Source organism: Lactuca sativa, chromosome 5 (genome assembly GCF_002870075.4).
Source record: "Lactuca sativa cultivar Salinas chromosome 5, Lsat_Salinas_v11, whole genome shotgun sequence".
NCBI classification, from domain to species: Eukaryota; Viridiplantae; Streptophyta; class Magnoliopsida; order Asterales; family Asteraceae; genus Lactuca; species Lactuca sativa.
Window position 1 is genome coordinate 85550441 of NC_056627.2, and position 72089 is coordinate 85622529.

Consider the following 72089-nt stretch of genomic DNA (forward strand, 5'->3'; position numbering starts at 1 on the left):
ATTAAGTGATTAACTTAACACAAACCCATAAATACCCTCAGAGTCAAACCCTGGTCAAGGTCAAAGTCAAGGTCAACAGTCCATGTTGACCTCAACTTGTCGAGTAGAACCTGCCACTCGCCGAGTTCCTTGCATAACTCGTCAACTGCCGAGTCACTTGAGTGACTCGTCGAGTACCCTAATGTTTGCGTCCGTAAACTCTTAATAGTAAACTCCTGACCGCAAACCTATCCAGTCAAAAACTCCTTGGCCGACTCGTCGAGTTGATAGGGGAACTCGCCGAGTCTACCTCCCTGTTTGCTTATCGTGATCATACAGGGATTCCAGGGCTTAGATCTGAAGCCCTAAGGTACCTAGAAGGATAAAATTTCCTACTTTACCTTCTAGAACCGTTCCAAACGCTCTAAGGTCTTTAATAAGGGTTAGAAATCTCCAAAGCTTTTCCATTTGATCCAAAACTCTAGGGATCTAAAATCCCTCCTTTCCAGAAAGGTTCCTAGTCTTCAAAACGTCCCAACGATGGAAGCTTTATGTACATGCATGTCCAGTACATGTCCCTAAGTCACAATGGCCAAAAAATAGAGAAATATTCCCTAAAACCTTTGCATGGTTCCCTTACTCGACCAAAAGCCAGATCTAGCCCACCTTGGGACCATTTTTCCCTAGAGATTCATAAAGTTGCAAACTTTATGAATCACATGCATGCATTCAACAAGAAGGGTAGGAAATGAAGAGTAAACTCAAGATCTAGCCTTATACTTTGATGAAAATCGAGTCTTGAAGACTTAAAATAGTGCACAAGAAGATTAAACTCAAGGATGGGTGTTGGTTTGCTGGATCTCCTCACTGTCTCCTTCTTAAGCTTCAAAGGTTACTGTAGCTCAGAAAATGGAAGAGAATGGGGATTAGGGTTAGCACCGACGTTCTTAGTGTTGGGAGGCTAATGGGAGGTCAACCTCAAGGCTCATAAGGAGATTATATACGGTGCAAACCCTAAAATTAGGGTTTTATCTTAACAGCGCCTACTCGCCGAGTCGGACTTCCAACTCGTCGAGTTGGGTGTACATTCTGCGTCCCTGAAATGACTTCTACTTGATGAGTTGGACTCCCAACTCGCCGAGTGCACACACCGAAACCCTAATATTACATAAATTAAGTAATACCTGGAATGGGTGTTACAAGTATCCCCCACTTGAACTAGACTTCGTCCTCGAATTCAGCTGATCCAAACCATTCCGGGTAGTGCTCTCACATCTCCTCTTCCGGCTCCCAAGTCCGTTCGGAACCCCTTCGGTGCTACCATTACACCTTTACCAATCTTATTTCCTTATTCCGAAGTGCCTTGGTCTTCCTATCAAGAATCACAACCGGCTTCTCGATATAGTTTAGACTATCATCCACCTGAATGTCGTCCAACTAAACGACTGGGGTCTCGTCCGTGACACACCTCCGAAGCTGAGACACGTGGAAGGTGTTGTGAATCTGGCTAAGTTCCTCTGGCAGATCCAAGCGATATGCCACCTTGCCCACCCGGGCCGTGATCCTGAACGGGCCTATATACTGAGGTCTTAGCTGGACCCTCTTCCGAAACCTGATCACTCCCTTCCATGGCGACACCTTCAGCAACACAAAGTCCCCCACCTAGGACTCAAGATCTGACCGCCGCCGGTCAACATAACTTTTCTGGCGGCTCTGCGCGTCCCGCAGACGGTCGCGCACCTGTTAAATCAACCCGGTAGTCTTGAGAACTACCTCAGTGCTCCCCACGACCCGGTACCCGACTTCATCCCAACAAACCGGAGTCCTACATCTCTGACCATATAACATCTCAAATGAAGCTCGATCAATACTGGCACGATAACTATTATTTTATGAAAACTTTGCCAATGGGAGGTTCGTGTCCCAACTCCCTCCAAAGTCCAACACGCATGCTTGAAGCATGTCCTCTAGTGTCTAGATTGTCCTCTCGCTCTTACCGTCAGTCTGGGGATGGTACGTCGTGCTAAAATGCAACTGAGTACCCAGTTCCTCGTGGAACTTCTTCCAAAATCTAGATATGAATCGATCATCCTTATCAGAGACTACCGACACTGGCATTCTGTGTCTAGCCACCACCTCTCGCACAGATATATCTGCTAAATTCTCAGCGGATGTACTTTTCCCATTTCCACATGGGAATGGATATTGGTTGTACCTTGTCATGAGGCCACTGATGCTCGACCTTGACCTTCCTACAGGTCAAGCACCACTCCACAAACCCAACAATTTCCTGCTTCATGCAGGGTCACAATTAGCTCAGTCTCAAGTCCTTATACATTTTCGTAGCCCCTGGATGTATAGAGGACTTGGACGTTTGTACCTCTTCTAATATCCTCTGTCTTACTCCCCCGGTCATCGGTACCCACACCTGGCCACACTGCGTTAAGAGGCCACGACTATCTTTAACGAATAAAAGATATTGGCCTCAAATCCGCTCTATCTTCCAGCTCTCCTTCTTCACCCCCTCGAACTGAGCCTCCTTGATCATATCCAACAAAGGGTAGATCACGTTCATCCTCAGACAAACATTTCCAATCGGGGAACCTACCGCCTTGCGGCTCAAGGCATCGACCACCACGTTGGCCTTCCTAGGATGGTATAAGATCTCACAATCATAGTCCTTCAGCACATCTAGCTATATCCGTTGTCGCATGTTGAGGTTATGTTGATCCATCAAATACTTTAAACTTTTGTGGCATGTATAAATGGTGCACTGCACTCGTTACAAATAGTGCCTCCAAATCATGAGGGCCAAGACCACTGCCCAAAATTCTAGGCCGTGAGTGGGGTAATTTGCCTCATAAGGCTTCAACTGCCTCGAGGCGTAAGCTATCATGTTCCCCCTCTACATCAGTACAACACCTAACCCTAAATTTGTTGCGTCTTAGCAGGCTTTCAGCAGCTCTTAGCCAGCTTTGAAGTTGACTCAATGTGGTTTCCTTCTTGTTCAAATGCTAAGACATAATGAATTGATCATAATAGCTAGGCAATGAGTGCAAGACTATGACAATATCCAATTCCTCATCGAAGTTCACATTGAGTTTCAGCAAATGATCCACATAACGTTACATGCATTGCAAGTGGGTCGTAACAGACTCTCTGTCCTTCATCTCGCAGGTTATGAGGGACTTGGCTATCTCTTATCTCTCTTGATGAGCTCTTTGATGGTACTTTTCCATCAAGTACTTGTTCATGTCATATGACCAGTAATCCTCATAAAACCTTTGTAGCTCAGGAGACATAGTAGCCAACATGATGCATGCCACTTTGGTAGCATTATTGCAATGTCTCCTATACTCAGTTGTTTCTTCAGGAGTAGCATATGTTTCATCAATCTCGTTTAACTCTTTTTCGAGTACATATTCCTTGTCCTTGAAGTGCAAAGCCGTCTTGATGTTATGCATCCAATCATTATAACTGGAGCCATCAAAGGTGACTTTTGAGCAGATGATCAAGAGCGAGAAGTGGTTGGAGCAGTTGTTGTTGTTGGAGGAACCAGAAGCATTGCTTGAAGTTAACATATGAAAAAGAAGGACACGTTTTGATTAGATAAGAAAATCCTTAATATAACATACAAATGAAATATTAAGGCTAGGATCCAACTAAATAATTCACAATTCAAAAGAGGGATGTCGTAGTATAATAGTAAATTATTTAAAGGTAGGTAAATGACGATTTACCAATTTCACAACAAAAATGAAATTTAAACGAATTAGGTTTTAAATGAAATTCCTACATCTTTTGAGATTCATTGAACTATTCAATGGCATGTTTAATCTCAATTATGCCCTTTCCATTTGTGATTGGGATACCGAGGATCACAAATAAGGCATGAATAACCATGCAAATTAGTGTGTCACTCTCAATATCATTTATCACCTAATTAATGTGTCGGTTAACCACATACGCTCCATTAATCAATGATAATCTACGAGACACCCATTGTCACCCTTTTATTTCATATTAGTGTGTCGGTTAACCAAACACGCTCCACTAACGACTTTTATACAGTGCAATGTGTAATTTCATTGATTAGCATCAAATTCACATTTTCCTAAAGTAACTAAGATTGGGAATTTAATAAAAATATTTAGTTACTTTATTTATTACATTATACTTATTAATGAGAACTAAGCGTCATGTCAAACCCGTTCGGCTAACGACCCTCCACCAATCAAGGGAGCAGTGGGTAAGGGTGGATACCCGATGATGGTCATTTTATAGGTTAGTACCTTAAACTCCCCTTATAGATCGGCTTCGTGAATGAGACGTACTAACGGTTCGACTGACTTGTCTTACACATATAGTAAATATTAAACTTTTAATTTTACATATAATATATGGTTGTATTTTAAACATTTCAAAATACTAGGGTTTTTAAATCTATTTAAAATTTCAAAAATTAAAAACAATTTTAATTCAAATTTAAAAATTTAAAAACCTTGATTTAATAATTATCTATTAATTAAACCTTTAATTAATTTACTAAATCAATTAAGGATTACCCATTAAATTAAACAAATTAATTTAACCTAATCCCTTATCCCCTAAATCTTGAAAACATGGGAGGGATATATCAAAATTTTTAATTATCTAATTAATCAATTAAAAAGATAATTACCAAAAATAACAACCCTACCCAAAACCCTAATTTTTGAAATTGTGACTTGCGGTGGAAGGAAAGGCTTTCAATCCTTTCCTTATTTTCTAAAATCCTAGGGTTTGGAAACCCTAGATCTCGAAATTTAGGAGGCCAAAGGAAAAGGTTAAAACCCTTTTGCTAATTTCCGAAAAATAGGGTTATGAAACCCTAATTTGCAAAAATTATAACCTAATTTTTTCAAATTCAATCAATTGCATCAAATCTAATTGAAAAAAAAACAAATAGCTCTGATACCAATGATGGATTTTGAGCATAGCAAACAATCATATATGTGCATGCAACCCTAATATGTTGTATCTATGTTTTCTCTACTAGATATACAAACATTGAACACAAAACTAGAAACCCTAGGAGGAAAATATAATTTTCGAAATTAAAAATAACTAGGGTTAGGATACATATCTTGATTGTTATATTGTAATAACAATGAAATCCTTGAAGATCTTGAACTTTGAGAGCAAGTGGCACAAGTGTAACACCTCTAATGGCTCACAAACACACCACACGAGAGGATGAGAGGAGAGAGTGGGAGGAAGCTCTAGAATTCGGCTCTTCTTATGTTTTGGAAGCATTGTCCAAAATCAATAGGTAGAGGCTCTTTATATAGTTGTTGGTTGCTTAGAGCCAAAGCTAGGGTTTGCTGGAGGAAACCCTAATTTCCAGCTTAAGGCCTAAGCAGCCCATGGACTCTGCATCCCTTAGGTCATGGACGACAATTCTAGTGCCTCCTTAGAAGTTTTCATCCATCCCTTCTAGCATGGAGCTAGAGCCCAAAACCACAACTATTGAATAATTATTAAATAGCCCTCGTACTTTTAATTAATTCATTTAATCTCAAAATTAATTCCAAATTAATTTTTGATTAAATATTACTTAAATAACATGATTTATAATTAATATGTTATTTCCATAATACACTAATAAATCATTTTTCTGTATTAATTTATTTTTCCAAATAATGAATTCTTCCTCTCTCTCTCTCAATAAATCATCTTGTCTAGTTGCAAGTGTGAAGGCAACCCAAAAGGACTATGCTACTATCAATTCAAGTACATACTAATTATAGTTATGGGCTTAGACATCTAATCTAAAAAATCTCATGAAGTTAGTCCCTGGTTTCTTCGTCTCCTCCATTCTGTGTTTTTCAATTAATGCAATTTGAATATGAATCTGAGCTTGTGTTTGTATTTGTATAATTCAACAGGTACCTGTATAGAGGATTGTCAACTGGCATGTGACCATAAATATTTATTCCTTGAAGTTGCAGAGGTTGATGATTTAGATTTCATGTTTTATGCTCTTCTCTTATACAGGTTGGCACATGAATTTATGAACTTATAGCTCTGGAGATATTAAAATATATTAGACAACATCTACGTATTCAAACAATCCCATATAAAAGCATACATCGACACCAAAGAAAAGATGAAATATAAATTAAGAGGTTATCTAATGGATGTTTTGTACAATCATGTAGATAAGTGCTCCATTAAAAGAGATCTACAAGAAAGTTTGGCCTATAGAGCCAAAGGTAATAAAATGGAAAGATTGCATCATTCTATCTTAACATTTCCCTTGCATAAACACAATCCTTTTTATTTTATTTACATAATTTTATAGGGCCTAATAATTAAATGATACCCGGATTTACTTTAGTGTTTTAAGAAGTTGCGGGCCCATGATCATGAACCTATTAATGATTCCTTAAAGGTCGTCGAGGTGTGAATTCCTTTGTTTATTTTTTCAATTACATTACATATAGTTAATATATCAAATATGAAATATACACATATACATTACATATAGTTAAAAAGTTTTGGGCCCATTATATGACTTTTTCTTTTTGACTTGATAGATTGAAGCGACTTGAGTTTGAACAAAGTAACAGGCACCATACGATTTTTGCTATTGGAAACCCGATTTCACACTATCTCTAGTGTTAATATGAGATCCCTTTTTTATTCATTATATAGGAAAATAAACAGATAACAAACTTGATAAAAATAAATGAATTTGTTGAAATCAACCTTTGATTTAGGTAACTTTCATAACCTAGTTTTTTATTTTCCAATATTTCCCCTTTTGTATTGTTGGTTTGTCCAAATTTAATCTTCATCTTGTTAGCATGCAGGGTCCTTGAAACACTTGAAATGGATAAGCCGCATGATCTGGATGGTAGTATACTTTTGGTGGGTTTTAAAAATCAATTGTATGTGAGCATATAAGGTCAAAACAGTCTCTTTAAAGACAATACTGAAAAATAACATTTTTCCTTTCAATGTTTAGCAGGATACTAGAAGAAGCTCTGTATATGGGATCCCTAAGGTATTCTTTGTAGTCCAACTGAATATGAGATTCCATTATACGATATACGTTGTGGTCCAATTGAAAATGAGCTAGATGAACATACAGATTATGTTGACTTGACTGGACTATTGACTCTAAGCCAAATCCTAAAATCCTATCAGGTGTGCAAGTTTAGGGTGAAATATAAAAGTCATAACAAATTGGTGTAGATGAATTTATGCTGATTGTTTGGATTTATTGCAGGAATTGGTGGTGATCCTCAACCTCTCGTATGAAACAAAATAAAAATTCTTTTCATCTAGAACAACCAATACCTCCACCAAACAACCATTTTCTTCATATGCATTGTTATTTTGGTTGTAGCATTCTATAAACAAGAAAGGAAAACACATCATCTTAGGGGGTGTTTGGCTTAGCTTTTTAGAGGCCAAAAGTCCTTTTTGGAAAAGTTGCAAAAAGTTAGGTATTCTTGACTTTTCCAAAATGTTGATTTTCTTTCTATCCAAAATACAAAAGTAGCTTTTAGAAGTCGTTTTCCAAACATCTTTTAACTTTGATCTTTTCCTAAAAGGACTTTTAGCCTCTCAAAAGCTAAGCCAAACACCCCCTTAACGCCTTACAATCACGGGTTAGATTTTCCATTTGATTATGTTTGACTTAATATAAATATAATGACTTAATGGGTTAACTAAAAAAATCATTGCATTTGGTTGTTATTTTGGCTAAAGTTAGAATATGAAAATAATAGTATGATGATTATAACAAGGATCTATGGAATAAATAACAACATACTTTAGTTGATTCGAATTAGAAAAAAAGAAAGAGACATTTTACTCTTTTATTACACAAGTCTTATTATGTCCAAGTGCAGGTAATAGCAATGCACTTTGCTATTTCTTGCATTTAAGCTTCCTTCAATACAAATAAGTAAAAGTAAGTTTCTATTTCATGTATTTACGCATTTTTTTCTTGGTTAAAGTGCAAGAAATATCAACATTGTTTAGTTGATTTGACTTAGAAAAAAGACATAATTTACTCCTTTTTTACACTAGTCCTTTTTGTCCTAAGTGTAGGAAATAGCAACGCACTTTGCAATGTCTTGCATTTAAGCTTCCTTTAATGTAAATAAGTAGAAAGTAAGATATCATTTCTTGCATTTATGCATTTTTTGGTTAAAATGAAAGAAATAACAACATACTTTACTTGATTCAACTTAGGATAAAAAGACATAATATACTATTTTTGTTATAAAAATCTTTTTATGTCCTAAGTGTAGGAAATAGCAATGTACTTTGTTATTTCTTGCATTTAAGATTCTTTTACGATTATTTGTCTTAATTTTTATTTGGTTTTTGAGTTTATAGTGGCCATTTGGGTGCTAGCAGGACTAGATATGCAAACAATAACTTGCTATTACATTGAATCTCTAAGGTCCATTGACGTTGATACAAACTTGAAGAAAATGAGTGAAGGGTAAGTGGTTGTTGACGAAGGACTTGAAGTGTTGAATAACGATGTAAGTAAATCTATTTGTTAATTGATGAAAGACTTGAAATGCTGTACAATTGAATTGTTTAATTGTTTTTTCTAACATATTAATTTGTCTCGGTTTTGGGGAAATAATGAATAAGTCAAGTTTGATAAGGTACCTGAAGAATGGATACTTATGTTATAAACTTCATTTATTAGTGAAATGTATTTGACAATTACATTTCGATGAATTTGGAACACTTTTGAATTTGACACTATAGTTTGTGTAACGGATCGCATTTTTGTATATGTATAACTTTTTGTTTTGCATTATTAGACATTAAGTGTGTAATTTACTTTGATTAAGATTTGTATTAAAGATATGGTACAATTTTAGAGAATACACACACACACACACACACACACACACACACACATATATATATATATATATATATATATATATATATATATATATATATATATATATATATATGTATGTATGTATATATATATATGTATATATATATAATTAAAAATATAAATCATGACATACAAATGTATGTCGTAAAGCTATGTCAAAAATCATGACGTACAAAATATGTCGTAATTTTACGTCGTAAATGTCTGTTAATAATTACAAAAATGTTATGAATTACTGTAACATCCATAAAAAATCATGCCAAGTTTTAAACTTTTAAAACATTTCAAAACCCATGATTATTACAAAAAAATTTTAAATAGTATATAGTCAGAGTATCCCAGAATCAAAAAGTAACATCATAATGTGTGAGGAGCGGTATGATCATGCCTTCGCCTTCCTGCGACCATCAGAAGTACCTGAAAAATAATCGATAAATGCAAGCTTGAAGGCTTAGTGAGTTACCCCCAAAATACCAACGCTACATAGATATAACCATATCATATAAACATATAAGAAAACAGCATGCATAAGGAGTTATCAGTATGACTAGACCAAATCCCGGTCCTCGGTCTATCTGGACTGCTCTCCTAGCCCTTGACACGTGTGGACTGTCCTCCTCGGGGCCTTCAGCCTATCCGTACCGCTTGTTGGGACTTCGGCCTAACTAGATTTTCCCAGCTCATGCCTGCAGTTTACCCGGTCCGCCCAGGGTGTCTTGGCCTACTGCACACAACAGGACCTGCCTCAACCCATTCCCCAAACCAATAAACACGTACACATAAATATCATATGCTAGCATGCAATATCAGATAGTCATATACATCTAACTGATCTCTAACATAGAAACCATCCTACAAACAGGATATCAATCAAACAGATTACTAGCATAGCAACCATCCTAAACCAGAATGTAATCTAACATAGCAACCATCCTAAACCAGTATGTAAATCATAAAGGGTCGGCCTTGGTGCCGTAGACCCAGTTGATATAGTGAGGAGAACTCACCTCGCAAGTAGCTTGGAAGGTAGTGTCAAACTCTTCCAGATGTAGCTCCAACTCCAACACCTATATTCACCAATGTCCTTTCCTATCAAAATTCAATTTACCATAATACCCTCAGAAGTCAACTGGTCAACCCTTGGTCAAAGTCAAAGTTAACTGTCATAGTCAACAGTCCATGTTGACCTCAACTCGTTGAGTACCCTTAGCTACTCACCGAGTTCCTGGCCAAATCCCCGAGTCACTCGTCTGACACGTCGAGCCTAAGGCAATCTTCATTGGACTTGCCGAGTCACTCTACTAACTCGTCGAGTCTACGACAATCCTCGTCAGACTCGCCGAGTCGACCATGCCACTCGCCGAGTCCCTTCAGTCCTTCATCCATACAGATGCTTTTTAAGCCAGGCTAAGGCTCCATACTGCAGATCCAAGCTCCTAGGGCATGTTTATCACGTAAAGTTGCAAACTTTATGTGCATGCAAGGTGCTAATGCCTTAAATCAAGCTAAAGAAGAGGTTCTAGGCAAAAGAGCTTCACCAACATGCTAAAGACTGAGACTTTATGATGATAAGAGCCAAGATGAGCCTAGATCTGAAGTTGCAACTTCAGATCTTGGTTCATCACTCGAAATGAAACACCAAATGCCCAAAATGGTCCCAAAACTCAAATATAAAAGGGATCTAGCTAGAAGAAGCTCAAGGTGATGACTTGATACCTCCAAATTATGATAAACTGAGGTAGACTTCAGATCCCCATCTGTTCCCTGCTCAAAGCTTCTTGATCTTCAAGCCTTTCCTCACCAAGATCCACCTTTCAAGCTTAAACACACAACTATGGAGAGAAAATGGAGATTTAGGGTTTCTGGACTCACAGGGGTGGCAAGGGAAGGATAAGGGAGCAAAGGATCCTTTAAATAGAGTGCAAAACCTCGGGGATTAGGGTTTCACCCTCCAGCTCTAACTCGTCGAGTCACTCTTCCGACGCGGCGAGTTGGTCACTTAAATACGTGGTCCAATCCCACTCCTACTCGATGAGTCAGGACATCCACTCATCGAGTAGACCTTGAAACATGAAATTTAAAGTCATACTATCAATACTTGAGAATCGGGGCGTTACAATTATCCCCCAGTTGAACTAGACTTCGCCCTCGAAGTCTGCTGCGGTGAACTACTCCGAATAGTGCTCCCATATCTCATCCTCCGGCTCCCACGTCCATTCGGATCCCCTCCGATGCTCCCATTGTACCTTCACCAAAGGTATCTCATTGTTCCGTAGAATCCTCACCTTTCTCTCTAGTATGACCACGGGCCTCTCAAGATAGTTTAGGCACTCATCGACCTGAATGTCGTCCAAGGATATCACCGCCTCCTGGTCCATAACACATTTTTGCAATTGCGAAACGTGGAAAGTGATATGAATCCGACTAAGCTCCTTCGGAAGCTCTAGCATGTATGCCGCCTTGCCAATCTTGGCAACAATCCTGAATGACCCAATATATCGAGGATCAAATTTTACCTTCTTCCTTATGCGGGTCAAACCCTTCCAGGGCGAGACCTTCAGGAGTACCATATCACTGACCTCAAACTCTAACTCACATCGGCGTTGGTCGGCATAACTCTTCTGCCGACTCTGAGCGGTCTGCAGTCGCTGCCTAATCTGTTGAATCTTCTCGGTAGTCTGCAAGACTACCTCCATCCGTCCAATCACCCTGTGTCCAACCTCGCCCCAGCAAATCGGGGTGCGACATGTTCGCCCGTACAACAGCTCGAAAGGCGGGGCGCCAATGCTAGAATGATAGTTGTTATTGTAGTCAAACTCTACAAGGGGTAGTTGGGAATCCCAGCTCCCACCGAAGTCAATGACACACGCCCTCAACATGTCCTCAAGGGTCTGAATGGTCCGCTCACTCTGACCATTGGTCTGTGGGTGAAATGATGTGCTAAAATGCAACCGCATGCCTAGCTCCTCGTGGAACTTCTGTTAGAAGCGGGAGGTAAATCTAACATCTCGATCGGAGACAATGGAGACTAGGACTCCATGGTGAGCAACAATCTTGTGGACATACATGTCGGCCAACTTCTCGACCGATGAACTCTCCTGTATGGCCAAGAAATGGGTACTTTTGGTCAATCGATCCACGATGAACTATATAGTATCAAACCCCTTCTTCGTCCTCGACAACTAGGTAACCAAATCCATCGTGATATGTTCCCATTTCACATGGGAATCCGCAGGGGTTGCAGCTTGCCATATGCCCTCTGATGCTCAGCCTTGACCATCCTACAGGTCAAGCACCTCTCTGTTGGATTAGTGTATAAGTCCATAACTATTTTGGTATGTACTTGACCCGATTATGAGCATGGTCCTTTTGGGTTGCCTTCACCATAGCAATACGTAGGATGAATTAAGAAAAGAAAGAATTAATTATGATTTATTAATATATTATAAGAATAATATATTAAAGGAGAAATCATAATGTTTAATTAATATTAGTCAAGAATTAATTAAGAATTATTTTTGTGGTTAAAAGAGATTAATTAAACTTAGGGGACTGGAGTTGTAATTATAAGATAATTACAATTGGGCTATGGATCACCTAATAATATATAAATTAAACGAATTCTATTGGAAGCCCATAAGGAATTCATCCAAGGGATATGTTAAAGGAGTCCATGGGCTGCTTAGGGCCTAAGCAGTCAGATTAGGGTTTCCTAGTTGCAAACCCTAACAGCCTACATGTATATAAAGGACCCCTATGCCCTAAAAACATGGCTAAGTGTTCCTTTAGGGTTTCCAGCCGTTTTTGGTGCCTCCTCTCTCCTCCCTCTTCATCCAAGTTGTTTAGTGGTGTTTGTGACTCCATTAGAGGTGCAACACTTGAGGCACTAAGCTTTCTAAAGCCAAGGATTGATTGTTATCGCTATATAACAATCAAAGGTAAGATCTAAACCCTAATTTCAGTTATAGTTTATTAGATCTAGGGTTTATGGCTTTGGATAATCAATTGCATGTTCATTAGACAAACTAGATCCAAAGCTATTAGGGTTTGCATGTACACCATAGGAATGATGTATTGCTCGAAACCCATCAGTGGTATCAGAGCCTAGGGCTGTTTGTTAGTGAATTTGATGCTTATTTTATCGAATTTTGGCTGAAAATTGAATTTTTTGAGGGTTTTCGACTTGACTCGCCAAGTCAACTGGGTGACTCGCCGAGTCCATAGTGAAATCGACGAGTGTAAGCCTGACTTGACGAGTCAGAGAGTCAAATGGAGCTGATTTCGGGATTTTGACCTGTTTTTGGCTGTCGATAACTACCTAAAACGAATTTTATTAATAAAAACAATTTTTATCAATATTTGAAGATTATCCTTACCAAAATAGAAGATAATTGTCAAATTTTAGAAAATCTTTTGTTTTATTAGATAAAGATTGGTTATTTGTAATTTAAATTTGAATTATCTTGTGAAAAAGTTTCAATTTTCTCCTTTAGGTTTTATAGTTTAAATTTGAACTTAAAAGTTTTGTTTTTGAAATTTAAATAGTTAAACCCTAATGTTTTGAAAAGTTTCAAAACTTGCCCTCAAGTTTTGGAATTTAAATTTTTTAATTAAAAGTTTAATTTTGAAATATTTAAATTCTAAACCGTAATGTTTTGAAATGTTTCAAAACTTGCCCTCATGTTTTGGAATTTAAAATTTTGATTAATAGTTTAATTGTATAATATTTAAATTCTAAAACCCTAGTATTTTGAAAAGTTCAAATTATACCCACATGGTTTTGTTAAGTTAATTAAAAGTTTAATTAAAAAGAGAAAGTTAATAAAACCACCTAGTATTTTAAAAGTGTAAAATACACCCTATACTATATATATGTAACATTAAAAGTCTAATATTATATATATATATATATATATATATATATATATATATATATATATATATATATATATATATATGAGTAAAGAGTCAGTCTTACCATTAGTAGGCCTCATTCATGAAGCTGGTTTATAAGGGGTGTTTAAGGAAATTGCCTATAAAATGACGATTGAATGGGTATCCACTCTTACCCACTGCACTCTTGACTAGTGGAGGGTCGTTAGCCAAATGGGTAGGATAGGACAAAAACCTTCCATTATATGTATAATGAAGTAAAAAGTAACTACATGCTTTTACAAATTCCCAAATCATAGTTACTTTAGGCAAAGTGTGAAATTGTATGCTAATCCATGGAATTACACTTCGTACCCTTGTCAAACGTTAGTGGAGCGTGTGTGGTTAACCGGCACACTAATTTGGGATTTAAATTGGTGGCGAAGGGTGGATCGATGTTTATCATAGATCAATGGAGCGTGTGTGGCTAATCGGCACATTGATTAGGTGATAGTAGCATTGAGTGCACCACGTGATTTGCATGGTTATTCATACCTTGTTTGTGATCCTCGGCATCCCAGTCGCAAACTTGAAGGGCATAATCGAGATTAAACAAATCGTTGAAAAGTTCAATGAATCTCAAAAGATCTAGGAGTTTTAATTCATTTAAAACTTAAATTTCTTTTTCGTTTTTCATGGTAGAAATTGGTAAATCGTCATTTACCTACCTTCAAATATTCTGCAACTAGATTACGGCATCCCTTTTCTAGGTTGTAGAGTATTGTGTTGGATCCTAGCCTTGATGTTTCATTTGGGTGTTACATCAAGGATTCTAATCAACTTAACTTGAATTTTTCTCCCGTTTTGTAGATGTATGAATCTAACAATGGTCTTCCCAAATCCCATGGAACAAGTTTTCCAAATGAAGATGATATTCCACAATATGATCGAGGAACCAGAGATCATGCTTCACTTCCTCCACCTCCTCCAATTATTCTCCCTAACCCACAAGTTCGAAGGCTTGAAAAGTTCAATCTAACTCAAGCCCTTTTGGCAAGTAAACACGAAGATGGGAAACCTGTGTGTGCACACGTCTTAGAGATGAAGTCACACATTGACAGGTTAAGGATGTTGGGTGTCGAGATTTCAGGTCAGTTGGCTGTTGACTGGGTTCTTCAGTCGCTTCCTGAATCATATAGTGACCCTCATTGATCTCAGGAATATGTAATAGCATAGTTTTTCATTTGAATTGCATTGTAAGGACAAAGTTTTTCCGCAATAAAATAAAATTTGTTTTTCGTCTTATTTATTTATCCTTGCAATGGCATGTATGAAAAAAATTGATGATTGAATGTTTCTACTATTAGCAATAATGGATTTGATTCTTAATTATGTTATTTGTGGAAATGTCGAGGATTTAGCAAATATGGAGAGTTTTTCATCGCCTAAGTTTCAATTGGACAGAAACTTGGAATCATGCAACCTGCATTGTGTGATGAATGAAAAACTTTAATATTTGGAAATTAGACTAATTCCTTGACAAAGAGTCAAGTGAAGGGCTAGGGATCAGGTACACTTGGTTGTGTGCTGATCAAGTCTACCACAAAGAGAGATAGAGTATTTGTCATGATTTACTAAAGTTTAGTAAATATGATTATACTTATAAGATTAAGTGTAATTCTAAGTTGATTGAAAAGATTTTAATAAATAGCAGAACGAATAAGAACAATCAAGTAGGCAGAAAGATAAAAGTTTCTCTATTCTAATAAGAAGGGAGAGTACCTTTTATTGTGTTTTATGATAAGTCTTAATGATTAAGAACCATATCTCAATTGATCCTCTAATTGAGTCTTAGTACATTTGTATGTCTAAGAAGAAGAATTAGGAATTATGGAAATGGTTAGATCAAGAAGTCAATCCTACTTCGTTCCAATATCGAGTCTTAGAGTCATACTCCAAGATTGCGAATTGAGTGACACGTATTTAGTAGGTTTATAACACTCAACAAATGTGGAATTGGAAAAAGTCTTCTTATTCCTGCACATTTGAGTTCGTAAGTTGTGATGTCTTGCAGAAGACAAAGACCAACAAGAACCAGTTGAGCGAAGTGTTAGTCTTGATAGGATTTCACACTAACTATTGAATATTTGTTTTGTCAAGAAAACTTCCTTGAAAAAGAGAATCATATATGTCAAGAAGTCAGTGGGAGTCTCAATTGTCTTGAAAAGTTCAACAGCTAATCAAGAATAAACCGATAGTTGATCACTAGCACACGACTTGAGGTTGGCGGCCTGTCGTGTTGACATAATTTTGTTTCTGTTCCATTCCAGATTAAGTCAACTATGCAATATGAGTTCTATGAGTTCTCAATTGGATTGCATAAAGGCAAGGCACCCTGATCAATGGAAAGTACATTGATAAGGTAAGGGTGAGTTGCTTAACAACCTGGAAGCAATGGTGGGCATTCATGCTGCCATAAGGTGAGAAATCAATATTGAACAAGTTCAATCCATATGAGTTGGATTTGTCACAAACATTGTCTTATGATTGTTGTTATGATAAATTCACATGAATAGGAACACCTACACTTTAAAATCTAAGTGTCATAAGGTTTATCTCCGTCATGAAAATGATTTTTAGGAAACGCTTTCACTGAGAGAGATTTTAAGAAGATTGTAATTGTGAAAATTGAATTATTAAATTTGATTATGATTACGGCATCCCTTTTCATAGTTCAAATTGTGAGATTTAGCAATTGGTCTGAAAATTTAGGACTTAGTAACATAAGTTCTGAATTTATTTAGACACACATGTGAGCTTTCTAAGGCAAAGGTGTATGAGTTTAAGAAGCTTAGATAAAGGCTTATCAAAGCATCAAGTATTTAGAAATATGAACTTAAGGAATTCAATAAGCATTGTTTTCTGAAAGTTCAGATGTTTTCTAGATATATGTCAAAGCTAGTGGAAGCATAAGTGTTATGCTTGTATGGTAATAATCATCGTGTTAGTGGGAGCATGATTATTATGTCAAGTATTGCAAGTTAGCAATATTAATTATAGAAAAAAAAAAGATTCACTTTGCAGAGTTGTAGGGGTTGAAAAGTTGTTTTGATATAATTAAGGGAGAGAATAGTATGCTTCATTTCAAATCTAAAGGCTTAGATTGTGGAATTTTAATTAAATTTAGTCAAATATATATGAATGTTGTGTTGGAATGGTTCAACATGAGGAAATTCTATATATGGAAAGGATAATTGCATTCTCAAAAATTTGGTTATGATTACGATATCCCTTTTCATAATCAAAAGGTTGTGAGAACATGGCAATTAGAGATATTATAGAAAAAGAATGGTAAAGTATCACGTCTTTATGTAAGACATTATGAATCATTTCCCATACACTTCGGGTATAGGATCGATTACATATGCTATAATATTTGACCATTCTAAAATTTTCCAAATGCCCAGTGCATTAAGAGGGAAAAGGGATTAGAATCGGTTTTGACTAAATTAATCCAAAGTTCGCTGAGGATTGGTTGCTTGTGAGTAGTTGGAAGTATAGTATTGGATGGACCATATCAACATTATTATGAATAGATAAGATTCTATTTAGAATGAATTGTCATATGAAAAATATGGAAATGTATCCATATTGGGAGTTGGATATTAAGAATTTTATGTCTAGATTAGAAAATTTTATGCAAAAAGGTTGTTCAAAGGAATTTGCTTTGAGTGTGAGACATCACATCTATAGAATTGTTTTGTAACAATTTTTGATAGAGTAATTAGTAATTTCATTGGCCAAGTCTTGGTGACTTTTGTACTATGACTTTACGAAAGGATCATTGCATAAAATGATAGAATCTAACATATTCTAGTAGTGGCAAGAACCTTGTGTTCTTACACTAACGATGAGGATTAGGAATTGTGAAATGAGCATCATTAGAAAACTTTTCAATTGATCTATTTCATGGACCATAGGAAACAAAGTGTGCATGCTTGGAGCATGGGACAATTCAACGAGTCATAACTTCTTCGTTATAACTCGGATTTCGGCGTTCTTTATATGTACAAAAACCTTGTAACGTACTCTACAACTTGGTTAAGATTATTTATTCTAAATAATCTTTTGTCGAAAAGTCATTTTCGACCCCTATTGCCTCTAATTTGACTAGCCCGGATTTGCGGGCGTTACAGTTATCTCCCCCTTAGGATGATTACGTCCCGGAATCATCAACGAAACAGGGTTATATAATGACTCCACATGTCATCTCTTCATCCTAGGTAATAATTATAACTTCTACATTCCTTCAATTCTATCTCTTAAACTCATTGACTGTAAGAGTACTCGATCGTGCACCTGCTCTCTACCTCAGGTTAGACCCCAAATTATGACCTTCAAGTCACAATCTCGATCCTTGCTGGATATGGACTTGAGATAAGTTCTTTTATTACTACTATAGATCGATGTGTCATATTCTAATGACCTATCATCGTATGTTGCAACACTTAGACTTAGGTCTCTTAGAGTTAAATTCTAAAACAGACTATGCCTTCCTTCATGTTCTAATGTGATATAATCACACTTTAACATTAGGCATTTCTAGCCACCAACTTTTTTAACAACGAGTGCGATACTTCTATTGATCGCTTTGATTTCAACCGTTTGGTTTAAGTCGGACGCTACATCAAACTTGGTCCTCTGAACCACACAACATACTCATCATAGTCGGACTCGATTCGATATGACCACTAGGGTCGGAATATCAACAATCTTCTTAGTCATTACCGAAACGATGGTAACAACACACTTGAATAAAACGAAATCAATTACTAGCTTCTTGGTAACCTTGTGACTTTCCTTGATCCAAGTGTGAGTCTTGTGCTTCCGGTAGTATAGGCCTCTACTACCATTCACACCTACTCATACTCGTCCCAAGTATTGTCTCGCAGTTTCCCAAGTCACCATGCAGCAAATCATACAATCATTCAACACATCAGATAACAAAACGAAGGTTTTATATTAATTCTTGAAACGATTACATAGGTGTTCAAGTTCACCCTAGACTATGCCTCTACTAGGCTACATCATACGAAACTATGGCTACTGCATAATCCGATCTTCGGGTAAGAAGTCCTCATTCTTGATTCCTCGCATGGTTCTCTGCTTCGTCGAGGATCATGTGAAATGCCCTTGGCCTTGGTGGCGTTTCTGGTCTTGCTGCTTTATTTTTCCTTGGGCAGTCTCTGGACATGTGCCCCTTGCCTCCACATCCGTAGCATACTTTGTCATTATGTGTGCAGTCTTTGGAATAGTGACCCGTCCTCCCACACTTGTAACAAGTCACTTCTTCGTCGCACTTCCCACCATGCTTCTTCTTGCATTTATCACACCATCTTGTTTCACCTCCATCTGCTCCTCCGAGTTTTGAGAATTTGCTTTCCTTGTTTGACCTCGAAGATCCCTCAAACTTTCGCTTCTCTCCTGCCTTATCTTTTTCTAGACCCTTTTCTCTTATCTGGGCCTCTACGTTCTTAGCTGCCCTAATAGCTGCTTTCAAGGTAGTTGCCATTTTGACCATTGGACCAAAGTCAGTGGGCAGTCCGTTAGCAAACCTATCAATCTTGTAGAGTTCAGTAGGCACCAAGTAGGGAAATAGCTTCATCCTCTCGGTAAATGCGGTGGCATACTCATCAACACTCATCTTCCCTTTCTTCAGGTTCTGAAACTCGTTGTTTAGGTCTATCAGATCTACCTCCGAGCAGTACTGCATTTTCAACTGTTCCAAAAACTCTTCCCACGACATCCTTAAGGCTTCTCCTCATGGCATCGTATCTGCCAATAGCTTCCACCAGCTCAAGACTCCAGTTTTCAGCTGTCTTACTGCAAAGACAGTCTTCTGTTTCTCATTATAGCTGCAGCTCTCAAACACCATCTCCATCTCAGAGATCCAATCCATAATCTCAACCGGCTTTGGGCTTCCTGAGAGGCTTGGTGGTTTCGCACCCAAGAAGTTCTTGTACATCCGCCCATCCTTGTTGTTTCTCCCTTCTGGGCCATCCCTTTGCTCACCTTGAGTCCCAACTTGACTCACTTGGCGGTTGTAGTTCCCTTCCTCAGATTGCTCGGGAATCAGTTCGGGTTGCTCAATGGGCATAGTAGGTTCGTCCCTATTCAACATCCATCTCATTTCTTCCCTTTGTTCAGCCAACATAGCCCGAATCATGGCTTGAACTCCAGCCATGGTGACTGGCTCAGGCGCAACTTCTTCTACAACAGGTATTTGCTGAACCACTGGGGGTTGGTTCCTGTTCCCATTTGCGTTTACGTTTCCGCTACGGGTCCTTACCATCTCGATCTATACACCGAATAAGGTGAATTTAGACCTTTACTTGACGTTTAAATCATCCTTATCACTCCGAAACATTTACATGCTAGTTCTAATACCGTAGTCGTACGTTTAGAATCCTAAACACATAAGGTTTCCAGATCCGGTCGGCAACAGACCATAGATCCGAACAATTAACAACATATCATGCACAAAGCATTTAGCACATAAAAGCATTTTAGGCACAATTCCTAAAATAAGCTAGTGTTCACACCTCACAATCATCGCTTAGCATTCTAAGTTTAAGTCTAGAAATAAATCCATATTCCTAGTTCGCTTAAACTAATGCTCTGATACCAACTGTGACATCCCCAAAATGACGGCCAGAAAAGACCGATTTTGTTTATGCTTTATAAAAATCAGAGTACTTCATTTTATAAAAAGGTTGCGGAATTTGTTCCCAGAAAAACATGGTAAATACGTTGTTAAAACATTTTCGAAGAAACGTATTTATTTCATTTTAAAATGTTTGGGATGTCATCGTTAATACCGAAACATAAGCATAAACAGAACTTACAATGATTTACACTAGTGATCTACATCTCTTTTAAATCTCTCAGTGTAATGTCACTTCACTTCATCACCTGTGATATACATAAACTGAGTGGGTCAGGTTGGGAAACCTGGTGAGTACATAGGGTTTTCAACCCACAATAATATAATTATTATGTTCAATCAAACAATCAACCCAATTACCCATCCCCATTATCTTCTTTACTCTTTAAGGATTTAACCTAAGAGTCATCTATCCTGCATTCGTTTATTCCGAAGTCCCTTACTTCCAGGGTTATGGGACTGACACTAAATCCATAGCTGCCAATGTTCGTTCATAAAGCACTAATTCCATAGCTGCTATAGTCTATTCATCGGGTACTAAATCCATAGATACCAGTCTTTATCTAATAGGTACTAAGTCCATAGCTACCAATGTTCAACAGGTACTAAGTCCATAGCTACCAATTCCTACAGGTACTATATCCTTAGCTACCAGCGTCTAACTAATAGGTACTAAGTCCATAGCTACCAATTCCCAACAGGTACTAAATCCATAGCTACCAACGTCTAAAAGGTACTAAGTCCATAGCTACCGGTGTTTGTCCCATAGGCACTAAGTCTGTAGCTGCCAATGTATACTCACGTCATCTTCTATCTCTCATCATTCATCTACCCATCTCATACCCAACATTTTCGTATATATAAAATACGTATACAGTTTAAGTCCTTTAAAACATGTATAAAACGTTCAACCAACATAGACAGCAAGTATTCAGATAATGTGCACACATAGCACGTAGTTTATATAAAATACTTCATATCTATGTGTAAGATGAAAGGGACTATGCACTCACCTGAAAGGTGGTGAGTCGGCACTCGGACAGCACTTCATTACTCTTAAAACAATTATCCCTTGACGAAACCTAGTATCATTACCACTAGAGTTTAGTCTAACGCTTGACGAGACTAATTTAATAGTCTAGCTATTATTACTATTATATAAGCGTTAAATAACACTCAATATAACTCATAATAATAGCCCAAATAATTATTTTAAGGTCCTAACAATATTACTATAATTAAATAAAATCTATATTAAATATACTATAGGCGTAGCTCACTTACAGCGGGTTTTAATTAAAAACCGGGCTTCGCTGGAGCAGCGTTTCCGAGCCGAAAACTTTTCTTCTCGGAGCCGTCGGGCACTCCGGGGCTTTCTCCTCGTGATAGGGAGGTTCCCTAGACTTGGTAGGGGTTTAGGGAGGTCAGAGAGAAGTTAGAGAGAGAAAGAAAGGCTTATGGTGTGAAGAAAATATGAGGAGTTCACCCTTGTATTTATAGGAAGTGTATAGTAAAGTAGTCTCCAAGCTTCGTCCGTAACTTTTGCATACGAGCTCCGTTTTTGTCTTTCTTTTTACTATTGAGTTCCTATTAATGATATCTTCAACTTGCATTTAGACCTCGTTAGCTAATTCTCATTCTATCTCGGATTTACAAAACTGTATCGAATTCGCCGCGCTCGAAAAGTAGAGACTAAGCTTCGTCCATAACTTTTGCATACGAGTTCCGTTTTTGTCTGTCTTTTTACCGTTGAGTTTCTATTAATGAGATCTTCAACTCTCATTTAGACCTCGTTGGCTAATTCTCATTCTATCTCGGATTTACAAAACTGTATCGAATTCGCCGCGCTCGAAAAGTAGGGACTAAGCTTCGTCCATAACTTTCGCATACGAGTTCTATTATCGACGTTCTTTATATCCACGCATTGGTATTTATGAGTACTACAACTTTCATTTAGATCCCGTCGGCTAAAAATCGACCGATCTAAAATTCAGATTTCGGGTTGTGCACTACTATGCTAAATCTTAGAAAAATCATAACTTCCTCATACGAAGTCAGATTTGGGCGTTCTTTTTATCTATGTTCTTAGTTTAACATATTCTACGACTTTCGTTTACATCGCTAAGGCTAAATCTTGCTCTATCGTAAATTCACTATTTACGCTTCCCGGTATCGTGCCGGTTCCGTCGCGAAACTTCAACGGGTCATAACTTCTTCGTTATAACTCAGATTTCGGCGTTCTTTATATGTACGAAAACCTTGTAACGTACTCTACAAATTGGTTAAGATTATTTATTCTAAATAATCTTTTGTCGAAAAGTCATTTTCGACCCCTATTGCCTCTAATTTGACTAGCCCGGATTTGCGGGCGTTACAAACTCCAACACCTATATTCACCAATGTCCTTTGCTATCAAAATTCAATTTACCAAAATATCCTCAGAAGTCAACTGTTCAACCCTTGGTCAAAGTCAAAGTCAATTGTCATGGTCAACAGTCCATGTTGACCTCAACTCGTCGAGTACCCTTAGCTACTCGCCGAGTTCCTTGCCAACTCGTCGAGTCACTCCTCTGACATGCCGAGCCTAAGGCAATCTTCATCGGACTCGCCGAGTCACTCTACTGACTCGTCGAGTCTACGACAATCTTCATCGGACTTGCCGAGTCAACCATGCCACTCGCCGAGTCCCTTTGGTCCTTCATCCATACAGATGCTTTTTAAGCTAGGCTAAGGCTCCATACTGCAGATCCAAGCTCCTAGGGCATGTTTATCACGTAAAGTTGCAAACTTTACGTGCATGTAAGGTGCTAATGACTTAAATCAAGCTAAAGAAGAGGTTCTAGGCAAAAGAACTTCACCAACATGCTAAAGACTGAGACTTTATGATGATAAGAGCAAATATGAGCTTAGATATGAAGTTGCAACTTCAGATCTTGGTTCATCACTCAAAATGCAACACCAAATGCCCAAAATGGTCCCAAAACTCAAATATAAAAGGGATCTAGCTAGAAAAAGCTCAAGGTGATGATTTGATACGTCCAAATGATGATAAACTGAGGTAGACTTTAGATCCCTAACTATTCCTTGTTGAAAGCTTCTAGATCTTCAAGCCTTTCCTCACCAAGATCCAACTTTCACGCTTTAAACACACAAGTATGGAGAGAAAATGGAGATTTAAGGTTTCTGGACTCACAGGGGCTGCAAGGGTATGCTAAAGGGGTAAAGGATCCTTTAAATAGGGTGCAAAACCCCGGGGATTAGGGTTTCGCCCTCCAGCTCCAACTCATCGAGTCACTCTTTCGACGTCGTGAGTTGGTCACTTAAATACGTAGCCCAATCCCGCTCCTACTCGACAATTCAGGACATCCACTCGTCGAGTAGACTTTGAAACTTGAAATTTAAAGTCATACTATCAATACCTGAGAATCGAGGCGTTACAATTACGACATACAAAGGTAGCCGTAAGTGTATCGTTTGTAGGTCATAAAGGTTCATCGTAAATTTTATGACAGACCAAATGCCTGTCATTTTCCTTTATGATATGACTTTTAATGATAGACATTTGTCTATCATGTATAGACATTTACGACAAACATTATCAGTCACGGAAAGCTTTTTTTCTAGTAATGAATGATTCTAATAGGCGTATTTGAAGTAGTTATCAACGTTTGATTTCTATGTTCTAGTGGATATTAGAATGGTTCTTAGGAGAATTGTTTATAGTCGTTTTAGAAGATATTGCAAATAAAGTAGAGAATATCAAGTGAATTCATTTTGTGAGTAAGCAATGTTACCATGGCCACTAGAGTGCCACGTCGACCCCAGGTAGTGTGTGGTGTTCGCTCATTAGTTTAAAGATGATGTTAATAAGACAAAAAAACTCGTATATTTTGGTTATATAAACTTTATTTGTTATGTATGACATGACAAAACATAACAATATTATATGTGTTTGGTAATGATTAGGGTATCATTAATAAAAACTAGTTGGAAATTGATAGACGATAGTTAATAGCTGGTAAATATAGCTAAAAGTTGTAAACTAAAAGTTCTACTTTTTATTTGTGTAAAATTATTTGGCAAAATAGCTATATATTTTAAAATATGTAAAAAATGAAATAAAACATTAAAAAAAAAACTAAAATATTGTGGACGTTCTTAAAAACTAAATTCAATAGCTTTGAATTTAAGAAAATTTGTTTAAAATAAAAAACTTTGAAATCGTATCTACTCTAATAAATAAAAATCATTTTGTCACATCTTACACTATCATTGATTTGACCATATGTCATTTTATGATTTTTTTTTCATTTTATTAAATTTCACATAATATTTAAATGTAATAATTGTAATAAATTTAATAATAAATACATATCAATTTCAATAATTGACTTTCCTTCTATTTTTTAAATTTCTAAATTAAAACTTCATTAGTTTTCTTTGTATATTTATCTAAATTGTTTGTTTAAATTTAAAAAAGAAAAAAACACTTTAATTCTAATAATTAAATATTTTTCTTATAAAATCAAACTTTTTCAAATGTTTAAAGTTATCATATTAATTTTTTTTTTAAACAAATTCATGTAATACGTGGGTTTTACGCCTAGTTACCGAACAAAATTAAAATTCAAGCTTTTTTTGTTTTCATAAACCCTAAAATCTAAAAACTACTAAAAATTCTTTAGAAATCGTTGCCCAACATATTTTTTCGATTTTACGAAAGAATAGAAAAATACGGAACATGAACTCAGCTATAGGGTTGTTTACTATTTGGATAAAACCGAATCGTTCAATTGGACAATTTGGATTGGACTATTTGGTTCGGATATTCGGATTTTTGGATTGGTTTTCTACAAAACCGAATTATTATTTTGGATTTCGGATAGGTTTTGATTTATAAAATAAGAACCGAATAGCCCAAAAAAACCGAATAACAATTTGTTATATTTTTATTTTCAATATATCTATAATTATTTATTAATTTTATAATTTTTTTTAAATAAGTTCAACAGGTTTTACCTTATAAAAGACATTAATATGTAATTTCTGTCAAATGTTTTTTATCTATTAAAGTAATAAACTATAATATGTCTTCTTAGTGGTTGTTTATAAATTTTAAATCAGAATTAAATAATTTGTTTTTGTTTTTTCTGTAAAATTAGATCATATTATAATTTTATGTCCTTTTAAAATGTTATGGTTTTTGAAAACCGAATTATAAAAACCGATCCAACCGAATTGTAATTGGATCGGATCGGATTTAAATTTAATTTAGACTATTTGGATCCATATTTTGAAAACCGAAATCCATTTGGAATTAGTTAATTGGATCGGATCGAACCGATCCATCCAAACGAACACCCCTACTCAGCTATATGAAAAATTTCTAAATGAGTAGTGTCACGTATAAAAGGTAGGCTCTACTACTCTACTTTATAATTGTCCTAGTTTATAACCCGTGGGAACCATGGTTACAAAATTAATTAAATTTTTATATTTAAACTCAAAATTATTAATTAATTATTTTAAATAAATTAGTAATTAAGAGATATTTTTAGTTATATAAATTTTAATCATTTATTTAAATAAATATGTAAAATTATATCATTTTATAATTGTAATAATTTTATTTTAATTTTTATTCTAATGATATTTGTTTAATGTAATTAGAATGAAAAATTTTAAAATTTGAAATTTGAAATGGAGTTGACAAGTGGTATGCATTAATTAAGAGAAATAATATGGTGACACATGGGCAAAAGGAGAATAAAATATGCATTAATTAGGAGGCCTAATAGGATGACACATGTTAAAAGGAAAATAAAAATATTCATTTATTAGAATAGAGATATCATGATTCATGAATACAATATTCGTTAAGATTATATATATTGATTGATTGCGGATAAATTCGGACTAGAAAATCTATCAAATGATTATTCAATGTCTGATTTATTTACGATTTTAAATCTTAATTGGTTTAGTATTGGTTATGCGAATAATTACATCATCTTTGTTTCGCTTTTGAAATATTCATGATTTTAAAAACAAACTTTGAATTTGAAATAGATTAAAATACATACTATTTATGACAATTCTTCAACTACACCTTATGAACCCAAACCTAACTTATCAAAATAGCATTTAACATCCTTAAATTTTGTAACTACCCACATGTATTGGCCTGCTCACTGTTCCATAACGTCATTGAATATATTGGGAAAAAAAATCAAACCGTTGAGTATTTTTTTTCAAAGGTTAACCGAAAGCGACGGTTTGCAAAAAATAAAAAAATAAAAATTCTTTTGTTGTGAAATTTTATTTACTATGTTAACAAACAAACAAAAGGTGCTGTAATATTATTCATATTTATTAAGAAAACTATTCTTTATGAAAAAAAAAGTCAAGTTATATAAAAACCACTATAATTTGAAATTTTTTTGATTTAATCATTGAAAGAATTTTTTTCGATTTAACCATTGATGAATATCTGGGTTCATGAGACGGTTGAGATAAAGAGACTTGTCACGAATCTTTGCTCTGTCCTTCGTCCAAACTCCGGTTATACCGGAAACAATCTCGGGTGAGGACCCGAGATGACACTCTGACGGTAAAGTCAGTTTTTAACTAGAGAAATCGATCAAAGCTGAAAGTTGGGTATTAGAGTTTCTTGCCCTCCTCTCGAACTACAAACTTTGGCTATTTATAAGATATAATCACCTGTCATCCGAATTAAGTGATGAATTTGTTCATCAATTTGAATCGTGATCATCTTTTAGCTCGAGATATTCTAATATTCTCAATCAACATGTTCTTATATATATATATATATATATATATATATATATATATATATATATATATATATATATATATATATATATATATATTGTGTGAATATGTATGAGTGTGACACAATTAAATATATAAGTAAAATGTGAGGGCCAAGCATTTTGGGTCGCTATGCATTTTTGCATTTTGGGCGTGCACGTAGGGCCATGTATTTGTGTCCGTCATTTATGCTCATCATTTTTGTATGTCACTTATGTCTGTCACTTTTGTCTGTCACTTCTATCTGTCACTTCTGTCTGTCACTTTTGTCCGTTATTTCTGTCTCGGACTCCACTTTATGCTCGTCGTCAGCCCCCCAGTATGAAATGATACGGGTAGTACACATTTCAGTTCATATGTAACATCCCAAAATTCAAGGCAAAAAATTTCATTTTTAAGTGAGTTATTATAAAACCAACAGTATAAGAAAACATCCATAATAACATATCATGCCAAAACCAATACTTCAATAATCAAAACATGTCATCAGAAAATCATATCAAAGTATAATCCCAAAGATCTCCTTTGCGGAAAACATAGTGTGATGCGATGCGATCGAGCTGGATCCTTTCTTTTGAAAACGAAGTACTTGAAACCAAAACTAAAACCCGTAAGCACGAAGCTTAGTGAGTTCCCCCATCATACCACATACCATACAATCACATAACATACATACTGTCGGACAATTCTGGGGTGCCCGACCTACCCGGTACGACTATTCTTGGGTGCCGACCTACCCATTTCAAGCCATTATGGGGTGCCGACCTACCCGTGTCAAGCCATTCTAGGGTGCCGACCTAGCCATGTCAAGCTGTTCTGGGGTGCTGACCTACCCTTCGATCCTAACAACCGAACCTCGGGGACTATTCCACCCCGTACTGCTACTATCACATATATCATAACATAAACATACTATCAGACATATTTGGGGTGTCCGACCTACCATTCGGTCCTAACAACTGAACTTGGGGACTATTCCCCTCCTACTACCACTATCACATATAACATATCATGCCAGCATATAAACATATCATCACATACTGTTAGACATATCTGGGGTGCCTGACCTACCCTTCGGTCCTAACAACCGACTCTACTACTATCACATATAACATATCATGCTAGCATTTAACATATCAGGTAGTAGCAAACCTAGATGATATCACAAAGACAATCATCTAACATACAACTCCTATGGGTGGAACGGCATTGTGGCCGTAGACCCACCGTTACTGGAAGGTAACTCACCTCACACTACTGAAGTCCCGTAGACACAATCCCACACTGTTGAAGTCCCGCAGGCTCAACCCCAGCTACTGGATGACAGATTCCCGAATTGTCAACACCAAAACAACACCTAATTAATAATTGGGTCCCAACACATAACCATAATACATAGTTGGATAATTACTACATTACCCTAGGCTTGGCTTATTTAAGCCCAAGGCCTAAAGCCAACTAGGAATCAAAGCCCAACATATGGCCTAATTTTCCAAATTGGGCCCAAGCCTATACATGGTCTTATTCTGAGGCCCAACACCATATAGTCATTAAGTCCCAGACTATGGCCCATCTGTAGCCCAATTTTCCAAATTGGGCCCAACTCCTCATATGGGCCTTACCTCAAAGCCAATTAATTATTCTAGTCCATTTGCTTGATCTTAAACGGCCCATTGATGCTCAATCATCAAGGCCCACTAAAAAGGCCCAATTTAAGGCTCTTGTAAAATACGATTAAATGATGCTTTAGGAAGGGCCTTTGTGAAGATATCAGCTAACTGATCTGAGGATCTAAAAAAATGAACTTCTACATTCCCATCCTCTACATAATCCTTTATAAAGTGGTATCGCAGTGCTATATGCTTTATTTTGCAGTGTTGCACTGGATTGTGGCAAATTCTTATTGCACTTTCGGAATAACAACACAAGGGAATTCGCTTCATATTGATCCATAATCCCTTAACTAATTCTGAATCCATACCACTTGAGAAGTGTGTGATGATGCTGCAATGTATTCAGCTTCTGCTGTGGATAAAGACACATAGGTTTGTTTCTTGGATTGTCAATTGACAAGCTTTCCATACAGAAACTGATAACCACCCGATGTGCTCTTCCAATCAAGGCCACAGCCACCAAGGTCTGTGTCGAAATAAGCTTGCACATAGAAACCTGAATTGGATAGATACCATATTCCGAGAGATGTAGTTCTTTTAAGGTATCGAAATATGTTCTTTACAGCCACCATATGCAGTTCACAAGGATTCGCATGAAACCTGACACAATAACAAACAACAAACATTATATATGTATGACATAATGCTACATACATTAAATTACTGATCATCTGACGGGATAATGTGATATCTACTGTTGGCATATACAAGGATGGAGTAAGTTTCATTCCGAAGGCCATAGGAATCTTGACCTTTGAATCACCCACCATTCTAAATTTTGCTAGCAAGGTTTTCGTGTAGGCTTCTTGGTTGATAAAAATACCTTTTGAACTCTGTCTAATGTTTAAACCAACAAAAAAGTTAATTAGACCCATTAAACTCATTTCAAATTTAGTTTCCATTAGTTTTTGCAATTCAACTGTTAATCTAGGATTAGTGGATCCGAAAATCATGTCATCAACATAAATTTCAATGATCATTAAATGGTCACCATCTTTCTTGCGAGCGAAGCTTGGGTCAACCGAACCTTATTTAAATTTGATTTGCTTAAGAAAACGAGTCAGGGTTTCATACCATGCACGAGGTGCTTGTTTCAGACCATACACTGCCTTCTCCAGTATGTAACAATGATTGGGATATTTCGCATTAACAAACATGGCGGTTGTTCCACATATACAGTTTCCTCGAGTTTGCCATTCAGAAATGCGCACTTCACATTCATTTGATAGACTTCAAAATTTTTGTGAGCGGCATATGCTAGAAAGATCCGAACAGATTCAAGTCTTGCCACCGGTGCGAACATCTCTTTGTAATCTATTCCTTCCTCTTGACAATAGCCTTTAACTGCCAAACGTGCCTTGTTGCGAATAACGTTTCCTTCCTTATCCATTTTATTTCTAAACACCCACTTCATGCTAACAACCGAAGCATTTTCTGAAGTGGAATCCAACCTCCATACTTTATTCCTTTCAGACTCATTTAGCTCCTCTTGCATCACCTGAACCCAGTCTGCATGATCAAGAGCAATTTTAACAGTTTTAGGCTTAATTTTCGAAATAAAAGGGTTGAACATGCAAAACTCCATTTTCGAAAATATTGCAGTTTGTTTCGCTTTTTGTTGAGCCTGAGTGAGAACTCCTGATGAAGAATCCCTGATCACTTGATATGGAGGATGGTCTTTGGTCCATTTTTTCATTGGAGGATAGTTCTGATCATAGGCTGGATCAACTTCATCGAAAACTTCTTTGAATTTCGATTGTACATCTGAGTCATTATTTTCACTATTCTCCCCCTGGAAGTTTACATGTGACCCCACATTTAGAATTGAGTTCTCCCCATGGAGGGGAATACCGGTATTGAATTTCTTAGTCGAACTCTCCCCCTGGACTGGAGAATCAGAAGATTGTGGTTGAGGGTCATTCAGAATTGATTGCTTAGGAGGATTCTCTTCATTTTTGGTAGCTTCGACAACAATCTTGATCAATTCATCTTCTTGATTGTTTTTTGCGTTTGATTATGAGGAGATTGCTTGGTCAGGTTCATCAAAAAAATTAGAAATTCCTCATATAAATTCATGAGAGGAATAGTCTTAGAATTTGTTGATGAAAAAATTTCCTCAAATTGACAATATTCGTTTTGATATTTCTTCATGTAATTGTCATTAAATGTGACGTAGTAGGTTTCCTCAATCTTCTTTGATTTCTGTTTCAAAACCCAATAGGCCTTTGATGTCAAGGAATACCCTAGAAAAATTCTTTCATCAACTTTCACATCGAATTTGTTCCGATTTTCTATGGAATTTAATAAGAAGCACCCGGAACCAACCATATGAAAGAATTTAATGTTAGGTTCCCGATTGTTCAGAAATTCATATGCAGTGGACAAAAATCGCTTGTTGATATAGGAACGGTTCTGAGTATAACAAGCGGTGGCGATGGCATCAGTCAGAAATACAAGGGAAGATTCGCAAATGACAACATTATCCATGCAGCTTCACAGAGAGAACGATCTCGTCTTTCAACTACACCGTTCTACTGTGTAGTGTACGGCGAAGAGAAATTGTGAGAAATCCCTTTGTTGGACAAGAATTCTTCAAACGCATGGTTTTTAAATTCTGAATCGTTATCACTACAAATTTTCCGAACTGGCTTTCATAATTGTAGCTCTACCTGCTTGATGCTATCTATCAGCTTTTGTGTTGCGTCATAATTTTTTCTAAGAAAGAAAACCCAAGTGAATCTAGAAAAATCATCAACAATGACCAAAATATATTTGTTAGCACCAATGCTTTGATGGCAGGGGGGGCACATAGATTAATGTACAAAAGTTCCAGTGGCTCAATGATGTTGGTACTCATGATATAAGAATGAACCTTTCTACTTTTCTTATCGAGGTCGGAAGCAGCACATAAATGTTCCTTTTTGAATTTAGAAGAGGTGGCCTGCGCACAATATCACCAATTACGAGCTTGTTGATCTCCTTCAAATTTAGATGACAAAGCCTTCTGTGCCATAACCAACTATCATCCGAAGAGGCTTCCGTAAGCAAGTAGATAGAAGGTTTTCCTTGGATCGGATTCACTTCTTTTCATAAAAATGTTGCGGAATTTGTTCCCAGAAAAATACGATAAATACGTTATCAAAACATTTTCGAAGAAACGTATTTTATTCATTTTAAAATGTTTGGGATGTCATCGTCAATATAGAAACATAAGCATAAACGGAACTTACATTTGTTTACACTAGTGATCTACATCTCTTTAAATCTCTCAATGTAATGTCACTTCATATCGACACCTGTGATATAAGTAAACTGAGTGGGTCAGGTTGGGAAAACCTGGTGAGTACATAGGGTTTTCAACCCACAATAATATAATTATTATGTTTAAACAATTAAACAATCAACCCAATTACCCATCCCCATTATCTTCCTTATTCTTAAGGATCTACCCTAAGAATCATCTATTCCTCGTTCATTTATTCCTAAGGAATAGGTACGAATTCCATTGTTGTAAATGACACATCTGTCAAGCACAATCTGCTAGTTCTGTCACTAGGGCGCAACTACCAAAATTGTGACATTCTCTATGGGACGCATCTGCCGAAATAGTCCTTTGGGCGCATCTGTTGGGGTTATGAGGTTCTTTATTAGGCGCTTCTGCCGGTAGAGTCCTTTAGGCGCATCTGTCGGGTTTGATTGATAGTATCGTTTTCGAGAGTCCACTCGCAATACATATCAATGGGTTTTTAGAGTACACCGGTGAACACGTCGTTCACAACACCTACAGGTTGCGAGCCTGCTAGTGTTCCACTGGACTGTCTAGAATAGTCCGTGGTTGTCATCCATACTCTGCTGAATGACAGGGCATCATTTGGGAAAAAGGCTTCTCACATCGTCCACCTCTCACCCTCACCTCACGGTCTATTTCACCTCTCAACTCATCATCCAACTCATATTTCATCTATTATATCTACCCATGTCTTATCCCAACATTTTCGTAGATATAAAATACATATACTGTTTAAATCATTTAAAACGTGTATAAAATCGTTCATCCAACATAGATAGCAAGTATACAGATAATATGCACACACAGCACGTAATTTATATAAAATACTTCATATCTATGTGTAAGCTGAAGGTAACTATGCACTCACTTGATTAGGTGGTGACTCGGTACTTGAACAGCACTTCGTTATCTCAAAACAATTTTTTTCCTTGACCAAAACCTAGTATTAATACCACTAGAGTTTAGTTTTAACGTTAATCGCGACTAATTAATAGTCTAGTTATTATTATTACTATTATGTAAGCGTTAAATAACACTCAATATAACTCATAATAATAGCCCAAATAATTATTTTAAGGTCCTAATAATGTTACTATAATTAAATAAAAGCTATAGTAAATATAGTATAGGCATAACTCACTTACAACGGGTTTTTATTAAAAACAGGGCTTCGTTGGAGCAGCGTTTCTGAGCCGAAAGCTTTTTTTCTCGGAGCCGTCGGGCGCTCCGGGGCTTTCTTCTTGTGATAGGGAGGTTCCCTAGACTTGGGAGGGGTTTAGGGAGGTTAGAGAGAAGTTAGAGAAAGAAAAAAAGGTTTGAAGGTGTGAGGAAATTATGAAGAGTTCATCTCTTATTTATAGGAATTGTATAGTAAAGTAGCCTCCAAGCTTCATCCGTAACTTTTGCATACGAGCTCCGTTTTTGTCAGTCTTTTTACCGTTGAGTTCCTATTAAAGAGATCTTCAACTTTCATTTAGACCTCGTTGGCTAATTCTCATTCTATCTCGAATTTACAAAACTGTATCGAATTCGCCGCGCTCGAAAAGTAGAGACTAAGCTTCGTCCATAACTTTCGCATACAAGCTCCGTTTTTGTCTGTCTTTTTACCGTTGATTTCCTATTAATGAGATCTTCAACTCTCATTTAGACCTTGTTGGCTAATTCTCATTCTATCTCGGATTTACAAAACTGTATCGAATTCGCCGCGCTCGAAAAGTAGGGACTAAACTCCTTCCATAACTTTCGCATACGAGCTCTATTATCGACGTGCTTTATATCCACGCGTTGTTATTTACGAGTACTACAACTTTCATTTAGATAATGTCGGCTAATTCTCACTCTATCTCAGATTTACAAAACTGTATCGAATTCGCAACGCTCGAAGAGTAGGGACTAAGTTGCGTCCATATCTTTCGCATACGAGCTCCGTTTTTTACTGTCTTTTTATCGTTTAACTCCTATTAACGATATCTTTATTTATCATTTAGATTATTTTGGCTAAAATCGACCGATCTAAAATTCAGATTTCGGGTTGTGCATTGCTATGCTAAATCTTAGAAAAATCATAACTTCCTCATACGAAGTCAGATTTGGATGTTCTTTTTATGCACACTATCGGTTTAACATATACTACGAATTTCGTTTAGATCGGTAAGGCTAAATCTCGCTCTATCGTAAATTCACTATTTACGCCTCCCGGTATCGTGTCGGTTCCATCGCGAAACTTCGACGGGTCATAACTTCTGCGTTATAACTCGGATTTCGACGTTCTTTATATGTACAGAAACCTTGTAACATATACTAAAACTTGGTTGAGATTATTTATTCTTAATAATCTTTTGTCAAAAAGTCGTTTTCGACCCCTATTGCCTCTAATTTGACTAGCCCGGATCTACGGGCGTTACAATTATCTCCCCTTTAGGATGATTACGTCCCGAAATCATCAACGAAACAAGATTGTATAATGACTCCATATGTTATCTCTTCATCCTAGGTAATAACTGTAACTTCTATGTTGCTTCGAACGAGTATCTAACTCTTGGACTCCTTGACTGTAGGCGGTGCTCGGTCTTGCACCTGCTCGTTAGACTTTCAATCATGACCTTCGTGTTACAACCTCATTCTTGATCAGAGACTCCTTCTTCTTCTTAAAAAACTTAGGATAAGTTAATTTGATTACTACAATTGATCGATGTGTCATATTCTAATGACCTATCATCGTATGTAGCAATGCTTAGACTCAGGTCTCTTAGAGTCAAATTCCGGAATGGAATATGCCTTCCTTCATCGTCTAATGTGATATAATCGCATTTTAACATGTAGCATTTCTAGCTACCAACTTCTTTAACAACGATCGTGATACTTCTATTGATCGCTTTGATTTCAATCGTTTGGTTTAAGTCGGACGCTACATCAAACTTGGTTCTCTGAACCACGTAACCTACTTATTGTAGTCGGACTCAATGTGATATGACCACTAGGGCCGGGATAACAACAACCTTCTTAGTCATTACCGAAACAATGGTAACGACATACTTGAATAAAACAAAATCAATTACTAGTTTCTTGGTAACCTTGTGACTTTCCCTGATCCAAGTGTGAGTCCTGTGCTTCCGGTAGTATAGGCCTCTACTACCTTTCACACCTACTCATACTTGTCCCAAGTATTGTCCTGTAGTTTTCCAAGTCACCATACAAGAAAATCACATAGAAACTTAACACATAAAATATCAAAACGAAGGTTTTATATTATTCCTTGAAACGATTACATGGGTGTTCAAGTTCGCCCTAGATTATGCCTCTAATAGGCTGCACCATATGACTCTATCTACATGGCTTCTTCATAACTTGATCTCCATGTATCCATCCTCACTCCTGATTCCTTGGATCGTCAGCTGCTTCGTCAAGGATCATTTGAAATGCTCTCGCCTTTAGCTTTGGCGACACATATGGCTTTGTAGCCCCCTCTCTCTTTGGGCAGTCTTGCTTGAAGTACCCTTCCTTGTTACATCCGTAACACACCCTTTTGCTAAATGTACACTCGTTGGCATAGTGCCCATGCTTCCCACACTTGAAACAAGTCACCTCCTCACCGCATTTGCCAGTGTGTTTCTTTTTGCACTTTTTGCACCATCTTTCTTCACTTCCTCCTCCTCTTTCGAACTTCTTCGAGAATTTTCTCTTCTTGTTGGATTTTGAAGATCCTTCAAATTTCCTTTTCTCTCCCACCTCCGCTCTCTCCAGACCCTTCTCTCGTATCTGGGTCTCCACATTTTTAGCAGCCCAGATGACGGCTTTCAGAGTGGTATTTTGCTTGACCATTGGACCAAAGTCCGCTGGTAATCCGAGGGCAAACTTGTTAACCTTGGAGAGTTCTGTTGGGATGAGGTGAGGAACAAGCTCATTTTCTCAGTAAAGCTTGCAGCATATTCAGTAACACTCATTCTTCCATTCTTCAGATTCTGGAATTCATTGTTGATCTCCAGAAGATCCTGCTCAGAGCAGTATTGCTTCTTCAATTGCACCAGAAAATCCTCCCATCACATCTTGCTTGCTTCACCTTTATGCATTGAATCAGCCAGTAGCTTCCACCAGCTTAGTACTCCAGATTTCAACAGAGGAACCGCGAGAGCGGTCTTCTGCCTGTTGCTACACTCGCAACTCTCAAACATCGTCTCCATCTCAGAGATCCAGTTCATGACTTCCACCAGCGTCGGGCTTCCAGATAGACTCGTTGGTTTGGACGCCATGAAATCATTGTATTTGCATCCACGTACATCATTTCCTCCATCCTGGTGGTTTTGCCTAACTATCGGTGGGTTGGCTTGACCAACAGTCCCACTGTAGTTTCCCTCCTCAGTCTGCCCTTCGTTCAACTCGGGCTGTTCGACCTGTATGGTTGCTTCCTCTCGATTTTGTTGGAGCAAACGTCTGGTTTCCTCCATTTGACGATCCAACATTGCTTGGATCATCGCTTGCACTCCGGCCATTGTTATTGGCTCAGCAGCGGCCACCACAACCGGTATTTGCTCAATCACTGGGGGCTGATCTCGGTTCCCATTTTCATTCACGTTTCCGCTACAGGTCCTTGCCATCTTGATCTATACACCGAATAAGGTGAATCTAGATCTTTATGTAGGATTGACGTTTAAATCGTCCTTATCGCCCCGAAACGTTTATATGCTAGTTCTAATATCGTAGTTAAACGCTTAGAATCCTAAACACACAAGGTTTCCAGATCCGGTCGGCAACAGACCATAGATCCGAACAAATAATAGCATGTCAGGCACAAAGCATTTAGCACATAAAAGCATTTTAGGCATAATTCCTAAAATAATCTAGTGCTCACACCTCACAATCATCGCTTAGCATTCTAAGTTTAACTCTAGAAATAAATCCATATTCCTAGTTCGCTTAAACTAATGCTCTGATACCAACTGTGACATCCCCATTTTCACGGCCAGAAAAGACCGATTTTTGTTTATGCTTTATAAAAACCAGAGTACTTCTTTTCATAAAAATGTTGTGGAATTTGTTCCCAGAAAAATACGATAAATACGTTATCAAAACATTTTCGAAGAAACGTATTTTATTCATTTTAAAATGTTTGGATGTCATCGTCAATACAGAAACATAAGCATAAACGGAACTTACATTTGTTTACACTAGTGATCTACATCTCTTTAAATCTCTCAATGTAATGTCACTTCATATCGACACCTGTGATATAAGTAAACTGAGTGGGTCAGGTTGGGAAACCTGGTGAGTACATAGGGTTTTCAACCCACAATAATATAATTATTATGTTTAAACAATTAAACAATCAATCCAATTACCCATCCCCATTATCTTCCTTATTCTTAAGGATCTACCCTAAGAATCAGCTATTCCTCGTTCATTTATTCCTAAGGAGTATCCTAAGGAATAGGTACGAATTCCATTGTTGTAAATGACACATCTGTCAAGGACAATCTGCTAGTTCTGTCACTAGGGCGCAACTACCAAAATTGTGACATTCTCTATGGGGCGCATCTGCCGAAATAGTCCTTTGGGCGCATCTGTTGGGATTATGAGGTTCTCTATTAGGCGCTTCTGCCGGTAGAGTCCTTTAGGCGCATCTGTCGGGTTTGGTTGACAGTATCGTTTTCGAGAGTCCACTCGCAATACATATCAATGGGTTTTTAGAGTACACCGGTGAACACGTCGTTCACAACACCTACAGGTTGCGAGCCTGCTAGTGTTCCACTGGACTGTCTAGAATAGTCTGTGGTTGTCATCCATACTCTGCTGAATGACAGGGCCATCATTTGGGAAAAAGGCTTCTCACATCGTCCACCTCTCACCCTCACCTCACGGTCTATTTCACCTCTCAACTCATCATCACTACAATAAAAAAGGCCTTTTACGACGCGCAAAACACGACGCTCTTTGATTTATGTTACGCATTAGAGAGCGACATTAAAAAAGTGTCATCTCGTCAAAAAATTTAAGGATTTAGGTCGCGCATTACTGAGTGCCCTTAAATTAGTGTCTCATGTAAAAATATTAAAAACACGGAGGGCACCTATAATAAAAAGGGCGTCCTCTACAAATGTCGCTTTATAATTTTAAAAACGCGCGTTTCTGGGACTCAGGGGGGAAACTAAATCCCCCAAAATATTGAACACCCGCTTCCTCTTCCTCTCTACTCTCTACACCCGCCAAATCGACTTCATTCTCTCCTTTCTTTCTCTCTGCAAACCCCTTCTTCTCCGATCGACTTTCACTTCCTTCTATTTTCAAACCCTAATCAAACATAACACATTTGAAATAGTAATATCTTCTTTCATTTTCTCCCCTACTACTCTCTGTAAAACCTAGCAGCCGCCACCACTAGAAACATGGAAAATCCCCCAAAATTTTGAAGTACCCCGCTCACTCATCTTCACCTCTACCCTACTCCATCTACAATGACTCCCCACGTTACAAACCCTAGTCTAGTTGTGTTTCTATCCTTGGTCCTATTTCTTCATCCATTCAGCAAATTAGGGGAACACGACTTCTCATTCATCCCTCAACTTCATCTTCTCAATCAAGAAAAAAGGATTCTGGTTTTTTTCGTGCATCTGCATCATCTTGGTGGCGATAAACTCTCTAAGGTTCGTTAATTGGTTCAATATTGTTTATTCTCAAAGTGTTGGATGTGGGGGTAAATTTGTTATATGTGAACAAACACAACATCACCAACATCCGATTGACGGGTTCGATTCTCCTCTTCTGGTTACACAAAGGTATGTTGTGCTTACCATCGTTCTTCTCCCTGTTACCTAATATGCGACTCCCATGAAACCGAGTTGCTCAACAGGATGAAACTCAACATCTCCGATCCGATGTTTATCTGATTTCGATTATTAAAAGCCAACTATAAACATCACACCACATGGTCGACAATCGACATACTCTCTTTCTCCATGTTGACTCCCTTTCTATCTCTATCAAGTTTCTGTCTCTATCAAGTTTTAAGGGCGTACAAAAGGGATATCAATATTGATTTTTTTTAACATTCACTTGATTCTTGGAGCTTTTTCACTAAAATATAGGAGAAGATGAGTAATCTATTTCGAAGGGCTGCATCACAGGTTAGGCCCTCTTATTAGTTATTCCTCCCATTCATGCACACAATCAGAATCAAAATCAGTTTAATACACGAATTAAATCAGGAATATATGTTATTGAACTATATATGATCCTTGTTAAAATTAGTATTCTGCTAATATGATATCGGCTAGATTTATATTCTCCATCATAATTAAACCTAATAGCTTATGAAACATTGAAATTTCCTTGGGGCGCGGGACCTGTTTATCTAAATAAATAGAGAAGCTATTAAATTTTTAGCATTGCAAAAGTATGAAAGTTTATAACTTGTTTGTTTTCATAATTCATAGCATATTTTCCACTTATTTTTTTTCCATTGCTTCATGTGACTTGTAGTTACTGACACTCAGATGAAAACAGGCTTTATGATTACAACTCTAATGATTTGAATTTAATAAGATGTTATATGTTATAGATTGGTTCACATAGAAAAAATGTTGGAGGTTCTAGAAGTGTGATGGTGAGGTGGACTAGTATAGAAGTTGTACAAACTGATGATTCTGCAGTTGATCGTAAGGGGTATGTTATAGCAATGCATCTTTAATACTATGCCTCAAAATATTGGATTTCTTTTAAAAAAATCGTTTTCTGATTGCTTCTATTCCAATATTAGGTATAAGGGACATGACATGTTGGCTCCTTTCACTGCTAGATGGCAGCCTGATGAATTGCATCCATTGGTAATAGATAAATCTGAGGTAAAGATTATTAACATTTATAAGTATTGGAATTTTGTATATTCTATGTCTATTGTGAAAAAGGTTTGATTCTTGTTATGATAGGGTTCATATGTGTATGACATAAATGGGAAAAAGTATCTTGATTCTCTTGCTGGTTTATGTTGCACAACTTTAGTATACACAAAACCCTTTTCTAGATTAAACAGTTTCTGAAAAATGTTTGTTTTTTATATTTCTTTTTGTAACTTTTAGGGGGAGTGAATCAAGGCTTGTTGATGCTGCAACTAAACAGCTAAATATTACAGAGGTGGGACCTTATCTAGCTTCAATCGTCAATAATACATGACTTGTAACACTCTCTTGTTGTCATCCAGCTTTTGCATCTTTCCACCATCTTGAGGTCTTGGATTTGAGTTCTAACAGTCTTGTTGGGAGCATCCCTTCAGCAATACATGCATTATCTTCCCTAAGAGCTGTCCCATTTGCTCACAATAATCTTAATGGCTCATTATCAAATCATGGTAAGTTATATATCTAAAGCATGCACATTTCATTTTTGTGAGTATTTTGTAACATTACCTTTGGTCCTTTCCTTGATGCTTAATCTTTTTGAACTTGTATGACCATGAAAATGCAAGTAATATATTTCTTGAAGGTTAATCTTTTATAACTTAATTACCTTTTGAGTTTCATGGCTTACGCATATTTTTTTATTTTTATTTTTGTCGTTTGACAAGGTTCTGTGAGTCGAAGAATCTCAGTGAATTGGATCTTAGTAACAACATCTCTTAAGTTGTTTGATATTTCTTCAAACAATTTTTGTGAGTACATTGATTTTAGTCATAACATATTTGAAGGTTCATTCTCCTTTAGCTCCTTCTCCAATCATATAAAGCTTCAATTTGTTCGAATCAGAAGCGACAATGACAAGTTTAAGGTGGAAACAGAAGATCCTATAGGTTGTATTCCAATGTTCCAGTTCCTGCTGTTCCCCTGTTCCTACTGGTGTAACTCTTTTAGTATGTCAAGCACCAATATTACCACTGTGGCATGCTGAAATAACTCGGTAAACCTCAACTACTATTACTATTGATTGATTTAGCTTTATTGTATATATATGCATGCTAATTAGTAATTACTATCTAATTATTTATAGAATCCAGGGACTTTTGAGTTTTGAGGTTACACTGTTTCAGTTTTCACTACACAAAACTTAGATATTGCAATAGCCACATCTGATGGAATTAAGTGGTATTTACTTTTTACTAATTAGTAATTACTAGATTATTCTTTCTCCCATGTTTTTGTACAAAAGCTTCTAGGTCGTTACAGCTTTATTGATGAGATGTCAGCATTAGATCCCAAACTTTATAATTCATTCTTCTTTTCTTGATATATTATTGCAGCATTATGATAGTGATGTGAAGGATATGTGTCTAGATTTTACAGTTAATGAAGAGTTATCTGGAAAACGACATGTTGTTTAACTTAAAACTGGGGGTAAAGATGTCATTGTCACAAATGATAATAAGTTGCAGTATATATATGCTATGGTAGATTATAAACTTAACCGACAGGTATAATCATCTCTCTAAAATGACCTTTTTACCCTTTCATTTCGGAAAAAGAAACAAAATTTGCTATATTTGATGCCACTAATTATTTATAGGTATTGCCACTTTCAAATGCGTTTTATAGAGGATTAGCATATCTTATATCCCCATCTTGATTGAAATTGTTTAATGCCAGTGAATTTAATCAGGTATTAAGTATTGCTTAAATTGATTTATCTTAATTTTTTTAATTAAATCAACTAAAGTTTTTAATATTAAAAAAACGCTTCTTTCTGGTGGAAACCATGACATTTGATGTTGATGATTTGAGGAATAACACACGGTACACTGGTGGTTACACTGAAGGAAGCTGGACAGTTAAGCTCTTTTGGGAGGTATGCATAAATTACATTTATGGTCCCTGTAATTTTAATTTTCCGGAATTACACATTTGGTCCTTTCACTTTTTAATTTACAAAAAGGAAATCACAAAATTTTAATTTATTTTAGATAGTTTATGGGTAATTTGGTAATTTGATGATACATATAGGTTCAGGAAGTTTTGGATGAAATTGGTGCTCCTTCTATTCTTATTTATAATAATTCACTCTTGTATTTTTTTGTCTAGTACTTTATCTAATCTGTTAACTTTACTTGCTTTCTTTTTTAGAGTTTATACAGGGTCATTCATGACTTCTCTTGATTTGCAGGTTTGTTAAGTTCATTTTGTTTTCTGATGCAAAAAAAGTGGCTAATATCTTTGTGTTAGTTGTGTTGTGGTTTAGTTGATATTGATTATTGATTAGTTAATATTGTACAACTGACATGATTATTGATTAGTTGATATTGATTTGAATATGGTTGATTCCACTCTCATACATACCATGTGTATTATTAATTAGTTGATATTGATATTGTACAACTGACATGATTATTGTGTAGGATTTCCGTGTTGTTCTTGATAAAGAGTTGGGATTGATATTGAAGCTAAGAGACATGATGAAGGGTTTTAGAGCTTCTTCAGACACCTTAATGACAAGTTACTGAAACAAGAAGGTGCCCCTTTATTATAGCAATGTAGTATTAGGTTATATTGTTAGGGAAAACCTCTTAATAACAATGTAAATTTAATTTATATATTGTAAGAAAATAGAATTGTATGACATTAAATTTTATGCAATGTATTGTATTTTTTGTATATGGTATTTTATTTTTATTATGCGACATTAAATGAAAATTTAATTTAAAAACTAATAAATATATAAATAATTTTTTTAAACATTTAAATTTACGATACGCAAAAATGTGTGTCATCTTCATTTATGACATGGCCTTTCTTGACAGGGGCTTTCTTGATACGCATTGCGTGTCATTAACACGCGCGTCGTAAGGTCACGACACGAGAATGCGTGTCGTCTTTCTTTATGACAGTGCTTTCCTTGATACGCATTGCGTGTCGTAAACGCGCGTCGTAATTGCGCGTCGTAAATGAGCGTCGTAAATGCGCGTCGTCTCTCTTTATGACAGGGCCTTCCTTGACGCGCATTTGCGCGTCATCTGAGCCTTTTTACGACGCGCAATGAGCGTCGTAAAAGGCCTTTTTTCTAGTAGTGCATGCAACTCATATTTCATCTATTACATCTACCCATGTCTTATCCCAACATTTTCGTAGATATAAAATACATATACTGTTTAAATCATTTAAAACATGTATAAAATCGTTCATCCAACATAGATAGCAAGTATACAGATAATATGCACACACAGCACGTAATTTATATAAAATACTTCATATCTATGTGTAAGCTGAAGGTAACTATGCACTCACTTGATTAGGTGGTGACTCGGTACTTGAACAACACTTCGTTATCTCAAAACAATTTTTTTCCTTGACCAAAACCTAGTATTAATACCACTAGAGTTTAGTTTTAACGTTAATCGCGACTAATTAATAGTCTAGTTATTATTATTACTATTATGTAAGCGTTAAATAACACTCATTATAACTCATAATAATAGCCCAAATAATTATTTTAAGGTCCTAATAATGTTACTATAATTAAATAAAAGCTATAGTAAATATAGTATAGGCGTAACTCACTTACAACGGGTTTTTATTAAAAACAGGGCTTCGTTGGAGCAGCGTTTCTGAGCCGAAAGCTTTTCTTCTCGGAGCCGTCGAGCGCTCCGGGGCTTTCTTCTTGTGATAGGGAGGTTCCCTAGACTTGGGAGGGGTTTAGGGAGGTTAGAGAGAAGTTAGAGAGAGAAAAAAAGGTTTGAAGGTGTGAGGAAATTATGAAGAGTTCATCTCTTATTTATAGGAATTGTATAGTAAAGCAGTCTCCAAGCTTCGTCCGTAACTTTTGCATACGAGCTCCGTTTTTGCCAGTCTTTTTACCGTTGAGTTCCTATTAAAGAGATCTTCAACTTTCATTTAGACCTCGTTGGCTAATTCTCATTCTATCTCGAATTTACAAAACTGTATCGAATTCACCGCGCTCGAAAAGTAGAGACTAAGCTTCGTCCATAACTTTCGCATACAAGCTCCGTTTTTGTCTGTCTTTTTACCGTTGAGTTCCTATTAATGATATCAACAACTCTCATTTAGACCTTGTTGGCTAATTGTCATTCTATCTCGGATTTACAAAACTGTATCGAATTCGCCGCGCTCGAAAAGTAGGTACTAAACTCCTTCCATAACTTTCGCATACGAGCTCTATTATCGACGTACTTTATATCCACGCGTTGTTATTTACGAGTACTACAACTTTCATTTAGATAATGTCGGCTAATTCTCATTCTATCTCAGATTTACAAAACTGTATCGAATTCGCAACGCTCGAAGAGTAGGGACTAAGCTGCGTCCATATCTTTCGCATACGAGCTCCGTTTTTTACTGTCTTTTTATCGTTTAACTCCTATTAATGATATCTTTATTTATCGTTTAGATTATTTTGGCTAAAAATCGACCGATCTAAATTTCAGATTTCGGGCTGTGCACTGCTATGCTAAATCTTAGAAAAATCATAACTTCCTCATACAAAGTCAGATTTGGATGTTCTTTTTTTGCACACTATCGGTTTAACATATACTACGAATTTCGTTTAGATTGGTAAGGCTAAATCTCGCTCTATCGTAAATTCACTATTTACGCCTCCCGGTATCGTGTCGGTTCCGTCGCGAAACTTCGACGGGTCATAACTTCTTCGTTATAACTCGGATTTCGACGTTCGTTATATGTAAGGAAACCTTGTAACATATACTAAAACTTGTTTGAGATTATTTATTCTTAATAATCTTTTGTCGAAAAGTCGTTTTCGACCCCTATTGCCTCTAATTTGACTAGCCCGGATATACGGGCGTTACATCAGATTCAAAGGATACATCTCTCCTTTCCTTCTAGACTTCAGAAGAATAGCCTTAGATTTCCTTTCAATAATTTATGAACCTTCTTCATCAAAAGAAACTTTTAGACCTGTACCTACAACCAATTAAGAAACACTAATTAGATTATGTTGTAACCCCTCAACGTGAGCTACCTTCCGAATTGTGAATTCACCATTTGTGATCATTTCATATCCTTTTATATCTCCTATGGTGTTTTTTCCAAACTTGACTCTTCCACCATCCTTTAAAGTCCGAAAATCTTGCAACTCCTCTCTCCTTCATGTCATATGACGAGAACGGACACTATCGATGTACCATTCGGAATCATACTGTTCACCACGCATAACCTGTAAAATTTAGAGAGTTTTAGGAACCCAAACCAACTTGGGTCCTTGTGAGGATTTCTTTTGAACAGGAAAAATTTTTGTTTTGTCAACACAAAAGGATTTTCTTTTCAAAGCACAACTCATCCCTTTTCCATTTTAAAAACTTCAACTTTGTTATCACAAAGATTAATTTCAACAACATTAACTTTTTGTTGAATGTATTCTTTAAATTTCGAAGCCATTCTTTTTTAGAATTCTTTTTCCTCCTTTTTCAATTTTGCTTCGTACTCTTTGAGTGTAATTTCTGGTTCTGAAGGAATTTTGTTTTTACCCTTAAAATCTTTTGGTTTGGCAATTGGTTTCAAAATCCGTGACTTTTGTGAACAACTTTGATTAGAAGATAAACTTGAATTTTGTTTCGGAATTTGAGATGAATTTTTATTTTGATTAGAATATTGTGCTGTGTTTACAGAACTTTGATTGGAATTCATTTTCTTCCAATAACAATTTCTTTCTTTCAAATTCTTTCTATATCTAGCATTCACATGTCTTTTCTTTGCAATCAATTCTTCAGCAGTTCTGTGAATATTAAATTTCGGTTTTTCCTTTCTGATTGGCGTTTCATTCTATTCTGAATAGGTTTCACTTGAAACATCTTTTTTCCAACTTGGTCTGACCTTTTCGTAACAAAAGTTCACACGGTTCAATGGTACAAAAACGTATTTCCCTTTTGTTTTCCAGGAGGTCATTTCTGAAAGACCTTTTGTTTCATCCTCGTTGTCTATTGGCTTGGACCAGAAGAATCCATCACACCCTTTCGCATTATCATTATCAACTAGGGGTGTTAATTAAGATGTATCATTTTTGTTTAGTCCTTTCTTTACAAAAACTTGATTCGAAATTGTTTGAACTTTTGGAAAAACTATTACTTTTTCTTTCAAAACTTTTGATCCTTTATTTTTAGCAACTCCAAAAATTCAATTGAGTTTACAGAAATTAAAATCTTCTTTTGTTCATCACAATTTTGTACAAAAGTAGAACAATCAATTTCATCCTTTACATATATTTCACTCTTTTCGCTTTCATCGAATTCAGAAATATTCTCGGAATCAACAGTATTTTCCGAATTCAATTTCTTGCATAATAAGTTATACTTCTACATAGAATTTAATTTGATTACTTATTTATCTTTATCGGTTAAAACTTCTTTCAACATGTTTTGATGTTCTTTGGACTGAATATATTCTTCTATTTTCTCAAGTCCAATCTTGTAATAATTAGAAATGTCATCTAAAGAAACAATCGATTCGCATTTATAGCATTCAGCATCAATTTCATCCTATTTCAATTCAAGAAAAGGTAAAATCATTTTATGCCAACGTTTCCCTATTTCATAATCCAAATGAAGCGGAGTGATATTAAAATATAAACACTTAACAATCAAACAAAAAATATTCCTCTGTTTCAAAAGTGCAATACTATCTCTATTAAGGTAAATAATATCATCTTGTGATCTAGTAAGCTCTACTTTCAATGCCTCTATTCTTAATCTTCTCTCTTCACTCTTAAATGTTACCATGTTAAGTCGATCATTCAGATTAGAATTATTGAGACGAGTTCATTTTAAACTATCACTAAAATTAGAAATAGTATATCGCAAGTCATATAATTCATAATCATAACGGGACGTAGGAATATTAAGAGATTTGAGAATAGAATGTACCTTGTCAACCACCTTCTCGCACTTCCTCACCTGCTCTGTAACAATCTTTGCAGCAAAACAACTATTAGACGTCATGGGAGAGTTTTCTCACCTCATCGTACTCCGAATCTGTGGACCATAGTTCAACTCTACCATCATCACTTTCCTCTTGCACAATCAATGCTGCTTTCGCATTTGATGTACTTTTCTTACGTATAATGACTCATCATGGAACGATCCATGTCTAACAATGTCCGATTACGCCTCTCAGCCATACCATTTAATTATGTTATCCTAGAAGGAGTCAATTGTAAAACTATTCCACGTTCCTTTAGACAGTCGTGACGTTGATATTAAGATACTCTCAGCCTCTATCGGATCTAAGTTGTAACACCCGTTTATTTATTGAATAAATAAATAAACAGATGAAGGACTCGTAGCCCTAAAATAAATAATTATGTTTAAAAGGATGGTCTCGAAGAGCTAATTGTCAACATTTTAGAAGGCGAGGGTCAAAAGTGTAATTTTCAGACTCGGTTTATAATTATTTATGAAAATAGGGGCTCCGTGGTAATTATTTGAAATTACTATGAAAAGGAATTATGGAAGAAGGGGCCAAATAGTAATTTCTGGATTTCATTTGAAAATAAATGTTGAGAGAGGGGCTACTTGGTAAAAGTTGGACTTAAATTGTAAAGATTTTAAGAGGCAGGGTCCAAATGGTAATTTGTGGGTTTGTTTTGAAAGAAAAGGGAGACAGAGGGACCATTCCTGTCAATATGGCTGTGATTTTCAAACACTGGGTATTTAACTGTGTTATTGTTCTCATAACCCTAACCCTAATGTGCAACAGCCGTCACCTTCTCCATCTTCACTTCTAGTAGCCGCCACCACCATTGGAACCCTCATCACCATCGGACGTCGTGATCATCAAAGAGAGAGAGAGAGGGAGAGAACTATCGGAGTCGAAGCTTTGAACGTGGATGTATGGGTGGAGAACAGCGGGGGTGCTATGGTCGATGTTTCTACTACTCACGGTTCCATCATCACTTCCCTTCATCGGTGATTCGTTCTAGCTATGACCACCGTCAGCCGCCACTGTTGCATCCGCTGCCGGCGAAGCTGTTCACTATTGTTGTTCTGTCATCGCTTTCCTCCTCCACCGCTGCTACTTCATTTCATCTCCTCTTCTCCCTCAGTTTGTCGAACCACCACCAGGTGGGGGTTGGTCCAAGATAGTGTGTGATGTTGTTGTGATTATGTTGCTGTGTGTGAGGGATAGCTCAGCCGGAGATCAAAAAAAAACCCACCATGGCAGCCGACCACGGTGGTTATCGCCCTGAAAAAGTTTTCTGCCACCACAAGCCACCATGAGGTGGTGGCTGTGAGAGTGGATCTTTGGATGGATGTGTTTTTGAAGTTGGTTGCACAGTATATAGTCGGAAAATCAAGAGCCGCCACTGCCACCACCATGAGGTGGTGGCTGCCACCATGCACCACCGTGTTTTGTGTATGTGTTAGTAGGTGTGTGTGTTTATTCGAGATTTAGCATTGTAAACTGTAATTACAAACTGGAATAATGAAAAGAAAACTGAAAACCACCACTGTAGGGTGGTGGTTGCCACCTCCTGCCGCCATCGGCGGCCATGTCGGCTGGCGGTGTGCCTTGTTGGATTGTGACTTGTTTGGATGTTTAGACAAAGGGACTAACAAACCTTAATGGGCCCAATGAGGCTTGATAGGCCTAGTGAAACCCTAATGGGCTAATGAACCTTAATTGATCAAAAGACATATCAATTGGGCCTATTGGGCTAAGATGGGATTAGAAACCCTAATTAGGGTTTAGAAAACCCTAATATTGGATTTATGGGCTTGGACTTATTCAGACCCACTTGTGGACCATTGAATTGTGTGATTAAGCCCAATCACACCATATGATTTATTTAGAAGAATGATGGACTTGATGGATTAAGTCGTTAATGGATTAAGTCCTTAATGGGTTAAGTGAGAAACACTTAAACCTAATCGTCATTTTATGTGAAACCCTAATTTCACATGGGTGTATTGTTGGTCCTTCTATTGGGCCTTGATGATTGCGTTATTAATGGGCCATCCAAAGTCAAGCAAATGGACTAGAATATTTAATGGGCCTAGGGTAAGGCCCATGTAAGGGGTTTGGGCCCAATTTGGAAAATTAGGCCATGTGTTGGGCTTTGATTCTTAGTTGACTTCAGGCCTATGGATTGGGCCTTGGGCTTGAATAAGCCAAGCGTGGGATAATGTAGTAATTATCCAAGTATGTATTATGGTTATGTGTTGGGACCCAATTATTAATTGGGTGTTATTTTGGTACTGACAGTTCGGGAACCTGTCATCCAACAGTTTTGGTTGAGTCTGCGGGACTACAGCAGTGTGGGATTGTGTCTACGGGACTTCAGCAGTGTGAGGTGAGTTACCTTCCAGTAGGAGTGGGTCTACGGCCACAATGTCGGCCCACTAGTACAAGTTGTTTGTTAGATGATTGTCTTTGTGATAATCCTCTGGTGTGTTGTGATCTGATATGCTTTATGTGCTAGGACGCTATGACATATGTGTTAGTAGTAGTAGGGGTGATATAGCCCCCAGTTACCGGTTGAAAGATACCGAAGGGGTAGATAGTACCCATGCATGCCTAGCAGTATGATATGTTATTATGTGATAGTGGTAGGGGTGAAATAGTCGCCGGTTACCGGTTGAAAGATACCGAAGGGGTAGACAGAACCCATGCGTGATATGTTGTAATGTGATCAGTATGCTTCTGATATGTTATTATGTGATAGTGGTAGGGATGAAATAGTCCCCGGTTACTGGTTGAAAGATACCGGTGGCAGATACCGGTTGAAAGATACCGATGGCAGATACTGGTTGAAAGATATCGATGGCCGTTACCGGTTGAAAGATTCTGAAGGGGTATACAGAACCCATGTAATGCTTATCTGTCTGTTTATGATATGTTAGTATGTGATCAGCATGTTCATGATGTTTGTACGTGATCAGTATGTTTATGACATATTATTATGTTATAGTGGTTGGGGTGAAATAGTCCCCGGTTATCAGTTGAAAGATACCGATGCCAGTTACCGGTTGAGAGATATTGATGGTGTTATGTGGTATGTCGTATGATGGGGGAACTCACTAAGCTTCGTGCTTATGGTTTACAGTTTTGGTTTCAGGTACTTTGTTTCAAAGGAAAGGAGTCGGCTTGGTCGCAACGCATCACACTGTGTTTTCCGCACACGAGATCCTTGGGATTATACTCTGATATGGTTTCATAATATTATATTTTGATTATTCACACTTTGGTTTTATGTAATAACCTAATTAAAAATGAAATTTTTGGCCTTGAATTTTGGGACGTTACAAGTTGGTATCAGAGCCTTGGTTTGAGGGATTCGGACATACTTTCGGGTGTGTCTGAACTCAAACTAAGGGCTTGGTATGAAAATTTTCAAAAGTAAAACCATTTTATATAAAAAAAAGGAGTTTGAAAAGAATCTGGAAAGAGAAAAGAACTTTGAAAAGAACAAGGTGTGTGATGCGTGCAATCAACCGAGCTCAAGTAAGTTTTTCCCAAGATACCCATACATGTTATGATATGATTATGAGAACTGAATGCTAGATTAGGGCTAAGGATCTAGGAAGGATGCCTTATATGCCTATTGTGTGTGCTTGTAGACTTGCATGCTGGTACTGATCAGTCAGTGATAGGATGACCTGTTTTGGTTATGCCTGATTGTATGAGCCTTTGAATTGCATGTACAGATTCCTGATTAGAGGATAGAATGATTTGACTAGAATATGGCGGTTAGATTTTCTATTATCTGAATGCTACTTCCTTTGTGCTTTGTGAGACTCTTAGTAATGTGAGCTAGCTATATTCATGAGGTAGCTAGTTGATATTACTGGGAATCTTTCAGCAGTTGAGGATTGGGTGAGTTCGGGAACCTAGGAAAGCCTAGGATACGTTTCAGTGGGTTAGTAATGAGGTTCAATGAGAATTGGGTGTACAAGTTTGAGGAAGTGACTTGGAGGATTCGGGAGGATTGCTGAGGAAGGTATGGATAGGTGTGGAAGGTAGTATTGGGCCCGTACTACTGAAAGCATAGGATGCATACTCGAATCACTGAGAGTCTTGGAGAATCTAAGAAGCTTCAGGGAAGAGTTTGTGACCCAGTTTGGGGACAGAGGATGTTCCAGTTGTTGCAGCTTAGCAATTGGCAAGCGAGCTAGTGAGCGTGACAGGGTGTCAGACCCTGAAGGATATGATTTCCAAGAAGTTGCAGATGCAAGATCGATTTGGGAGCACCGTAGAGCGAGAGGTTCGTTTCAGGTGTGTTTAGTAGAGGGTCCCGGGAGGAGACCCATGACTTCCAGTCATCGGGTGAGAGGCCAGCAGGGCTTGAGTCAGTGTAGCGCGTACGAGAAAGTACATGAGGGAGTTTGTCACTCCAAGGGTTTAGGCTGCTACAGGGTAGCAGGATTGGTCATATCAGCAGAAGGGGGTCTGTTTTCCTCCAGATGTTGCGGGTATGTCATCTTCTATGATATTAGGTGGATGTTTGGAATACGTACCGCTTTGGAATTGTGAGTGAGTTTGGATAAGTCAGACCTCGGGTCAGTTTTTTTTGCTAGTGTTTGGGTTACCAAGGATCATATATGTCATCCTGCATGCCAAAACGTCCTTGATGAACCCAAAGAAGGACGCATCTTGCGGAGTGGGTTCCGCGCATACCGTTATCATTTCGGATCTTTGTCGGGATCTATGCAGGAGTATTATTTAGAGGATACTCGATCAGGGTTGGAGTGATTGTTCTCCATTGAAGTCAGCGTTCAGAGGTTCTATCATTGTTCATGTATGGTCGGTAATTGTTTATGGATGAACTTTGGAGTTCAAGGCACTACCGTTGCTAGGACAGAACTGGTGATAGGAAGAGGGTGGTGTCAGTCGCGGGTGTTAGATGCATAAGTGGTTTGTCACTAGATGTTCAAGAGAATTGCATTTTCGCATAAGTTGTGTTCGGTTAGTAGTGATACTGGAAGATTGGGTGTGGGAACGAGGATTCGTCAGCCAGAGTAAAGATTGAGACCTTCAATTGACAACATGGGATATGGATTGAGGTGTCAGATTGGACCAGATTTCATGAGTACTCTTCAAGATGTCAGGGGATGGATGATCTTAAGGTTTAATCGGTGATTAAATGCTAGCGTTGGTAAGCACAGGTTGTCATCAGTGGGATACTAGAAAGCGAGAAGGATTGGGAATCCCTCAATTCTCGCAGGCCGTGAAGACTTAGTTGAATCCAAGTAGGGGAGAGACTTTTTATAAGGTTCTCCAAATGTGAGTTCTGGTTGCGCAGGGTGCAATCTCTTGGCTACCTTGTCAACCAGAAGGGTATTCAAGTTGATTCGGTAAAGATAGAGGCCGTGATGCAGTGGGAGATTCCGAGGTCTCCATCTGAGATTCGGAGTTCCCTGGGTCTAGCGGGTTATTACTGGAGATTTATACAAGTCTTCTCCAAGATTGTGGGTCCTTTGACCCGACTGACCAAGAAGTCGACGACCCTTCGCTAGGGGCCTGGGCAACAGGCAGCCTTCAAGGCTCTCAGACAGCGGTTGTGCAAGGCACCGATTCTCACCCTGCCAAAAGGTGTAGATGATTTTGTGGTTTACTATGACGCTTTGATCATGGGAATGGGTGCGGTACTGATACAGTGGGGTCACGTGATAGCAGGTTTTGGGAATCAGGTTAGAGTTACAGTTAGGACTCAAGTTTAGTGGTGTGTTAGGTCGAGTGCGTGTTCGACCCAGTTTGGAAAGTGTTGTAAGACTAAAGGGGTAGCTGTAGCATTCACTAGCGATCAGGTAGTATGGAAAGTGTTGTAAGACTGCGGGGGTAGCCGTAGCATTCACTAGCGATCAGGTAGTATGGAAAGTGTTGTAAGTTTTCAGGGGTAGCCGTAGCATTCACTAGCGATCAGGTAGTATGGAAACTGTTGTAAGACTACGAGGATAGCCGTAGCATTCACTAGCGATCAGGTAGTATAGAAAGTGTTGTAAGACTACGGGGGTAGTTGTAGCATTCACTAACGATCAGGTAGTATGGAAAGTGTTGTAAGACTACGGGGGTAGCCGTAGCATTCACTAGCGGCCAGATACTGATAGAGTGTCGTGAGACTGCGGGTGTAGCCGTAGCATTCACTAGGTTGGTAGATGGCATGAGCGCATTGTTAGGACGCGAAAGGAACATGAGTACACACCAGTTCGGGTGTTGTAGTGAGGATATGGAAATCCACCTATTGGATTTCGGTATTATCCAGATGGATTAGCTCTGGTTGAGCCAATGATAAGATGGTAGGAACGCCACTACAATTATAAGATCAGGGAAGAAATGGACTGCTTAAGGGCGTTTGTGATGTAAGGCTACCATTAGTTAGGTAGCAATCACATCTAGTCTCGGATTAGATGATGACAGGATTCGATGCATGGGCCCGATCCGTTAGATCAGAAAGTAGTACATTCATAGTGACATGATAACTAGTGGCAACTAGTTCCAGAGAAGGATTTTGTTCATAAGTTGTGTGAGGCGACTAAGTAGGGAGTCCTTTGGCTCCGCAGTCGGGTGGGAACCCATTATTTCAGAGGATTGGCAAGCGAATTGAGATCCAGGAGGTCTCGGTAGCTTTTGGTAAGCAGCTATGTAGCAGCGTATACTGCTTCAGGCAGTTCAGTGTTCAGGAGTTTCAGGGTTTGGTCAGTGATAGTATGTGTGTTTTAGTTGCATATGCGGACGAAATAGTTGGTTGATTTGGGGAGTGAGAAGTCATTCCCAGCGGGATTAGCTGAGCCTCGACCAAGAATAAGTGATCTGCAGGGATAATTAGGTCTGTGAACTTGTTTTATAGTGGGAGCTTCGAGCTATTAAAAGTTGAGTAGTTGGTCGAGCGATAAACGGACTGGATTCGTCGATGATGAATCAATATGAGTGGTCTGTCAGGGAATCAGACCATCTCGAGATAGTAGATTCAGACGAAGTAGACGTGATGTTGTTGCGAGGAATTTGTTCATATAAGGATATTAGGGCTTTGCGAAGATTGGTCACAGCTACCCTGGGAAGGCTAGGGCGTGCCCAGGTTGGTGACCATGCTACTAGAGTGGCTGGACGAGTAAGGAATGGTAAGGAATGATTTCGAGGACGAAATCTAATTTAAGTGGGGGAGAGTTGTAACACCCGTTTATTTATTGAATAAATAAATAAATAGATGAAGGACTCGTAGCCCTAAAATAAATAATTATGTGTAAAAGGATGGTCTCGAAGAGCTAATTGTCAACATTTTAGAAGGCGAGGGTTAAAAGCGTAATTTTCAGACTCAGTTTATAATTATTTATGAAGATAGGTGCTCCGTGGTAATTCTTTGAAATAACTATGAAAAGGAATTATGGAAGAAGGGGCCAAATAGTAATTTCTAGATTTCATTTGAAAATAAATGTTGAGAGAGGGGCTACTTGGTAAAAGTTGGACTTAAATTGTAAAGGTTTTAAGAGGCAGGGTCCAAATGATCATTTGTGGGTTTGTTTTGAAAGAAAAGGGAGACAGAGGGACCATTCCTGTCAATATGGCTGTGAGTTTCAAACACTGGGTATTTAACTGTGTTATTGTTCTCATAACCCTAACCCTAATGTGCAACAACCGTCACCCTCTCCATCTTCACTTCTAGTAGCCGCCACCACCATTGGAACCCTCATCACCATCGGGCATCGTGATCATCAAAGAGAGAGAGGGAGAGAACTGTCGGATTCGAAGCTTTGAATGTGGATGTATGGGTGGAGAACAGCGGGGGTGCTATGGTCGATGTTTCTATTGCTCACGGTTCCATCATCACTTCCCTTCATCGGTGATTCGTTCTAGCTATGACCACCGTCAGCAGCCACTGTTGCATCCGCTGCCGGCGAAGCTGTTCACTATTGTTGTTCTGTCATCGCTTTCCTCCTCCGCCGCTGCTACTTCATTTCATCCCCTCTTCTCCCTCAGTTTGTCGAACCACCACCAGGTGGGGGTTGGTCCAAGATAGTGTGTGATGTTGTTGTGATTGTGTTGTGTGTGAGGGATAGCTTAGCCGGAGATCAAAAAAAATCCACCATGGCAGCCGACCATGGTGGTTATCGCCCTGAAACAGTTTTCTGCCACCACAAGCCACCGTAAGGTGGTGGCTGTGAGAGTGGATCTTTGGATGGATGTGTTTTTGAAGTTGGTTGCACAGTATATAGGCGGAAAACCAAGAGCAGCCACTGCCACCACCATGAGGTGGTGGTTGCCACCATGCACCATCGTGTTTTTGTGTGTGTGTTAGTAGGTGTGTGTTTTTATTCGAGATTTAGCATTGTAAAGTGTAATTACAAACTGGAATAATGAAAAGAAAACTGAAAACCACCACTGTAGGGTGGTGGCTGCCGCCACCGGCCGCCGTGTCGGGTGGCTGTGTGCCTTGTTGGATTGTGACTTGTTTGGATGTTTAGACAAAGGGACTAACAAACCTTAATGGGCCCAATGAGGCTTGATAGGCCTAGTGAAACCCTAATGGGCCTAATGAACCTTAATTGATCAAAAAGACATATCAATTGGGCCTATTGGGCTAAGATGGGATTGGAAACCCTAATTAGGGTTTAGAAAACCCTAATATTGGATTTATGGGCTTGGACTTATTGAGACCCACTTGTGGGCCATTGGAATAATGGAATTGTATGATTAAGCCCAATCACACCATATGATTTATTTAGAAGAGTGATGGACTTAATGGATTAAGTCCTTAATGGGTTAAGTGAGAAACACTTAAACCTAATCGCCATTTTATGTGATACCCTAATTTCACATGGGTGTATTGTTGGGCCTTCTATTGGGCCTTGATGATTGCGTTATTAATGGGCCATCCGAAGTCAAGCAAATGGACTAGAATACTTAATGGGCCTAGGGTAAGGCCCATGTAAGGGGTTTGGGCCCAATTTGGAAAATTGGGCCATAGATGGGCCATAATTTGGGCCTTAATGATTATATGACATTGGGCCATTAAAAGGTCAAATGTTGGACTGGACTTTTGGTTGGGCCTTATGGTAAGACCTGATAAAGGTTTGGGCCCAATTTGGAAAATTAGGCCATGTGTTGGGCTTTGATTCTTAGTTGACTTCGGGCCTATGGATTAGGCCTTGGGCTTGAATAAGCCAAGCTTGGGGTAATGTAGTAATTATCCAAGTATGTATTATGGTTATGTGTTGGGACCCAATTATTAATTGGGTGTTATTTTAGTATTGACAGTTCGGGAACCTGTCATCCAGCAGTTGTGGTTGAGTCTGTAGGACTACAGCAGTGTGGGATTGTGTCTACGAGACTTCTGTAGTGTGAGGTGAGTTACCTTCCAGTAGGAGCGGGTCTACGGCCACAATGTCGGCCCACTAGTAGGAGTTTTTTGTTAGATGATTGTCTTTGTGATAATTATCTAGTGTGTTGTTATCTGATATGCTTTATGTGCTAGGACACTATGACATATGTGTTAGTAGTGGTAGGGGCGATATAGCCCCCAGTTACCGGTTGAAAGATACCGAAGGGGTAGATAGTACCCATGCATGCCTAGCAGTATGATATGTTATTATGTGATAGTGGTAGGGGTGAAATAGTCCCCGGTTACCGGTTGAAAGATACCGAAGGGGTAGACAGAACCCATGCACGATATGTTGTAATGTGATCAGTATGCTTCTGATATGTCATTATGTGATAGTGGTAGGGGTGAAATAGTCCCCGGTTACTGGTTGAAAGATACCGATGGCGGATACCGGTTGAAAGATACCGATGGCAGATACCGGTTGAAAGCTACCAATGGCAGTTACCGGTTGAAAGATACTGAAGGGGTATACAGAACCCATGTAATGCTTATCTGTCTGTTTATGATGTGTTAGTATGTGATCAGCATGTTCATGATGTTAGTAGGTGATCAGTATGTTTATGACATAGTATTATGTGATAGTGGTTGGGGTGAAATAGTCCCCGGTTACCGGTTGAAAGATACCGATGACAGTTACCGGTTGAGAGATACCGATGGTGTTATGTGGTATGTGGTATGTTGGGGGAACTCACAAAGCTTCGTGCTTACGGTTTACAGTTTTGGTTTCAGGTACTTTGTTTTAAAGGAAAGGAGCCAGCTTGGTCGCAGCGCATCACACTATGTTTTCCGTACACGAGATCCTTGGGATTATAATCTAATATGGTTTCATAATATTATATTTTGATTATTGACACTTTGGTTTTATGTAATAACCTAATTAAAAACGAAATTTTTTGCCTTGAATTTTGGGACGTTACATAAGCATCTTTATCTTCCCGCCTAATTGATTCTCGACATCATGTTTAAACTCTTTGAAATTTTCAAAGGTTTCTGACTTATGCTTGATTAAGTAGATATAACCATATCTTCTATAATCATCTGTAAAAGTCACATAGAGTCGATTAGCATCCTTCGTGGATGATCTTAAGGGTCCACACACATTTGTATGTATGATATCTAACAAACCTTCACCTCTTTCACAAGATCTAGTGAAAGGTGATTTTGTCATCTTTCCCAAAAGACAAGATTCACAGTATAATCTGACCTTAAGTCAAATGATTCCTACACTCCATCCTTTTGGAGTTGGGCGATGCATTTCTTATTGATGTGTCCAAGACAACAATGCGACAAGCACACTTTGTCTATACCATTAGACGAACCAATATAAAAAACATTATTGCCTAAATTATCAACACACGTCATAGTTTCATACACACCATCACCAGGTAAAGCTTCAAATATAAAAATACCATTTTGTAAGAAGAAAGAGAACCATTCAAATCATTAAATGAATATCTAAAACCTTATCTGAACGAAGAACGAAAATAAATAATGTTGCGTGTCATCTATAACGAGTAGCAACAATTTATTAAATCTAAACAAACACCACTACTCAGCATTAGACTATAAATTCCAATCTTGGTAACATGAGAAGACCGCCTATTCCCCATGATCAAGTTCACTCTTCCATGCTGCACCTCCTCACTTTCGCTTATCCCCTGCAAATCAGAAAAAATGTAAAATCTACATCCTATATCGAAGACCCAGGAATGAAAAGATGATGAGTTATTAGATGAAATAGTTTATATATTTGCAGAAGATGGTTTCAATTTGCATCCTTGATGTCTTGCAGATACTTTGGGCAGTTTCGTTTCCAATGCCCCTTATCATTGTAGTAAAAGCAAGTGGTCTCTTTGGGATTAGAAGTGTGAGGAATGTTAGAATTGGTCTTGGCCTTTGGGCCACTACTAGATGACCCGACATGGGCCTTAACCTTCCAGTTCTGCTTGGGAGGACCTTTCCTCTTCTTTCCTTTTCCTTGACTAATGGCTAGAATGGGAGTACTAGCAGGATTAGCATTTGAGCTCTTACCCTTCATTCCTGCCTCAACATTCTACTATAGGTTGTGCAATTGAGCCAAGGTGGTCTCACTATTGTTCAAATGATAGGTCAGGATGAACTAATCATAACAACTTTGTAAGCAGTTTATTACTATGATAATAGGCAACTCTTCATCAAAATGCACATTCGTCCTAACAAGGCGCTCCACTTATCATTGCATTCTTTGCACGTGGCTACATACAGATTCTCCCCCTTTTATCTTGAATGCCATGAAGGACTTGACCACTTCGTACTTTTCTTGATGAGCTTGCTTATGGTACTTTCCCATAAGGTCCTTGTTCATCTCATAAGGCCAGTAGTCTGCATAAAATCTCTGTAACTCAGGGTCATAGTAGCGATCATGATGCAATCAACTTTTGTTTCATCATCATAGTTATTTTGGTAGGAGGCGTATTCTTCAAGGGTAGTTGTGCCTTCTTCAACTTCAGTAAGTTCTTTTTTGAGAACAAACTCTTTATTCTCGAATTGAAGGGCCATCTTTATATTCTGCATCCAATCATTTTAATTGGAACCATCCAATATGACTTTGGAGGAGATAGAGAGCAAGGAGATGTTATAATGGTTGGAGGAGGAGGAAGCAGAACCATCAATTGTAGTAGACATCTGTAAAAGGAAGGTAGTTTTAGTTAGACAAGAACAATCCTTAATATAGTAACCCAAAATAAAATATTAAGACTAGGATCTGTTGAGAGAAAAACTTTAGTCACACTTGAACAAACATTAGAACAAGTGATAATGCGGAATAAAGTTTAACTCAAAGGATCATTAAAGCTCAACAATAATAATAAGTTAGAGTTAGAGAGTTAGAAGGTTAGGTGTGGAAATATAAGGAAATATAAATGACAACAACTATTATATCAAGTATACACATAAGTTGGTTATTAACAAGGAATGCAATCAAACCAAGTTAGTGAGTGAGATCAAACTTAGTAATTAAGTCTAGAAAGACTTGCTCCAAAGAGATATTTCAAAGAGTTAAGATTATATTTAAGTGATGAATAAGAAGGAAGTAAGATAAGTGATGAGATTCAAGATGCGTAGAGATGTGTTTCATTCAGAAAGAGAGAACTCTATTTATAGAGTCTCGTAGTTTCAAAAGTCCTATCTGATAGAAGTTACCACGCAGGACACATTGGACAAAAGAGAGTACTAATAGAGAAAAAAATAAAAGACTAAGACTAAGTGTTGATGATGATCATGGAGCTTACGATACTTGATTGCGGTGCGAGGCTTGTCTATGGTTCCTGATGACAGCTTTGGATCTCTTTTAAGTTTAATAGGGTCACTTCTATGTTTCAACAATTTCCCCCTAAGTGACCTCTTCAACTTTTCTTTCATGTGTTGAGCTTGAGGAACTTGATGAGAATCCACCAGAACATCCTGACTTCCTTAAGCCACGCACTTCTCCTTGAGATTTCAAACTTCACTTCAGCAGTTGTGTGTTTTGATTTGTTGACTACAGTCTGAGTAATCTCTAATTGCTTCCAAGTCATGTGGTTCATGGCAGTCATTAGGATGAAGTATTTTGTTTCATCATTTAAGCATTTGAAAATGACTCCAAGATCTGGGAAGTTAGTTTCTCCAAGAGATCTTTATTTAAATCCTTCATTTAGGACCGGAGCTGGTTCAAGTGGAGGAAGGTTGAACTTCTGAGCAAGTGTTGGGTGAATGTCCGCATCAATTCTTGCAAAGTCACACACGGTCTCTTTCAGAAAGGTACAGGCCCTTTCATATGCAGTCTTCATCGTTGGATGTTTTTCAGACTTGTTCTGAAATACCTTTGCAATCAGGAAGCTTTCTTCTGGATTCAAGCAAGGAAAATCAGATTGGGTTCGGATGTAGTCTGAGTTTCTTCTGGTGAAAGTATATTGAATGAATTCTACCTTCATGAATTTTCGGGGTTTGTAATTTTTGACTGCGGTGGGTCTATCATTGGACCAGATCTTCTCGATTGCAGATCCATGCTTGGCATGAAATCTGTTAAGTCGTTCAAACTCTAGTGGCAACCTTTTCTCGTTGGGAAGACTGCGGTTAAAGGATTCAAATACTATGAAGTATTTTGCATTGGGAGAGATGGGAATGTCCGAATAACCATCATGAGGAGGTTCTGCGTATGTGAGATAAGGCTTGTAATCGTCATCAAGTAATCTTCTATGCAGATTGACCGAGGAGTTAACGAGGGATTCATCCATTGTGATATCAAGACCATTTTCCCTCCAGATCAATTCAACAAATTTAGCTGATCTCCAGTCAGCTTTCTTCTGTTTAGTTGTAGGAGAATCGACGGAGTGTTTGGATGACATATAAGAAGCTAAGTTTTTGAAATGAGGAGGAGTCACTCGGGAGAAGGATGAGATTCTTGAATTGGTTGTTGTTGCGGTGGTGACTGATGACCTGGACTTCTTTGGAAAGAGGGAATAGGTGTTTTCTTTTGTGGAGATGGTTGCGGTGAAGGTTGAGGAGTAGGAACTTTTTCTTGGTGCGGATGAGAATGCTGATGAGAGATTTGATCCGAGTTTTTGTCTTCACTTCCCCCTCTTGAGGAAGGAGCATTTGGTACTTTCTCAAGCCATTGCTTAAGACCATCAATCTTTCCACAAACTTCATCAAATTGAGCCTTTAGTGCATCAGCAAGCTGTTGGTTGTTTGGGATTGCAGTGTTAAAAAGCAATATGTGAATCTCCTTGGTGAGGCACAAGATTTCTGGACCATGAAAGTTGGACGTCAAGGAGCGACGTAGACTATTAGTGGTGGACTGCAGGACGGAAATGGTGGACTCATATGCATTATGAGTTTCATCTACAAGCTTCTTTGATTGAGTGGATTGATCCGCAATAATAGCTTGAAGTTCTGTCTTGATTGCGGATACTTCAGAGATAAGGCATTCTGCAGTTGCCAAAAATTGTTGGTGATCAGCTTTGTGGTTGGTATCGAAGGCTCAAATACCCATTTCAACCTTAAGAGATATTCGTTCGGCAGCAAGGCGTTCTCTGACTTCAAGAATTTGAATGCGGTCAATGAGAGACTGCGGTCTAGGCATATCATCTGGTTGTGGTTGAGTAGATTTAACAGCAGCAAGGATTTGATCAACTTTATCTTGCAAACTCAAGAATTCTTTTTTTGGAGATAGTTGGCTTCTTTTTCTTCTTCTTCTCCTTGGGCTTAGAAGTGGAATGTTGGGATCCACTCGACTCTTCTCATTCATCGAAAATCATCACGACATCATCTGACCGTTCTGGTTGATTGACATCATTCATGTCGAAGTCATTGAAACCAAAGGTACGTGTTGAACTGACTTCAATTGTGGTTCTTTCATCTTGAGAGTTATTAGAAGGAGTTGTTGGGGGGTCTGGATGAACCTGCACCATCTGGATTGGACTGAGCGTCGCGAACGGTCTCATCCATTGCGGTCATCCAGTCTTGAATTTTGATGATGTTGGATACGGTGTGAGCATTGCTGATTGCATCAGCCTAGTATTTGGCTACTGATTGAATTTCTTGTGCCTTGAGCTGAAGTTGTTTAGATTGCTATTCTTTTCTTGCTTTTAATGCCCTTCTAAATGCTTCAAACTTTTTGATACCGGATTCGGTCATGGGACGATAGCAAGCAAAGGTATCATCTGAGTCACAACCGTCAAGTCCTTGAAAATACACTGAGGTGTCCCTCGTTTTCATGGATCCTTGCACATTTTTGCTCACCGTGCCTAAACCACGTGTATTAGATGTAAGCAGAGTAGGATTTCTGGAGCTTCCTCGGTCTCCTTGACCCGTGGTCAAGTTTGGCCTCGGCTATATTCTGGCATGGGCTGAAGAATTGCCCTGTGGTTGGGTAGGTGTATCGAGTGTTTGGATTACAAGATTTAGAATGGAGCACAACCCCGGTTCTTGAAAGAAATGAAGTCTGGAAGCCCTGGAGACCTTAGGGCGGGAAGAACCAATTAAATCCTCTTGGGATTTAGTTGGGGGAGAGTCTCCACGTTTGGATGAAGCAGATACACTTACTGTATCTGAGTAGTTAGGAATGGTTGAAGAGAATGGGTCTGCGGCAACCCCAAGGACTACCAGAGTCTTTTGAGAGACCGTGGTATCTGTTCGGTCACGCCTTTGGCTAGAGGGTTTGGTTTTCCTTTTCTTGAGAATAGCGATTGGTAAAGAGTCATCGTCAGACTCGTCTTCGAGTTCAAAGATAGGAGATTGGTTGGAATTGGATTCGTCATCTGAAGACACAACGTGTTTAAGCTTCCTTTTCTTGGCTGGTTCAGCTTCTTTGGAGGGGTTACGTTTCTTTGGAGTTGTATGTTTCTTTACAATGATGCGGGGGCCTTGCTTGGATGTGGCTAACTGCTTTTGCATGTGAGCTAAGGGTAAATGAGATAAGGTGGTAGATGATGGAGCTGTGTATGCTCTGGATTGGGGGTTAGTAGAGGCTAGTATATTCTGACTGGGAAGAGGTGGAGTAGAAAGGTATGGGTCAATACCTTCTGTAGCCTCAATATGATCTATGACTTCTTTTGTCTCAAGTCCAATAGTGGTCAAAATATAAATGGGTGAACATCTGATTGGTCTTTAGAAGGAGCATACCTTTTGAGATCACATGTGATAAAGTAGTTGATGTCGTTTCCTATACTAATCTTGGCGTCTGAATGAAGATCGGAAATGCAGAGAGCCCAAAATCTTGCAAATGTGAGCTCTGTGGGATTTTCCTTTGGGGTCTCCTTAGGGACGTACTTGAGAAAATCATCCCATAGAATTTGATTGTAGTTTACATCATGACCCGTGAAGATGCTCCAACCTAATTCCAGTAACTTAAGGCCCATGTTATCTGTGCCTCCGGTTCGTCCCGATAGACTGTGGGTCACAAAATGGCATACATACTGCCATACCGCAGGCAGCTGTTCTTCTTGAATTCACATATGCCCCTGAGCTTCTTTTGGTATCTCGTTTGCTACAGAGTTGAGAGAATGTCTGTAGCACTTGGTGAGAAGAACTTGGTTGAGGGATGTACCAAGAAATGTGTCCTTTGTCAAAATGACCAACGAATCATCTACCAAGTTCAGATGAACTTCTTGAAGATTATTGAGTGGTTGGTACACCGAGAATGCACATTTGAATAGAGTTGAAGTGGGAACCACATCAGTGAATGAGCCGAAAGGTCCAAACAATGGATGATTGGAGATGTACTTGATCATGAGACGAATTGAATCATTATAGAATGGTTTATCGTCGAAGACTGCCCTAAAATTGCTAGAGGCAATTGAAGGTGATTGGTTCCGTGTAGCAGAATCGGAACTAGTCGGTTGAGCAGAGGCTGATGCTTTAGATTGTTTCTTGGAAATGCCTGATTTCACCATTTTGAGAAAAGGTTTTGAGAACTTGCAGAAAAACTGGGATTGCAAGAAGATGGAGGAGATGAGGTTCGCCTGAGAGAAATCAGAAAGCGTAAAACTTTCTTCGGAAGAAAAAAGGTTTTTATAGTGGCGGATTTCAAATAATTATTGTTTTTACCCTAAAGAAAAGTGGTTAAGGGTAAAAACCTTTGGTTTTTTTTTTGGTTTAATGAAATCATTATCAGCCACAAAAACATTTAACAAAATATTTTTTGTTAGTTTCCAAAAAGATGGCATTTAATGAAATGTTAGGCCCAATACCCCATGTTTAAGGAACGTGTGGTGAGAGGCGATAGTCCGTTGAGTAAAGGTAGAATTTGTAGCGGATTTGATGTTTTGGGGGTAAGTGGAAAAGACAGTTTAAGGAAAAGATTTCTTTTATTGGAAACTGTTTTATTTTGGTATCACACCTAAAATAGGTCTGACAAAAAGTTTTTTTGAGAGGAAGAACTGAAACCATCATATGCGGCAAAACAAATATTTTTTTTCTGAATTTTTTTCTTATTTAATGAAGGATCATTAAATAGCACACAATGTTTCAGGAATTTATGAAGTAGATGAGAATTCCATCACTGTGATTGCGGTTTGAGTCTTCATTGCAGATTAAGACTCCATTACGGATTAATGGTTAGATAACTGCGGTAGAAGAAGCTGAGAAGAACACTTGAACACAATCAGAAATAACAATAAATAAAAGACCCTTGAGTTCGGGTCCAAAAAGATGGCATTTAATGAAATGTTAGGCCCAATACCCCATGTTTGAGGAACGTGTGGTGAGAGGCGATAGTCCGTTGAGTAAAGGTAGAATTTGTAGCGGATTTGATGTTTTGGGGGTAAGTGGAAAAGACAGTTTAAGGAAAAGATTTCTTTTATTGGAAACTGTTTTATTTTGGTATCACACCTAAAATAGGTCTGACAAAAAGTTTTTTTGAGAGGAAGAACTGAAACCATCATATGCGGCAAAACAAATATTTTTTTTTCTGAATTTTTTTCTTATTTAATGAAGGATCATTAAATAGCACACAATGTTTCAGGAATTTATGAAGTAGATGAGAATTCCATCACTGTGATTGCGGTTTGAGTCCTCATTGCAGATTAAGACTCCATTGCGGATTAATGGTTAGATAACTGCGGTAAAAGAAGCTGAGAAGAACACTTGAACACAATCAGAAATAACAATAAATAAAAGACCCTTGAAATATAGGTATTGATGAGTTTTAGGTAAAACAAATAAACTAGAATACAATTCCTAAGTTCACATGCAACCTACTTTGGATCTATGTTTTAGCTATTGAACATACAACTTTGAATTGCAAAATAAGAACCCTAAAGGAGAGAGGCTATTTTCGAAATTCACAAACTAGGGTTTAGAAATTACATACCTTTCAATTGTTATAGTAAACAATTGATAATTCCCTTGATCTTGATCTTGATCTTCTTGGAAGCTTAGCACCACAAGTGTAATGCCTCTAATGGAATCACACCCAAACTAGCAAGAAGGAAAGTAGAAGGAGAGAAAGGGAGTATGCAATTTTCGGCCCTAAGGGTTTCTTCCCAAGAAAGAGTGACCAAAATGTGAACCAGGAGGCTCCTTATATAGTTAAGGGATCTAGGGTTTAGGAAAAACCCTAATGCTCCTTGCTTAGGGCCTAAGGAAAGCCAAAGGCCTTATCCAAGCCTCTTTGGACGAAATCCTTAGGGTTTCCCCTATAGATTTCGTCCACCTCCTTCCAAGGAGGTTCTGGAGCCTTCCACTCAACTATTAGATAATTGCAAACTAGTCCCTGCACTTTATAATTAATTCTTTTAACCCCAAAATTAATTCTAATTAATTTCTGGCTAACAATTAATTAAACAAAATGATTTCTTATTAATATATTAATCTTTTAACATATTAATAAATTCATTTATATTAATTTATTAATCTTATAATAAATTAATATCTCTCCTTTCATAATTTCCTTGTCCGGTTGCTAGGTTTGAGGGCAACCCAAAAGGACTGTGCTGCTATCAATTCAAGTACATACCAATTATAGTTATGGGCTTAGACACCTAATCCAACAGTCTCCCACTTGGATAAGTCTGTAACTATAATTGCTAGTATGCCTTCTAAATTTGACCAACAAATTGTAGCTTCCAAAAAGCTGCTGCCGAACTCTGACCCAGTCAGTTACGAGTCCTAAGATAAGAGATCACATGACCCTTCGTTCTACTAGATATCTCTAGACATAAGACATGGAATACAATCAATATCTTTGTCCAGAATCTATGTTTCCCGATTTTTGATTTGTGATGATATAGGACTTCTAATCGAACACATCAATTAGTCCTGGCTGGGCCCAGCACATAAGTCAACACCAAATCATCGAGGGGCCCACGGATATCGCTTTTCCCGTTAGGGCAAAAGGAACGAATAAACATTAACTCATATGCTTATATCTTTTACTCATCAAACCATACATGACAATACGTTTTATAACACCAAGTTACTGATGTGTTTTCGTATCACCAATGTATAGCCGACTTGCAAATTACAGCTCATATATCTCTGTTTCAAGATCATAGATATTATCGTCTCAGTATTACTCGTGATAAATTCCATGAAGTAATACTCTGAGCGTGGGTTTATCCAATACTCAAATCTCAATTTCTGAGTACTCATGAACGTTGCAGCAAATCTATTGCCATGTCTATCCTTAGACAATCCACAACCCAGTTCATGACAGTCTTGATTCACTACTTACTTCCAAAAGTACGAGCGACTGTGGAGTTTGAATAATCTTATTATTCGGGAAGTCAAAATATGCAAAGTGAAACGCAATAATAATATTAATCCTATATGGCCCCAAAGCTTTTGAGCGTAAATAAAAACACTTTTATTTAAACACCATATTGATTACTCATTATTTATTGCTTATAGTTTGAGAAAATCAACTTATTACTTGAATTATAACCACAATTGTCCCATGCTCCAAACATGCACACTTTGGTTTCCTATGGTCCATACTTTGTGAAATAGATCAATTGAAAAACCTTTCCAATGATGCTCATTACACAATTCCCAATCCTTATTACTAGTGTTAGAACACAAGGTTCTTGCAACTACTAGAATATGCTAGATTCTAACATTTTATGCAACGATCCTTTCGCAAAGTCATAGCACAAAAGTCACCAAGACTTGGCCAATGAAATTACAAATTACTCTATCGGAAATTGTTACAGGATAATTCTATAGACGTGAAGTCTCACATTGAAAGTACATTCCTTTGAACATCCTTCTTGCATAAAAGTTTCTAATCTAGACACAGACTCTCAACATCCAACTCCCAATATGGAGACATTTCCGTATTTGCCATATGACGACTTATTCTTAACAGAATCTTATCTATTCATAATAATGTCGATATGGCCCATTCATTACTATACTTCCAACTACTCATAAGCGACAAATCCTCAGTGAACCTCAGATATTCCTTTGATAGTTGTTTAATTATTTTAGTCAGAACCGATTCTAGATCCTTTTTCCTTCTTAATACCCTAGGCATTTGGAAAATTTTAGAATGGTCAAATATTACAGCATATGCAATCGATCCTATACCCGAAGCGTATTGGACACAATGCATAATGTCTCACATAAAGACGTGATACTTTATCATCCTTCTGCCATAATATTTTGTGTGTCCTGTTCCCACAATTCGATCTATGAAGAGGGATGTCGTGATCATAATCAAATTTCAGAATGCACTATATATCCTTGACTAAATTTATTAACATTTCTCGATCTAAGCTTTAGAATTTTGAAATAAAGTATAATATTCTCTCCCTTTATTATAGCAAAACAACTTTTCAACCATTGCAACTTTGCAAAGTGAATCTTTGTTTTCTATAATTAATATTGCTAACTCGCAATACTTTACCATAATGATCATGCTCCCACTAACATGATGATTATTTTCTTACCAGCATAACACTTATGCTCCCACTAGCTTTGACATGTATTCAGAAAACAATCAAACTTCCAGAGAACAATGCTTATTGAATTCCTTAAGTTCATATTTCTAATACCTAATGCTTTGATAAGCCTTTATCAAAGCTTCTTAAAATCATACACCTTTGCTTTAGAAAGCTCATATGTGTGTCTAGACAAATTCAGAACTTATGTCACTAAGTCCCAAATGTTCAGACTAATTGCTAAATCTCACAATTCGAACTATGGAAAGGGATGCCGTAACCATAATCGAATTTGAGAATACAATTTCCACAATTGCTATCTTCTTAAAATCTCTCTTAGTGAAAGCATTTCCTCACAGTCATTTTCATGAAGGAGGTAATATTATGACACTTAGATTTTGTGGTGTATAAGTTCCTATCCATGTGAATTTGTCAAAACCAAAGTTTGTGACAAATCCAAACTCATATGGACTGAACTTTCTCAATCTCGATTTCTTGCCTCATGGTAACACGAGCACCCACCATGTCTTCCAGTTTATCAACTCATCCTTACTTATCAATGTACTTTCCATTGATCAAGGTGCTATGTCTTTATGCATTCACATGAGAACTCATAGAACTCACTTGCATAATTAATTCAATTGGAATGGCATAGAAAAGGAGTATGTCATCCACGATAGGCTATAAACCTCAAGTCGTGTGCTAGTGATGATCGATAAGGTTTATTCTTGATTTGTTCTTGAAACCTTTTCAAGATCATTAAAACTCCCACTGACCTCTTGACATATACGATTCTCTTGTCAGGAAGCTTTCCTCGACAAAACAAATATTCAAGAGTTAGTGTGGTTCTTATCAAGACAAAACACTTCACAAAATTTGTCCTAGTTAGTCTTTGTCTTATCCAAGACATCACAACTTACAAATTTTAAATGTGCAAGAGTAAGAAAACTTTTCCAAATTCCACATTTGATGAGTGTTATAAACCTTCTTGAGACTTGTCACTCAATTCACAATCTTGGAGTATAACTCTAAGACTTGATGTTGGAACGAAGTATGATTGACTTCTTGATTTTAACCATTTCCACAATTCTCGATTCCTCTTCTTAGACATGCAAATGTACTAAGACTTACTTAGAGGATCAATTGAGATATGGTTCCTAATCATTAAGACTTATCATAAAACACAATAAAAGTTACTCTCCTTTCTTCTTAGAATAGAGAAACTTTTATCTTTCTGCCTACTTGATTCTTCTTATTCGTTCTGCCATTGATTGAAACTCTTTCAATCAACTCAGAATTATATTTAATCTTATAAGCATAACCATATTCACTAAACTTTAGTAAATCATGACGAATATCTTTATCACTCTCGTGGTGGACTTGATCAATGTAGAACCTAGTGTACTTGATCTCCTAGTCCTTCTCTTGACACTTTGTCAAAGAATTAGTCTAATTTCCAAATATGAAGTTTCTCATTCATCACGCAATCAAGTTGCATGACTCCAAGTTTCTGTCCAATTGAAGCTTGGGCGATGAGAATCTTTCCTCATTTGGCAAATTCTCGACATTTCCACAAATGACATAATTAAGAATCAAATCCATTATTGATAACAATACATCAATTTTTCATAACGACTTCATTGCAAGGATATATAAAATTATTCAAACCAAAAATTTTATTTTATTCATAAAAGCAGCGGAAAACTTGTCCTTACAATGCAAAATCAACTGAAAAACTATGTATTTATTCCTAACAAATCTATCATAACTTTCTAAGCTCAAAATCTGATCTTCAAATCCATGCGACGGTGATCAGACTCATCTTGCTTTTCCATCAAGCTTCCTCTCTTTTTCTCTGATCCTGCAAAACATTCAAATGTAATCTTATCACATTATGTATTAAGAATCAATGAATAGGAACTTGATGGAGTTAGATAGTGGATTTTATACCCAAGGAGGAGTCATAACACTAGACTCTCCCATCTCTTAGATCTCTCAGGTAGATAGGGCAGCTTCGTCTCCAATGCCCCTTCTCTTGGCAATAAAAGCAAATGGACTCTTTTGGAATGACACAAGGAACAATCTCAGAGTTTACCTTTTCTGGATCTCCACTGTCATCATTTTCAATGTTCCTTGAAGTTTGGGAGTTTGATTCACCAGAAAAGCACGCCAAATCATTGTTGATTCAACAGTTATAAGCAAATAGGTGAGATCAATGAGGGTCACGTCATGATCCATCATATAGTACTCTCTAACGAACTCACTATATGATTCAGGAAGTGACTGAAGAACCCAGTCAACAGCCAACTCACTTGAAATCTCGACACCAAACATGCTTAACCTATCAATGTGTGACTTCATCTCTAAGACGTGTGCACACACAGGTTTCCCATCTTCGTGTTTACTTGCCAAAAGGGCTTGAGTGAGCTTGAACTTTTCAAGCCTTCGAACTTGTAGGTTTGGGAGAACAACAGGAGGAGGTGGAGGAAGTGGAATCAAGTTAGTCCACATGGTAGGGATTGATCTTTCACCTTCATAGTGGAACAGACTTTGAGCAGGAATACTTTTTCCTTTAGATTCGGGAAGACCATGGTTAGATTCAGACATCTACAAAAACGGGAGAAAATTCAAGTTAGTTAATAAGAATCCTTGATGTAACACCCAAAAGAAACATCAAGGCTAGGATCCAACAACATTCCACAAATTGGAAGAGGGATGTCGTAATCCAATTTGCAGAATATTTGAAGGTAGGTAAATGACGACTTACCAATTTCCACCATGAAAAACGAAAAATAAGGTTAAGTTTTAAATGTATTGGAAACTCCTAGATTCTTTGAGATACATTGAAACTATTCAATGGCATGTTTTAATCTCGGATTATGCTCTTCTATTTGTGACTGGGATGCCGAGGATCACAAACAAGATGTGAATAACCATGCAAATGTGCTTGGTAACCTCATTGTCTTTATCATTAACTATTGATGTGCCGGTAAACCACACATGCTCCATCAAAATGACAATTATGAGATGCCCATTACTACTCTTTATTAGTGTCTTTTAGTGTGCCGGTTAACCACACACGCTCCACTAACAACCAATAAAGCATTATGTGCAATTTCATGGATTAGCATACTTTTCACATTTTTCCTAAAGTAACTAGAGTTGGGATTTTGTAAAATAATGTTCTAGTACTTTCTTTAATAACATTATACTTTTAATGAGATGTAGTTGTCCTATCAAATTCGTTCTGCTAACAACCCTCCACTAATCAAGGAAGCGGTGGGTGAGAGTGGACACCCATTCAACTACCATTTTATAGGCAGTTTCCTTATACCCCCTTATAGATTAGCTTCGTGAATGAGGCATACTAGCGATTTGACTAACCATATTCTTATACATATATAATATTTAACTTTTAATTATAATATACATATAAGGTGTGTTTTAAAACATTTTAAAACTCCAAGGGTTTATATAAATTTTTCACAATTTAAACTATTAAATTTTAAATTTATGTAAATCAATTAATTAGATTTAATATTTGTCTATTAATTAACTTTTAATTAATTTATTAAATCTTTTAAGGATTATCTAATTAAATTAAACAATTAACTTAATCCTAATCCATATCCCTTCTAGATTTCAAAAATATGGGGGTAGGATAATTTCCTTAATTTTCTCAACCAAATAACTAGATTTAATATTTGTCTATTAATTAACTTTTAATTAATTAATTAAATCTAGTAAGGATTATCTAATTAAATCAAACACTTAATTTAATCCTAATCCATATCCCTTCTAGATTTCGAAAATATGGGGATAGGATAATTTCCTTATTTATCTCATTTATCCAATAAGGCAACTATTATCCAAAACAAAGAAACCTTAAAAAAAGGAGTGCATATTTCGAAATTACAAAGGGAGGAGGCTAGGGTTTTGGAAACCCTAACCCTAATTTCGACTAGGGTTCATGGAGGCTAGGGTTTTCGAAAACCCTTTGCACCGAAACCCTAAAATCGAAAATTTTGGCCTTTAGGGTTTAATGGCTATAAACCCTAATTTGCAATTCAACTATTATAGCAATTCAATTTAAAACAACAATGGCTCTGATACCACTGATGAGTTTTAGGTAAAACAAATAAAC

At 37.5% G+C, this 72089-nt stretch overlaps 1 protein-coding gene across 1 annotated transcript; it reads right to left on the reverse strand.

Moving 5' to 3' along the window:
• Positions 1 to 29391: 29391 nt before the first annotated feature.
• On the reverse strand, positions 29392 to 30587 carry LOC128134160 (uncharacterized mitochondrial protein AtMg00820-like). Its single transcript, XM_052771627.1, has 3 exons — positions 30304 to 30587; positions 29711 to 29839; positions 29392 to 29602 (listed from the first exon to the last, which is right to left on the reverse strand). The coding sequence occupies exons 1-3, from the start codon at positions 30585 to 30587 to the stop codon at positions 29392 to 29394; spliced, it is 624 nt and encodes a 207-aa protein (XP_052627587.1).
• Positions 30588 to 72089: the final 41502 nt, after the last annotated feature.

Bases quoted from the DNA above. Each gene is read 5' to 3' on its own strand.
- LOC128134160 (XM_052771627.1), bottom strand. From the start codon at position 30,587: ATGGAGTTTTGCATGTTCAACCCTTTTATTTCGAAAATTAAGCCTAAA. The intron at 29,840-30,303 runs GTTCGCACCGGT...TTTAAACATTAG, and splicing joins GGAATAGATTACAAAGAGAT to ACAGAGTTCAAAAGGTATTT. The intron at 29,603-29,710 runs GTATATGCCAAC...TTATTGTGTCAG, and splicing joins ATGAAACTTACTCCATCCTT to GTTTCATGCGAATCCTTGTG.